The sequence below is a fragment of the Protomyctophum parallelum genome (assembly GCF_964188405.1).
Source record: "Protomyctophum parallelum genome assembly, chromosome: 6".
Classification (NCBI taxonomy): domain Eukaryota; kingdom Metazoa; phylum Chordata; class Actinopteri; order Myctophiformes; family Myctophidae; genus Protomyctophum; species Protomyctophum parallelum.
The window spans coordinates 15,710,358-15,782,446 of record NC_139701.1 but is presented as its reverse complement, the minus strand read 5'-3'; the positions used below and the strand labels follow the sequence as shown (position 1 = coordinate 15,782,446).

General features: G+C 43.0%; 2 protein-coding genes across 3 annotated transcripts; one reads left to right on the top strand and one right to left on the bottom strand.

The window, feature by feature from the left end:
• Positions 1 to 11,499: 11,499 nt before the first annotated feature.
• LOC310859866 (ATP-binding cassette sub-family C member 4-like) lies at positions 11,500 to 15,339 on the top strand (the record flags this gene model as incomplete). The annotated part of the gene is made up of 1 exon (XM_083766633.1): positions 11,500 to 15,339. The coding sequence occupies one exon, from the start codon at positions 11,500 to 11,502 to the stop codon at positions 15,337 to 15,339; it is 3,840 nt and encodes a 1,279-aa protein (XP_083622759.1).
• A 1,313-nt stretch (positions 15,340 to 16,652) lies between these two features.
• On the bottom strand, positions 16,653 to 53,244 carry jak3 (Janus kinase 3 (a protein tyrosine kinase, leukocyte)). 2 transcript variants are annotated; one of them, XM_083766359.1, is made up of 24 exons: positions 53,200 to 53,244; positions 51,661 to 51,870; positions 42,764 to 42,875; positions 42,333 to 42,450; positions 42,046 to 42,191; positions 41,223 to 41,532; positions 40,098 to 40,220; positions 39,491 to 39,648; positions 38,869 to 38,980; positions 38,546 to 38,732; positions 37,706 to 37,833; positions 37,054 to 37,185; positions 29,148 to 29,235; positions 27,942 to 28,066; positions 27,004 to 27,142; positions 25,679 to 25,830; positions 24,780 to 24,930; positions 23,236 to 23,363; positions 22,472 to 22,661; positions 21,569 to 21,693; positions 20,825 to 20,997; positions 19,513 to 19,630; positions 18,503 to 18,616; positions 16,653 to 18,128 (listed from the first exon to the last, which is right to left on the bottom strand). In XM_083766359.1, the coding sequence occupies exons 2-24, from the start codon at positions 51,857 to 51,859 to the stop codon at positions 18,009 to 18,011; spliced, it is 3,348 nt and encodes a 1,115-aa protein (XP_083622485.1). In that variant the 5' UTR covers positions 51,860 to 51,870; positions 53,200 to 53,244; the 3' UTR covers positions 16,653 to 18,008. The 2 variants fall into 2 exon arrangements, with proteins under 2 accessions (XP_083622485.1, XP_083622484.1); XM_083766358.1 differs by lacking the exon at positions 53,200 to 53,244 and having other exon boundaries at positions 51,661 to 51,904.
• Positions 53,245 to 72,089: the final 18,845 nt, after the last annotated feature.

Below are 72,089 nucleotides of genomic sequence, written 5' to 3'. Positions count from 1 at the left end.
GCTCTGTCTCTCTGTTTATACTGTTCAGTCCACTCTGCATTTATTTATATACCCAAACTCTCCCAAGGCTTTGTGTCACAGCTGATTGGACACCGTGTTTTGATGACGTTGCGGTTGTCATAGCAGCAACTACGATTTTAATTATCAGCCCAATAGCCCGATAACAGCTTGGTGTGTAGAGATCCTAAGATGCAACAAACTTGGGAGAGTTTGGGGATACTGTGGGCAGAAGGTGGACACAGAGAGGAAAATGTGCTGGTTATCTGGGAGATTACAGAGTTGCAGGTCCCTTTCTAAAAAGGTTGTTAATGGCTTGGGCCGGCTTAGTGGTCCAGGCTCCTTGGCTGGTAATCCAGCATGACAGTGTGTCGCGGGTTCGAGTCCCGATCCCGACGAACTTTGCTTTGCGTTTTCCCCCACATCTCTCTCCCCGTTTCCTGTCTACCTACTGTGATCTATCAATAAAGGCAAAAAAGCCCAAAAGATATCTTTAAAAAGGGTGTTAATTTAACAGCTGTGGGTGCGGCTTCAGTTCAGGTGGATCATCACCCATCACAACCCACCAGGAAAACCACTGGAAATTCCATGAACCTAGAAATGGTGATTAATGTAAACTTGTATGATAGAAATATTATCTATAGGCCTAATTGAACCATTAACATCCTATATAAAGCAAAAAAATAAAAGTTTCATCATTCTTTAAGTAGCATGTGACATATGAAACTACGGTGTTTTCATGATTCTGAATCCATTCCAAGCATACTAGTGTTGCACAAAAAACACTCCTTGGGCTAAAAACGACCATAGCTACTACTAGCTGACCTCGAGTGTTTTTTGTGCAAAACTGATGCTTGGAATGGATTCAGAATCATGAATCATAGTTTCATATGTCACATTCTACTTAAAGAATGATGAAGTTGTTTTTTTTTGCCTTATGTTAATGGTATGGTCACAAATTATGCTAACTCAAATTGCTCAACGTGCAACTTTTAGCAACCAAGCTTAATCTCATCTGCTAAGCCTATAGATGACATTTGAATCATACAAGTTTACATTAAACAACATTTCTGGGTCTAACATGGGACCTATGGGGACTACAAGTATACCTAATGAATTGGTGAGTGTGGCCACATAAAAACATCTATTTAACACTTTCTGTACATTTTCTTTTTAAATCTGTTTTTGTTTTGGTCTAGTTTTAGTCAACTAATTTATACCATATGATTTTAGTCGACTAAATCTACAGTTGTGTTTTGTCGACTAAAATGTACATTTTAGAGAGTTGCATGCTGGAAATAGCGGATCTACAAGCGACTGCAACGAGCTGTGAACTTGTTGATCGGCTATTTTGAAATAGCCAAAGTATATAGGGCGGAAGAGGTTAATGCATATTTGGAATAATAATGGCCTAATAATAATAATCTACAAAGTAACTATAGTAACTACTACCAACTACAGTACTTAAATAATTGTAGGGGAGTAAAAAGTGCAACATTTAGGTGCGCCCACTGGCCAAGTGGTCCCAGCGCATGCCACTTATAGGCTTTGGTCTGACAGCGTGTTCGAGTCCTGTTCATGACGACCTTTGGTGCATGTCTCTCCCCTTCTCTCTCTCTCCCCATTTCCTGTCCATCTTCACTTGATACTATCAACAATGTACTTAAGTAGGCTACAGCACTTGAGTAAATATTCTTAGTTATACTTTCCACCACTGGCCTGAAAAGTGTGTGTGTGTGTGTGTGTGTGTGTGTGTGTGTGTGTGTGTGTGTGTGTGTGTGTGTGTGTGTGTGTGTGTGCGTGTGAGCGTGCCTGTGCATGTAATACAAGGATTAACAAAACATAGACCTGTACAACTGTCAGGTTAGTAACAATATGGGACAAATGTTGACAAAACAAATCGTTGCTGTCGGGAGAAAACCACTTAACTCCATTTTTAAGGTTTTTGATTATTATTATTTTAAACATTGAACACCCTTTACGTCTGTGTGTTGGTTAAAAAACTATTGAACCAATGAAATGTGAGACTGGGTTGCTGCTCTTCTATTCCTCACCTGGATAGCTTTGAATATAACACACACCTAACGGTAACAGGTCATCTCGCCCCTTTGCCAACTCGCCCCCGCAAAAAGTGAAGACGGCTCGCCACAAGCCGTGGTTAGCTCGCCCCCAAATTGTGGATATCTCGCCCCACAGCGTGGATATCTCGCCCCAAAGCACAGACATCTCGCCCCATGTTTATTTCATGTTTATTTTACCTTATTTCTCATATTAGAACATTTAGAATCAATGTTGTTTGTCAAAGGAGAACATTTAGAACCAGTTGGTTGTTGTTGTTGGTCAAATGAAAATTATGCATGGATAATGAATGTCCCAGTGACCACTACCTGACACAGAAGACCATTTCCATTACCTTTTTGCTGGACTTTGAAACTAACCCTATGGGACACTATTCTTCTTGCTGCTAGTATTGAAGTAGCGTTGTATATATATTTTTGTTCAACTTTTTTCTTCTAGTATTGAAGAAGCGTTGTATATATATTTTTTGTTCGACTATTTTTTAAAGTGGCATCTGTATATATGAACTTGACCATTAGTGCAGCCTGAGCAATACAGCGAGACCCAGTCTTTTTATGCCGGCATGGGTGGTTATGAACGAGGTACCACCACCCTGACTTAGAATCAACCTTGGGACCACTGTTGTGTTGGGTGGGATATGGGCTAAGATTATAGACAGTGCTTTGTATGGGAACACTTGCTATATGCATCCGTGTGTATCATCCCGATTTCCACTGGGTTTTTTTTTATACCTGCAGCCAGGCAGAGTTTGAGCCTCAGGGGCCACCATACAAAGCCTGCACTGTCACTTCCTCATTCAATCATTCAATCAGAGTGAGTATTTAAAGGCCCTACAGTCAGTCTGCCAAACATAGGCGCTGGGTGTTGCTGTGGGTCTTCTGGTCTGAGCCTCATTGTTCTGTGTTTCATCTTTTCCATGACTGGGTGAGTAACATGATGCATGATGTTGGTTTTGATCAGCAGCATTTTAATCTTTTTGTTACTACCCAGGTTTAGGTCATGCATGTGTCTCGAGTCCTGAAAGTGACGAGTCCATGTGCCGAGAGGGATAATATGAAGGAACACAGACACTTTAAGCTATATATTGTAAACAATTTGGTGTTTTGATTTAGTTGTATTTTGCTATATTGTACTAAATGGTTGTCTCTTCCTTAGTAATCACCACTGCTGTTTTGTTTAGTTTGAGTTCATCATTTTTGTTTGAGCTGTTCTGTTCATTGAGCTATTTCCTTTGCATTTATCTTTGTTTGTTTCTCTTCTATACTGTGGTGAGCGCTGCTACCATCCGGATGCCAATAGGAGCCTGGGTTATCAGCCGATCGGCTGCAGGGGGTGACAGGCACATAGGAGTTCACTGTAGCCCACAACAGGTTTGCTGTGTTGTGTGAATGCGAGCACCTTTTTCACGGTGTCGCTCTCTTTTCTCGCATGCTGTGTGTTTTAGTGAGTGTGTGTGTGCCTAGTCTACCTTCTATACAGTAGTTAAGTTTGGGTGAACGTTTAGCTTCCTATGGCTTAGCTCCCCTTAACATGGTTGCCTATTGGCCCCGAATGTAGCTTAACTTGTCTTATTGTTGTAGAACTGTTACACTTTGGTTGCATAACATTACATTTATTTTAAGAGACACTGATTTTATTGTTACATTTATCTTAAGACATTGATTTGATAAATTGCATATTGCTCTGCTTTTAAATGTCAAGTGAATATTTGTATTCCGTTTATTTAATGTGCCTATTTCCATCGAAATAAGTAGTAAAGTGTGCCGCTTGGGATATTATTTACATTATGAAGAGAGGATATATACAAAAATAATAATTGAGCGATGGAAATAAGCGAATTAGCACAACACCACATAGCCCCATTCAATTCAATGCAATTAATGTAGGGCTTATGGTAGGGGAAATAGCCAATAAGGAGCTTTTGCACAAAATAACACTTGGACCTCTTTGGTGGGGATGTAACAACTACAAAGAAAGGTAAGAAATCCTTTTAGTATGGAATTCTCCTTTAACGTAATAAATATCCCTGTTGGGAACTCTTGTCTCAAGTCCTTGTCGAACTTGCATATGTTGGGGGAACCCAATTTACTGGTTTAATTCATGTCCTTGATATTTCAAGGTGGCGTAGTCCTAACTATATTAAAAGTAAATCCTTTGCTGCACTTGGTTACATACCAATGGTCCTAATAACAATGACTCGACCAGTGCAAAATCAACAAATCCTACATTACCATCATGCATGCAATACCTCCATGCACCACGTCTACGGGCCAAGAAGGAAAACAATCGCACTCGTGTGAAGTGAGGGGCGCTCTTACATCATACATCTTCATACATAGGCCTACATCACATTCAATCAAATTAATCATCACAAATGTCATGCCGGCCAATCACTTCACTTTTCTGCCCTCACTTTTATACTCTATATGTTCAGCCAATCACATCTACGCTATGGGGTGGTCAGCAAATTAAATCATCGTGTTTGTGTTCACACAAACAGACAACGCTGTAGACTTATGCTTTTGTGCATTGTGGTACGTGGGTCAGATGTTTAACATATGTGACAGTGATGATTTTATTTCATGATCAATAAAGACATCAATCAAAAAATAAACCCTGGTGTGTATGCGTTTGAATATCACTATTTGTCTAGTTATAAGAATGTAAATAATATGTGCTTACCATGCAATAAAAGCCACTATATTATTATAAACACTAGCTCAAATTAAGTAAAAAAATACTAGTTTGCAGCAGCAATAGTAGCTACTTGCTGCTGCAAACTTGTTTTAGCTGCCACGAAAACATCTGCACTCGTTTAGGATGTACTTAATGTGTGGCCTATACCAGAAATGTAAAACAGAATGCCTTCCTGCACTCATTCAGCATATATACAGTATACACAAAGGGTGCATGTGCGCTGATGTAATATTGACTGTGGCCAGAGGGTGGCATCAAATGATAAGATACAGTGTAACACATGGGCTGTAATGAGTGTAATGAGAAGACAGACTATGCACCCACTGCACACTAAATGAAGTGGAAACCGAGCTACACTTCCTAACCATCTGTCCATTGTACCAAGACATCAGAGACGCATACTTCCCACAGATTACAACCACACACAGAGATTTTGAAAACATGACCAATGACAAAAAACTCCCATATCTGCTGGGCGAAGTACAACAATGTGCAAACACAGCAGCAAGATTTGTGAGTTGCTGTGATAGGAGAAGGATATCAAATGGAACACAACCACCGTAAAGACTAATCAATAATCATTGTGTATATTCCTGCACTATACCTGCATCGATTGATCTTGGTACATAGAAGTTGATCTATTGAAGATTCTGACAAAGTACATACGTTTTGTTTTGATTGTATTGCTGTATTGTTGTATTGTTCTTTCTGCTTTGGCAATGTAAACGTATGTTTTCTCATGCCAATAAAGCCCTTTGAATTGAATTGAATTGAATTGAGTGTCTGTCTCTGTCAGAGAATGAGTCAAGGAAAAAGGACGGTATGCTACAGTTAGGCTACAGTAGGTTTTCCTTCAAGGAGCAGATAAGTCAAGGTCAATAATATGGTTGTCATAATCAAATTAAAATATATTAAGTTAAGTTAAGTTCATTGCTGTATAGTGTTTGCTGCAGTAACAGGACTGTAACAGGATCTCATGTAGTGCATCCAAAATGCATTTTCAGAAATTGAAACTGGGATACCAATTTTATCCAATCAGGAGAGAACGCAGTCAGGATACAGATGAAACACGTGGAATTGTAAGTGATGACACAAAGAAATGAGCAGACAATATTGGAACTGAAACATTATAGCCTACTACACTATATACTATAGGTCATGTTTTAAATCCCTTCTAAAAACCCACCTTTACGTTAAGGCTTTCTCTTAATTTTCTTTTGCATACTCTATTTTTGTGTGTATGCTTTTATGTTGTCCATAATAAACAATAGTTATCAGGCCTATAGACATCTCGGCTCTTACGTCATAATGGTCCGAAAGTAAATTACGATAGGTAAGAGATGTACACTAGTTGGCCCTTGGATGTTTTCTAATCTGGCCCCCATTGAAAAAAGTTTGGACACCCCAGCCTTAGTGCCTCTGAGAACAAGATATAGCCCTCTTAGGCCTGATAGCGATTGTATATGGTACAGCTTGTCCGTAACATTCCTTGTGCTTATGGCAGAACGACTGTACCACACATGGGCTTGTCAAAGCATGTGGTTCTCAACCTGCAAGTTGAACCAAATTGACCCTTGTGGGTCCATTTGTACATTTGGGGGTCCTTGCAAATTAAACATTTGAGAACCACTAGTACTACTTGGCCTCCTAATGTGCAATAGTGTCATGGTAAAGAGTACGTGTCATATGTGCCAGCCTGACGGCGTGTCGTGGGTTCGACCCCGCGTGCAGCGTATCACCCCCCAACTCTCTCCCCCATTTCCTGTCACCATACTGTACACTATCCAATAAAGGCAGAAAAAGCCCAAAAATATACCTTGAAATTTTTTAAAAAGTGTATAAAAATAAAATAAACGCCACAGACAAGACCAAGTCTTTGCCACAGACACGTTTGAGTACGGCAGTGATGGAAAAAGTACGGTACTCACATTGTTTACTCAAGTAAAAGTGGCAATACTGCAATGTAGATACTCTGTTACAAGTATAAGTACCGCATTCAAAATGTATTTGAGTAAAAGTACAAGAGTATATGCATCAAAATGTACTGTACGGTATTTGGAACCATATAATTCAACATTGTTTATTGTTTATTCAGCATGATCACAGGTTTTAAAAGACAGAGGTGCCATTACTAACACTGAATTATTTAGCCGATCACAAATACAAATTCTAAAATGCAATAGCCTATCTAAAAATCCAAATGGTTTAAGACTCAAATCTAAAATCCACTATCATTTAAAAGTCTGCACATATATGGGATTGGCGATTTTCTGTATCTCTCAGTTCTGCATGATGGGGTGTCCAAGTCGTCTCCATTTCTAGTTTGACGTCCAGAGATCTCTTTCCTGAGGGGAGGTAGCCAGTTCCTGAAGTTAGATTTGAACAGCTTCCTGGCGAAGTCAAGGCATAGGTGGGCGCGCCTCTCTGCTAGGGTGCACAATGTGAGGGTGCGGAGAGCTCCTGTGTATCCCGAGTACGTCCGGTCAAGAATGATTCTGCAAGCCCGTATTTGGACTCTTTCCAGACTATTAGTCTGGCTGGCATTCAAGGAACATATCTCTTTTAAAGATTTGTTTTTGGCTTTTCTGACTATATTGATAGTATCAAGTGAAGATAGACAGGAAAGAGAGAGAGAAAGGGAGAGACACACAGCAAAGGTTGTCATGAATGGGTCTCGAACACGCGACGCACTGTCAGGCCAAAGCCTATATGTGACATGCGCCTGGAACACTTGGCCAGCGGGCACCCCGATTCAACTGATCTCTTATTCTTGGACAAATGTGCCCCGTGTGCAGTCTACATAGGTCTGGCCTGTCTGGCCTACTTATACAAGCCAGTTGTGTATCCCAAGGCCTGTTCTTAACTGTATTCAAAAGCTAGGTGAAGTGCCACAAAGATTACAATTATTTTGTTACATGGTTCCTGGAGGATGGTCCTGACTTGTTCCTGGGGTAATCTGTATGACAAAGGGGTTTTGTTGATGGGCCAGGAGCAAATTGTTGATCAAATTGCCTTCAGAGATGCATTTAACACGCCTCTCTTCTTCACCTCTATGCCTGTAAACTACCACTACTTTATGAGAATTCAGTCAGTCGGTCCGGTCATTATACGTGTGGATGGTCATTTTGGGGCCCACTGCCACTTGCTGGCAGCGGAAGCCTTGCACTCTGTCTGCTAATAAATGACCATCTGAGCCTGAGGAAACATCAAGCTGCTGTCTGCTGTCTCAACTTTCTCTCAGTTTTTAGTCAAGTCTCAGTACGGACTCGGGGGTGTCCAATATTTACCACAGTACCAAAAGTAAAAGTACTCATTATTCAGAATGTCCTGTTTTACAAGTTTTCAAATGTCTAAAAATGGTTTGAAAATAGCAGATCTACAAGCTCACAATGCGTCGCATCACAATGCATTGTGAATTTATATATCTGCTATTTCCAAATGGGCGAAATGTATATATGACTGAAGTGGTTAATGTATATGCTTTGTAATAATAATCAAAATCTAGTAACTAAAGTTGTCAAATAATTATAGTGCTGTGAAAGTATACACAATACGCTGTACAATATTTAATTGCCTCTGAAATGTAGTGGAGTAGAAGTTAAAGTACAGAAAATTTGACTTGCAAGTAAAGTACTTAAGTAGTGATGACCAGACAGTGGCCTTACAATTTACAATTTAGACATTTAGCAGACACTCTTGATCCAGAGCGACTTATATTTAAGCAAAAACAAAAGCATGGCATACATCACATATATAAAAAGTAGTTATCATGAATCATGTATAAACTAAGAACGTAACAGTGGATTATCTATGTCAACTATACATACTATATTATATATTTATACAATATACATGTGTACTATAAAGTGCTATGACTACATCAAATGCAATTCTAGTGCCGTCTACGTAACGAGCTTTAAGTCTGTCTAAAACATAAAGTGCTATCTAAGGGGCTAGGCAGCCTTGTGGTTAGAGTGTCCGCCCTGAAACTGGGAGGTCGGGGGTTCGATCCCCCGCTGGGTCATACCACCCAAAACATATGTTTTAAATGCACTGGTTTGCAATTCAATTTCGTTGTCTCGTACAATGACAATAAAGATATTCTGATTCTGATTCAAAGACTGTACAAATGGGACCCAATGCCTCCAGCTTGGCACTCAGCAGGGAGGCATTGATGCTTGGCACTCAGCATCAAAGGGTTGGATTGGGGGGGTCAAATCTACTAATCAAATGACCGAGCGCGGCACGGCTGCAGCTCACCGCTCCTTGGCTGCAGCTCACCGCTCCAAGAGATGGGTCAAATGCGGAGAACAAATTTCACTGCGGTAACGTATGTGACAAATCATATGACTTTGACTTTGTAGTACTTAGGTAAATGTACTTAGTTAGTAGTTACTTTCCACCACTGGTGTACGGACATATTGATGACCCCACCTGCCCGAGGTCTAGGTTTATACTTGCTATTCTATTGATTGATCAAGCACATCTCATCGACATTGGAGAACATCACGTTTTCTATACCATACCATCTTTATTTCTATAGCACATTTAAATAACAACAAGTTGTACCAAAGTGCTTTACAATAAAATAATACAAATTACAACTTAATTTAAAAAACAAACAACATACAGTACACAGTGTCACTTTCAACATCAAAAAGCTCATGCTATGCTTGGAAAAGCCAAAGAATAAATATTTTATTCTATATCAAATATTTTATTTACTTTTGTATCTGTTATGACTCACATACCCGTGACCATAGCGCCATGGCAAGGTCACATTTTTGTTTTGTTGAGCGTTTATAAGTCGAACTCCTTATTCTCTTGCCAGGATCTGATTTTGATTCATCTCAGAAGCAACAAGCCAACAGGACAACATTTTTGAAACGGTGAGTGCATTTTCCCTAAGTCATTTAGTACATTTATCCAAGTACTGTAGTACGGCCTACTGTGCTAGAGTTAAATGTTGAGATATTTTTAGTAGATTTTCAAACATAAACATAATTGTTTTTTGTAGTATTGTTGTTATGAAATACAATGTTCTTATTATTTTATTGTACTATTATTACAGATGAAGCTGTGTTTCCTGATCTCCATCTCCATACTGGCGGTCCTGTCTTTGAGCCACTGTGCCGGTATGTACAGAGGCTTTCACAGTGGTGGAAAGTTACTTAAAGTACTTTTACTTAAAGGACAACTTTAGTTTTTTTCAACCAAGGTTCAGGTTTTAGGTTATTAGAGAAAGTAAAAGATGAGTGTTAATTTTTCTTCATTTGCTGCTTTCTTTCGTTTTAGGGATTTTAGCTGTTTTTGACAGGGGGCGGGGGCATTCGAGCATGGGGCTAAATATGTATTTCTTTACAAAATGTTATAGCAATTTATTTTTTTATTATTTACTATAGTCCTACTAGACCCCAAGAAATTACATCTGGCCACAAAAGATCACATTCAGCTTTTGAATGCCATGGTCTCAGGGCAGCCAAATGCTATACATACCCTGATGTTAAATTGCTGCCCTGAGGGCAGCATTTGAATGCTGGTCTCAGGTCAGCTTAAATGCTATACATACAACCATGTTAAATTGCTGCTCTCAGGGCAGCATTTGAATGCTGGTTTCAGGGCAGCTCAAATGCTATACAAACACCAATGTTTAATTGCTGCCCTGAGGGCAGCTTTTGAATGCTCGTCTCAGGGCAGCCAAATGCTATTAGACCAATGTTGAATTGCTGCCCTGAGGGCAGATTTTGAATGCTGGTCTCAGGGCAGCCAAATGCTATACATACAACCATGTTACATTGCTGCTCTCAGGGCAACATTTGAATGCTGGTCTCAGGGCAGCCAAATGCTATACATAAACCAATGTTGAATGCTGGTCTCAGGGCAGCCAAATGATATACATACCCTAATGTTACATTGCTGCCCTGAGGGTAGCCTCGGTACCAGGCTTTCATTTTTGTTGGTGCAAAAATTGAAAGCCTGGAGGAACGCATTGGCCGCTCTGGTCTAAAAGTGGAGTCAACCCTTCCGGGTGGGCGTCGCTCCAAATTATGTGACGTAGCGCTGCACTAGGGGGGAGAGGAGGGGCCGGGGGTGACGGACAGATCGATGAGATCCAATCAGGGCGCGCGCAAATCTGAGCCGCGACCCGCCCCTCTAGACCAGAAACCTAACACGTTAGCTCAGGCTACCCTGAGGGCAGCATGTGAATGCTGGTGTCAGGGCAGCCTAAATGACCATGTTAAATTGCTGCTCTCAGGGCAGCATTTGAATGCTGGTCTCAGGGCAGCTTGAGTTGTGCTTGTTCTGACGCGGTAAGCTTCATCAAATGTTCCTTCCATTCAGGACACTGCTTCTCCAGAGGGGACCCTGAGGCATCCCTGAATAGGTTCCTCTGGGTAAACTATTGCTGAACCAAATTTAATTAAACACTGGAGTGTGTGCAGTGTCTGGGATAAAAGTTATGGGGTGTGTGAATCACTGTTATGGGCATGGTTTGTGTTGTGTGTGACGTCAGACCATAGCTATTTAAGATGTAAAGTGTTTTGCTTCGACCAAGTAAGAAGGATATAGTCTGGCCCCTATACCTACTCCCAACCGGAAAGGGAAAAGAGAAGGGAGAAGAGGAAAGCAGGGAAGAAAAGCTCGTAGAAGGGGAGCAGATCAAAGAAGAGCACATTTATGAACCCAGGGATACGTGGAATTTATTGATAATCAGAAGATAACAGAATGGTGGAGGAGCAGCTGAAGGACGATGCTAGGAAAAAGAGCCCTATTACTACAGCAAATGTTTTCTCTCTGGTGTTCTTCTCCTGGCTGAACCCATTGTTTCGTATCGGCTACAAACGGAGGCTGGAGCAGGATGACATGTATGAGGTGCCTCCTGAAGATCGGTCTGAGATAGCGGGACGAGAGCTACAGAGGTGCTGGGATGATGAGCTGAAGAAATCTGCTGAAGAGCAGAGGCCACCTAAACTCACCAAGGCCATCATCAAGTGCTATTGGAAGCCCTATGCATTGCCAGGCATCTGTACCTTGATTGAGGAGTCTATTAAGGTAATCCAGCCAGTGCTTTTGGGGAGGATTATCCTGAATTTTACGAATTACGACCCCGAGGTCACGAGGAGCCTGTATGGATATGCTGTTGTGTTGTGGGTCTCCACCATGTTCCAATCCATGGTCAATCACCAGAAAGTCTTCCTTGTCCAGAGGGCAGGCATGAAGTTCAGAGTTGCCATGTGTCACATGATCTACAGAAAGGCCCTGTGCCTCAGCAGCGCTGCAATGGGAAAAACCACCACGGGTCAGATTGTGAACCTCCTCTCCAACGATGTTAACCGCTTTGATGAGGCAACTGTCTTTACACACTACCTGTGGGTGGGGCCTCTCCAGGCAATGGTTGTCCTAGGGCTGCTATGGTTGGAACTTGGCCCATCATGCCTGGCGGGAATGGCAGTCCTAATCACCCTAATGAACATTCAAACCATGTTTGGTAGAATCTTCTCTGTGATCAGGAGTAAAACTGCTGCCTTTACTGACAGTAGACTCCTTACAATGAACGAAGTGGTGTCTGGAATCCGGATCATCAAGATGTATGCCTGGGAGAAACAATTCTCAAGGCTGGTTTCTGAAGTCAGGAGGAAGGAGATCTCTTCGACCCTGAAGAGCTCTTTTTTGCGAGCCCTCAACATGGCCTTCTTTTTCTCGTCCGGCAAGGTCATCCTCTTCGTCACCTTCACGGTCTACGTGCTGCTGGGGAACCCCATCTCGGTCAGCCGCATCTTTGTGGCCGTGTCACTGTTCAACGTTGTGCGCCTCACTGTCTCCCTGTTCTTCCCCGCTGCCATTGAGAAGCTGTCTGAAGCCCGCGTCAGCATCCGCAGGATCAAGGAGTTCTTGATGCTGGATGAGATTAAGAATAGCAATGCTTCACCGTCACCAGAAGATAAGAAGGAGGTGTCTGTTGAAATCCAAGACCTGATCTGCTACTGGGACAAGAGTCTAGACTCTCCATCTCTTCACAACATCTCTCTCTCTGTGAAGTCAAAGGAGCTTCTTGCTGTAATTGGGCAAGTAGGGTCTGGAAAGTCCTCCCTGCTGAGCTCCATCCTAGGAGAGCTAGAGTGCGACAAAGGGACATTGAAGGTCAATGGTCAGCTGATCTATGCCTCCCAGCAGCCCTCTATTTTTCCTGGAACCATCCGCAGCAACATCCTGTTTGGCAAAGAGCTGGACCCCCAGAAATATGAGGATGTCCTCAGTGCTTGTGCACTCAAGAGGGACCTGGACCTGCTTCCAAATGGAGACCTGACACTGATTGGAGACAGAGGAGCCAATCTCAGCGGGGGACAGAAAGCTCGAGTCAACTTGGCCAGAGCTGTGTACCAGGATGCTGACATTTATCTTCTGGATGATCCTCTGAGTGCTGTGGACGCAGATGTTGGGAGACACTTGTTTGACAAATGTATCTGTGGCATTCTGAAGAACAAGGCCCGCATCTTGGTCACCCATCAGTTGCAGTATCTGAATGTGGCCAACCAGATTGTGGTTCTCAATGAGGGTCGTATGTTGGCCCAGGGCACCTATGCCGAACTACAGGATTCTGGCCAGCTCACCTACCTGCTGGAGAAGCACAGGGAAGAGGATCAACAGGCTACCCAAAAGGGCTCCCCGCGCAAGCGCACCCAGTCACAGGAATCCATACACTCCATCAGGGAGTTAGCCGAGCTACCAGCAGAGACGGTCCAAACGTTGGTGGAGGAGAATCGCTCAGAGGGTACCGTGGGGGTAGGCCTGTACATCCAGTACCTGCACGCTGGAGCCAGTATTGTGATCCTGCTACTTGTGGTACTGTTCAACATTCTGGCCCAGGCAGCATATATTGGTCAGGACTGGTGGATTGCTTACTGGGCTGAACAGTATCTCACCGGAGAGCCAGTGGACTTGGCTTATAATGTGGGGATCTATGGAGGTCTGACTGTAGCCACCGTGGTCTTTGGCCTTGTGAGAAATGTGATGTTGTATTACAGCCTGGTGAAAAGTTCCCAGGCACTCCACAACAGAATGTTCAATGCCATACTCGGTACAACCGTGCACTTCTTTGACATAAATCCAGTAGGAAGAGTTCTTAACAGGTTCTCCAAGGACATAAATCTGCTGGACACTAACTTGCCTTGGAGCATTGTGGACTTTTTTCAGCTGTTACTGCATATCTTAGGGGTGCTTTTTGTAGCAGCATTGTCCAGCCCCTGGATCCTGATTCCTGTGTTCGTCCTCTTCCTCCTCTTCTACTCCAGCCGCCGTTACTTTCTGGAGACATCCAGAGACATCAAGCGGCTTGAGTCGACCACTCGGAGTCCTATCTTCTCCCACCTGTCATCGTCTCTACAGTGTCTGATGACCATTAGAGCCTTCAGAGATGAGGAGAGGTTCCAAAAAGTGTTTGACGACCATCAGAACCTACACTCATCTGCATGGTTCCTGTTCCTGGCTATATCTCAATGGTTTGGCCTCCGGCTCGACATCTTGTGCTCCATGTTTGTTTCAATCACCGTTTTCGGTTCCCTGCTGCTCAGGCACCAGTTGGATCATAGTGCAGCGGCCCTGGCACTGACCTATTCCATCACACTTATAGGCATGTTCCAGTGGGCAGTCCGGCAGAGTGCTGAGGTGGAGAACATGATGACGTCAGTGGAGCGAGTGATGGAGTACACAAAGCTGGAGAGTGAAGGATCTTGGGAAAGCAAGGAGCCTCTTTCTCCTGAGTGGCCCAGCCAAGGTCAGGTGACCTTTGAAGGGGTCAGTTTATCCTACAGCGCTGACGGACCCCTGGTCCTGAAAAATGTGACTGCCACGTTCAACCCCAAAGAAAAGGTTGGCATCGTTGGAAGGACGGGTGCTGGGAAAAGCTCCCTGGTGTCAGTCCTCTTCCGCCTGGCAGAGCCACAGGGCGAGATCAGGATCGATGGCGTTCTCACCTCTAAGATCGGCCTCCATGATCTACGCCAGAAGATGTCCATTATTCCTCAGGATCCAGTACTGTTTAATGGGACCATGAGGAAGAACCTGGACCCTTTCGACCAGCACTCCGATGAGGATCTGTGGAACTCTCTCGAAGGGGTCCAGATGAAGGATGTGGTGAGCAAACTGCCTGGTAAGTTGGAGACTGTTCTGGCCGAGTCGGGCGCCAACTTCAGCGTCGGTCAAAGGCAGCTGGTGTGTTTGGCCAGAGCCATACTGAGGAGGAACCGGATCCTCATCATCGATGAGGCCACTGCCAATGTCGACCGCAGCACAGATGAGCTGATCCAGGAAACCATACGAGTCAACTTCAAAGAATGCACCGTGCTCACGATCGCTCACCGCCTCGACACAATCATAGGCAGCGATCGAATCCTGGTGCTTGACGCAGGACAGATAGATAAATATGATGCACCCTACCTCCTGCTCCAAGACCACGATGGCATCTTCCACAAGATGGTGCAGCAGACGGGAAAGCAGGAAGCAGCAGCCCTGCTGGAAGCAGCCAAACGGGCTTACGACAGCAGAAGCCGAGCCACACAAAGCTAATGGACATACAACAACGTCTGCAGATCTTTGAGACAGCTCTGGGAGTGGCAGGGTTTGGCCTTTTGATGACCTGATTGACAAATAAATACGAATATGAAATATAAAATTATATTTGTACATGTGAAATTATATTTGTACATATCTGTTGTCAAAGGATAAAGACCCAAACCACTACACCGATCAGAGCCTGCACGCAGTAGGCCAAGCAAGTACTGTAGATCCCTGAATCCCGGCACGTTTTTGTGTGAATTAGTGTGATGGGAATCAACAATTATTTATTGGGTCAGCATTTTATACTTTGTTTAGACTCCACAAACACAAAGTGGACCGAGAGGCACAGAGACATTCCTAGAATGTACAAATCATTAGATGTCTAGATAGGAGAATACAGAGAGAAAGAAGCCATGGGCAGAATGATAGAGAATACTGTACATATGACAGTTAAGACATGACAGTAGTCGAATCGAACTCGGGTCCTCGCGACTTTTTTTTTCTCCTTACCGTGTTAAATAGAAAATGTGCGTGGTTATAATAGGCTACAATTTTGACTGTATAATGATTGTCTAAGACTAAAGGTTCTTAGCCTGTGGATCGGAACCCCCAGGAGGGTCCCCACATGACTTTGAGGGGTCCCAAGGTGACCGGTGACTTATTATAATATTAAAGTACATTTTTTAACCAAAGAAAAAGACCATAAGGCAACTGCATCAGAAGTAATCAACAAACTGAAAAACTGGTCAGACATTGGGCAAATTGTTAAATAATATAAGACAGACGCTATTTTGAAAATAGCTGATTTGTAGATCTGTTATTTTTCACAATAACTATCCGTAGAACTGAGTCAAACAAAAACAAAATCCTACAATTCCAAGTGCTTGTCAGGGTGGGTACGTGTGTGTGTGTGTGTGTGGGGGGGGGGGGGGGGGGAGGTCACGGCCTGAAATGGTTGAGAACCACTGGTCTAAGACAGTGGTTCTCAAATGGTTAGGGCTCAGGTCACCGCTATACATCATTTCATCTACAGCACCCCTTTTCACTCCAGCACCTCATATTCATGACATTTACTTGCGCAAGCAGAGCACGCAAGTACTGCAATCGGCTGGGTATGTCGGTGTTCTCCACCGGCCAATGGGTACGTCTGTGTTTTTAATATTTAATATCATATTGTTCCCTCAAACTTATTTCTAATGGTTTGAGCCTCAATCACCACTCTGATATAACCAGTCCTTGTCATTTATTTCTGGTGCTGATATGCAGATTGTTTGTTTGTTTATTTGTTTATTTTCACATACAAAAATATTTCGGAAATAATACACAAGGTCAATAAAGATGTGAAGGAGAAAGCCTAAAAACCCTCCAGGGGCTTGCAAGTGGCTTCTCCAGGCATGTTTATACCTTCATAGTTGTTTTTGTTTGTTTAAAGAAAAAACAATCATATTGAACATGCAGATCTTAAACATTAGAATACAGATAAAATACAGGGACAGTGAGAGGACGGAAATGTACTGTATAACAAGAAAGAAAGCACAATAGTCAGACAATAAAACCGCTATAGGAGAACATTGAGTACACCAGGTTAATTTAGCAGACCGTATGGGAAGTACTTGGTGGTTAGGAGAAGTGATTTTAGAACCTTCTTGAATTGATGAAAAGACAATTGCCATAGATGTAAACTGTAAAGCAAGGTAGGGAGTTCCATATTTTAGACCCTCTGAAGCCTATATTAAATTGAGATTGAGACGTACGGGCATTTGGAGGTCTGAGGTGATTTGAGTACGTGTTGGATAATCATGAACCTGAGAATTATAACAAAATAGATTATGGAAAAAGGTGGGAAGGGTTTTCCCCAGTGAGCCATGAACAATTTGAAGATGGTTCACTTGGTAAACACTGAGGACACCTAATCGACTAAATAAAGCCAGAGAAGAATGTCTTGGATGTACACAACTTACAGCTCGTTTCTGAAGACGGTATATGGCTCAAGTTTGGTCTGATGAGTACTAGCCAAGACTATATTACAATAATTAATATACGGATAAATCATAGAATAGTATAACATAGTGGCTACCTCAGAGCTGATCAAATGACGGGTTTTAAATAAGATACCAATACTCTTAACAATTTGTAAGATCATTTTTAAGATCATTTTTAGATTATTTAATATTTGAGTCATTATAATACTGATGCTATAGATAAAACCAGGCTTGTTTCCATTCCATGCCAGCTTGTAAAATCAACAATGGCGTACATTGTAAACAAAGTGGAAATGCAAATTTGGAACTGAAGACTGAAGAAGAGGAGGAATTATACAAAGTAGGGTGACATTGATGACATCACGATGAGGACAAAATCAGTTGAGCTGTTCCTGAGAGCAATTTTCATTAAAGCACCTATATGATATGAAAGCCTGATTGTTCAAAATTGATTATTTGTGGGGATAGAAAATGCATATGGGAGCCGCAAAAACACAAAATACATTGAATTTTATGTTATAGGTCCTTTAAGTGCACTTTGACCTTTTCTACAGCATGCATGAGTGCATCGATTGTCTTTTTTTGACCCATTTGTTCTTGCAATTGACACTTCCAACCCTAAAGCATCCAGAAAAGATAGTTTCACATTTTTAACATGTTTGTAAAATATGAAAAAGAAAGAAGGTTTCATCTCTCTCAGCCCTTGAGTTTCTCTCTCTCTTCCTGGGCGACACAGCTGATTTGATCTCCCAGGGAGGAGAAAGATGGCCGCTCATCAACGCTGTACGCCCAGCATCTCTTCATCAGACTGTACACCTGAAAAGTGTTTTATAATTAAAAAAGGCATCAATAGATGCATCGCTAAAAAGCTAATTGACACATTTCACGTCTGTGTGTTGGTTAAAAAATATTGAACATATATTGAAATATTGAAAACATAAACATATATTGAAACATATTATTCAACATAAACATGTATTGAAATATTGAGTATTCAAAAGCGCTTCAACAAAAACCTATCTCCACTACAACATTTTGGTGTGTGTGTGTGTGTGTGTGTGTGTCACAATCTTAAATCTCAAATCTAAAATGAGTGACACAGATGCTTTCCCGGTTTTAATGGGTGAAATACTGCATATTTAAAATGTGATGAGTTTACAGGTATGGGACACATGGGAGTGAACCTATACCTTGGGTGGGCAGATGGGCGGCGCCGGTAGCCTCCAGCTGTCCTTCAGGAGAGTCACAAGATGCTCTGTGATGGACGGACCCTGCATGTCGTTCCCAATGCGCTGCATGTACAGCTGAAACAGCACGATGGACCACACAGCACGTCACACAGGTACGCAGGAGCACTGATATATTTACACACATCACTGTTCATTTCGTCAACTAAAGCTATGAAGAAAAATGATCATCGACTACCCTTTTTCACTGATGAACACTGAATAAAAACCGAGCTATGATGAATAAAACTATGACTATAAATATACTGACAATTTCGCCAACAAATAGGCCTACACATTAAAATATTAGGGACGATCAGGAACTAGTGGAGAAGGGATCCAGTAGAACTAAGAGTCTAAGGGCTGTATTTTGCGTGTCTTAATTACCAGGTCTTATTACTTAACTTAAGACCTGGAGGCGTGGTCAATGCTCTTTGGCCACTCAGAATAGCCAAATGGCATTGATCACGCCTCCAGGTCTTAAGTTAAGTAATAAGACCTGGTACTTAAGACACGCAAAATACAGCCCTAAGAGTGTGCATGTCATGTCACGCTCCAAAAATGTCACGCTCACAACGCGTGAGCATGTAGATCTGCTATCTTCTGCACACAGCTAATTATAAATCAGGCATTATGAGTAAATCAACTGTAGATGTATAGTCGATTTAGTCAACTAAAATGTTGTGATATTTAGTCAACTAAAACTAGAGTAAAACTACAACATTTTAGCTAAAATATTCAAAAAACTATGACTAAAACAAAATCTAGATTTGGCATCAAATTCAGCGCTAATATACTGTAGGCCTACATACTGTATATATGTGATATGGAGATGTAGCGATTTCAATGTAATTTCACCAATGTATTCAGAGTTAACATAATACTCTACTCAGGCTTCTGCTACATATAAGCCTATTCAGTGTTTCCCCCAAAAAGTGGGTAGGCATATCTGATGCTGTGTTTTGGTCCCATACTCGTTTTGGGTTGCAGTTGTTGTCGCAGTAGGAGAAGAGCTCGTGCAGAACCACTCCGAAGCTCCAGACATCTGACTTGTGTGAGAACCTGGACTCAGCGATGGACTCTGGCGCGTACCTTCATCACATTAACACAATTCACACCACAGTAACCGATTAGCAGGAGCATACAGGTCTACAGTATGTTCCCGAATAGCCTCGCGTGGCGGTACTAATATCACTGCGTGGATATTAGTCTCGTCCCTCTCAGTGTTCGATTTCTTTAATTTGAATACTGGGCCATGGATGGTTATAGCCTGGCTCCAGATGAATCAGGTTGGCCGTCACCATTTCCGGCCGTGAAGTCCTCCCACAATTGAGAGGGGGGCGGGAACCCCTTTTGGTGTTTTAAACATTATGTTATAATTTAGCTATTGAAAAATAGCAGATCTACAAGCTCATAGCGCTAAGCGCGCCACTCGGTGGCACGCTATGAGCTTGTAGATCTGCTATTTTTCAATAGCTAAATTATAACATAATGTTTAAAACTAGGTCTGCCAGAAAACTGCCAGAAAACTGTCAGGATTTAGAAGACATTTTATAAATTTCGACGTCAGGCCTAAATGGGTTCATCTCCCTGCATGGGGCAATATGCATTGCAAAGGCAGATGAAGGCTGGCTACGCGAGGCTAGTTAGTCGTTGGTTCTCAAACTTTTTCATGTCAAGGACCACCAAATTGACACTTATCATCCCACGGACCCCCATTTGAAGATGTTTACAGCTAGCATGTGACTCTCCACCACAGTGATGTAAATAGGTTTTCAATGTAATGAGTCTTTTAGATGAGTCCCACTGACATTTTTACAAATTGCAGCATTTAACTCCCATTTAATTGTATATGGTTATAATGTGGTTAATAAAAAACAGTACAGTAGTACAATAGCGCATACTGTGGATGCAGAGGTCATTGTTTTATTGCGTCCCTTAACTATAAACTGCGTTTTGGGATGCAAAATGTACTATTTTAATCTCTGCAAACATTTTACTTTCGAGGACCCCCAGTTTGTCTTGCATTAGGCTACGGACCCCATTTAATGGCATTTCTATCTCTGGGACTCCAAATCATATTGTAAAATCTATGTTAATTTAACTCTGAGAGTGGTCCCTTTAGGTCCATTTGTACACTCTCTGAGTTACAGTCCTATAAGGGTCCATTTGGTCCCTATATCATTTTGCTGGAACTCCCCAGACCCCACTTTGAGAACAACTGCCCTAAGCCCTATATGTTCTCTCAAAACCAAATCTGTTCTAAATCATTTAAGCATAAAGTACCAGAAAATTGGGCTCTCTCCGGGGTGCGTGACTTTGTAGTACTCTTTGTCGATGGGAAGGATCTTGGTCAGGCCAAAGTCAGCTATCTTCACCAGATTCTCGCTGGACACCAGGATGTTCCTGGCTGCTAGGTCACGGTGCACGTAACGCATACTCTGCAGGTACTCCAGACCCTAGGTATAGAGACAGAGCATATATACAATACGTATTTATGTATACCGGTATCTACAAAAATACAGAGGATCCAATCTGTGCTGTACACGTGTTCATCTTTTTAAACAAAGATGAGTTTAAAGTTATACATCATAACATACATTTTAGTATAGTCCTTTTGATACCATGTCCGTCTATGATTTGTCACAACTGTGATTGGCAGAATTCAGTTCAACAAACAAAACCACCAAACCACCAAACAAAACCACCAAGTACTCACCGCTCCAAAAACGAATGCAACGATGTTATCAGAAACGTTATATGTATTAAATTAAAAACACACAAATACATTCCCGATACATTTCCGTTTCCTGCATCGTTTTGGCACCAGTATCGGAGACACTTGTGACTGAAAATAGGGTTCAGACTAAGAGTTGTCAAAAAACTATACGTGGAATGGTTATTTTGAAAAATATACCAGTAATTAAAGTTGCAGTCTCTTAACTTTGGGAAGTCTTCTTTAGACTTTTTGAAGAACAAACCTGTGAATTATGACCACATTTAATTTGTGAATTTAGGTTGTGTCTGTACTTTACAGATCTGCGAGGCGAAGAGCATCATTCGCCTGGTGTTCACGTGATCTCGGTTCTTCTCCATGTAACCCATCAGGCTGCCGTGTGGTACGTACTCCATCACCAGGCTCATGCTGAGGCGGCCTGCACGACACACCAACACACACACCAGCAAATAGTCATTGGTGGGGATGAGGTATAGAAACCGTGTGGGCATTATAGTGAGGACCAATTATAATTTATAATGAAGACGGGTTGAAATTGCGTGACGGTGTCGCTCACCGAAATATATAGCTTTATAGAGCTGCTATTTTCCTGCGAGCTACGCCGAAACGTGAGAGTAAAGCACGCTAGGCTGTCCATGACGTACCCATGCTGTAGCTCACTCCTCTGTATTGGACGATGTAGTCACAGTGCAGCACACTGAGCTATAAGCTATAGGCTGTGACCCGGCCCTTCCTACAGGCCGACCATGCAGCCGCCTGGGGCGCCATGGGGGGAGGGGCGCAAAAACCTCTCAACTCTGTCTGCCCAGTGTCATCCCAGTGCCTCCCCAGTACCACCCCAAAGTCTGCCCAGGGCCTCCCTAGTGACTCCCCAGTGTCTCCCCAGTTCCCAGTGTCCCCCAGTGCCTCCCCAGTGTCCCCCCAGTGCCTCCCCAGTGTCCCCACCAGTGCCTCCCCAGTGTCCCCACCAGTGCCTCCCCAGTGTCCCCCCCAGTGCCTCCACAGTGTCCCCCCAGTGCCTCCCCAGTGTCCCCCCCAGTGCCTCCCCAGTGTCCCCCCCCCAGTGCCTCCCCAATGCCTCCCCAGTGCCTCCCTAGTGCCTCCCCAGTGTCCTCCCCAGTGTCCCCCCCAGTGCCTCTCCAGTGCCTCCCAAAAAAAAGTGCTCAGGACCGGCCCTGAGGCTGTCCATGACGCACCCATGCTGTAGCTCACTCCTCTGTACTGGACGATGTAGTCACAGTGTAGCACACTGAGCGTGTGGATCTCCTTCTGGAAGGCCTCCAACGTGGACGCTTTGTTCTGCTGCAGCTTCTTCACTGCCACCAGCTCACCTGTGTTGTCTCCCAGTGGGTCGTAGCGACACAGCTCCACACTGCCAAAGTTCCCCTACGGAAGAAATAAACACAATAATAATAATAATAATATTATACATAAGAATAATTCAAGCTGCAACTGTCCTTTTTTTCTCATCAGAAAATAGTAATACATTTTCAGGTGAGTCATCAATTTCATCCAATCAGGCGAGAAAGTAACCCCATTTATCAGCTTACATTCCAGTTCCAATTTTGTCTGCTAATTTGTGCACTTGTTATCCCAACTTGAAATTGCATTTTCTGTTCAATGAAGAGCTGGAGTCTGGAGACAGGGAGACCCCTGAACAAACACTCTATAGCAATAATAGATGATATTTGTCAGAATAGAGCTCTATTTAACAGTTATATTAACCAAAAAAGAAAACGTGATCTCTCACTCACACACACACACACACACACACACACACACACACACACACACACACGCGCGCGCGTCAGTATTTCACAGAAGTGAAATAAGTTTGGAATGGATAACTTGTGCTCAGAAAATATCAGTTGATGTTGAAACCTATGGCTGAAACGCTGTGTGTTGACCAATGCTGCCCTCCAGTGGTGTGAAAGGTGTGAAACAATAGTGGGCCGCATACCTTCCCCAGCTGGGAGATATGACGCAGGTGTCTCTCCTCAAACACCAGCTGATGGGCGGAGCTAGGTTCTCTAGTCCAGAAGGTGTCTCTCTGTGGAAGGGGCTCTGCCGCGTGCAGGATCACATAATCTGCCACGACAAGACCACATAAATAAAGCCGTTCAAACTTCAAACCATGCGACCAAAAAGGTAAAAGTTACAGTCATCTAGTCCAGAAGTCCAGGTGTGTTACTTTGAGACCAATTATTTGTTTACAAACATTGGGACTGGGCGCGCGGGTGACTGTTTCATGTAATCAATTCCTAACAGATCTCCAAACCTGTTGTTTTGGGGAGCGCTCGTTTCAGTCCATTCAGTCTCTCTTGTGTGTTGGCAAGTGAGATGCACCCTAGCCCTGGTCCAGTGCTTACAGCGAGTCTCTGAGAAACTCGCTGTAAGCACTGGACCAGGGCTAGATGCACCCTACCCTAGGATACATTTATACTTCAAAGCGCAACAGTATTGCGCACAGAGCACAGCTGATATACAAGCTCACATCGCATCGCGGATGCGACTGTTGTGACTCGTGAGCAAACAAACTAAAATAACTAATTTATGCCGATTTAAATTACAGGTTTAAATCTGACATTTAGGCTATTTAGCCTGTGATTGAAATTATCTGATCAATGACCTGTCTTGCAGTGCTAGCTGCTAGGAGGACATGAAGGGGTCTTTCCATGTGCTTAAAGGGGTTCCAGGACAAGGAAAAAACTAGGAACAGTTTAATAAATGTCACTATGTCACAGTCAGACTAAAACTTTAGCACAGTCAGAATGTATTAAGATTTAAGAATGAGTTATAGATTTAACTCTCTCCCTTATCTCTCCACCTATAGACAGTTGTAGAAGTCTGTACAAAATCGAATCTAGTCACACAACTCTTTTGGAGGTCCCTGCATGGCACAACATATTTTCAGATGAAGGTCCCCGGCTTTGGGGGCCCTTGAAATGAACCACTTTGATTGACTGATTGATTCATTGACAATACAATGCAGAATGGATTGAACCCAAGAAAGCAGTGAAACACTATGGCTTGTTTCCATTGGGGTCCTGAGTATGCAATTCCAGTCTGCTAAATTCAAACTAATTTCAACACAAATCTTGGAAGGGGGTTCCGTGTGGCACAAGATACTTTCAGGGGTCCGTGGGCGAAATATATATAAAATGTGACAGTGGCGTGCACAGATAGACACTAGGGGGTGCTAGAGCACCCCCTGCCCTTTTCCATCTGGACAAATGTGCCATTAAAAAAACAATTCTTGATAAAAAGCTTCTAATATATTATTTAGGCCCCAAAATTTATAAATCTCACACTATTAAGGCAACCGGCCAGTTCCACGTGCTGCACAAGGTGCCCTTTTTTCACTTGATCACCTGCCCCTCTAAATGTCTGTGCACGCCACTGGTCCTTTGAGAAGGTTTGAGAAACACTGGTGTCTAATCTGTGTCTAATGTGTCAGCATGATCTATCTGTCAGTTGATGTGTCTATCGGTATAACGGCAGTACCTGATGTGATGAGACTGTTCAGCTGGCGGATGAGGCTGCGACAGGACGGTCTGAAGGCGGGGCCGTAGTTCATACACTGGCCAATCAGATCAGCCAGCTCCGTCCACTGGGAGGGCGGCAGCTGCGTGCGTCTCTCGTAGAATTCACGCTTCTGCATCAAAGAAGATCCAGGTTGACGAACACTGCTATTGTACGTATACTGTATAAATGCAGTATGAATGCTGTTATTGTACGTATACTGTATAAATGCAGTATGAACGCTGTTGTTGTATGTATAACTGTATAAATGCAGTATGAATGTTGTTATTGTACGGTATGTTATTGTATGGTTTTATAAGACAAACACACTTGGATAGAGGGTGAAGAATTGGAATTGGTAGTTATTTTTTATTTTTTTGTATATAACTTTGTAATGATACTGACGTTTGTGCACAACACTCTTAAAAACAAAGTATTGCATTGTAGGTCCGAGCTGACCGGCCCATTTTCCTTGAGATCAGGATTGGTTTTCAAAGCCAAGTGTATGTTTGCTAGCGCTGCTTTTCTCTTCCGTTCTAGTCCATACATTAATTTAGATTTCTCTAGACACACCAGTAGACAGGAATCGGTGATCGTCTGACTGCACTGGACTAGATTTAAAGTGGTTGAAGTAGGGGATGGAACGATAATCATTATCGTTGAATTATCGTGATAAAATAATAATAATCGTATCGCAGAGATTTGAATTCATCATGAATCTACTCGCTATTTTTGGCGAACGTTCCCAGTGGCATTTTAAGAGTTTTAATCATTTTTATTATGTTAATCACGATAATTTTGGCCACAATAATCGTGACACGTACATTTTTGTATGGTCCCAGACACCCAGCCCTATAGTTTTAAGTAAAGAAAGGCTTTACTCTCTGGAGGTCCCAGCCCAGCAGAGGTGCGTTGCCGTTGTTGAAGATCTCCCACACCGTGGTTCCAAAGCTCCATTTGTCACACTCTAGACTCAGGTTCCCAGGGGCCTCCAAGAGCTCAGGGGCCACCCAGGGAATTCTGTCTGGAAGAACTGAACACACACACACACACACACACACACACACACACACACACACACACACTTTGTTTCCCTTCTTTGGCCTGGTGGAGACAACATTTTAGCACAATTGAGCAACAAATCACCTTACTTTAGCAACTTCAACAGTGCTGAACAATGTCTGCTGTTGATCTTCAAAGCCTGATCCAACCATATAACCCCTCCCACTCAATCAGCTAACACAGGGAAGCTGTCAGAACCTCTCTGCACCTATTTAATCATGTCACACTGCCACCATCATCGGGACAAAAATGTTTGTAGTTTGGGGCTGAATGGGTCATACTACTACAACAGCATCAGAGTGTTTGACATGAGCAACTCACTTTTCCAGGAGGATGCATGTTTCAGTGATTTTTGGAAATTCAGTCCAGAGACCTTCTCTTGAAGGTTGAGCCAAAAGGGAAAGGCCCGCCTCTGAAGGCTTGGATGTGCTGTTGCAAACTTGCATGGTGTGTGTATCATCTTCTCTGGAATAGATTACCTGTATACCTTAGACTTGAGTCCTAGTCTGAAGATATTATGCTCGCTAGATCACGGATTTGTGCGTTATCACTGTATTAAATATATTAAATCAACCGTTATCAGGACGTTGGAATATGGCTAATATGGCCATACTGGCATACTAAACATTGTGGTGTTTTCCCCAGACTGCGCGCATGCAGGGTGCCGTGCAGACTATAGCCTGGTCAAAGACTCCCTCTGCTGTACGTGTAATTTCCAACTCTATTGTCGCCGCATGGAAACTAGGGGCTACTAATATATACTATTCTCTGCCTATCGGGACGTAACTCGGACGGCACTGAGTCGGGTCTGGTGGCCTTCGCACGGCGACTCGCTCATTTTTTCAATGTGAAATCTGTTACTTGGTATTCAGTGAGATGTTTAATCATAAATGACCGATCAGAGAAGAAACATAAGCTACATTTTAATTGGGGGTGATAATTGGACCTGAATGTTGGAAAATACAGGTTCCTCAAAGAGAAGGTGTTTTTTTCTCTCTTTTTATCATTGGCAGATTGTAGATCTACAATCTGCTACGTTGGAACCTTTCTGAAAAACCTTGTGTGAGAATGACTGATTTAGAAGGCATTTGTAGAATTGGCCTCAGGTCGATTAATGGGATAATACTATAAATATGAACGCTACCCTCTCTGTCCAGCCTTGACACGTTGATGCCCGGGTCGCTGAGCTTGATGAAGGGGCATCTCCCCTGAGACGGGTCTCCTTCTCTGGCCAGCAGCACGTTTTTAGCACAAATGTTTCCGTGGACAATGTTCTCCTCCTCCTGTGAAACAATGGGACACACACACACACACACACACACACACACACACACACACACACACACACACACACACACAACGCCATCACAGGCAGTGGTTCTCAACCTTTTTTACGGATCAGGGATCAGGGCCCCCACTTGAATATCTCAAAAGCGCGCTCGTGGCTGGCCCACCTTTGTGACCAATAATGGCTGTTTTTTTTCCCAGAATGATGTAACAATCAATCAATCGATTGTGTTCGTTCTTGAATCAATTGAACTCTGAAAAAACTCACTTTTCAATCTTTAAATGGAAAAGATACGTTTTATTTATTTATTTATTAATTCATTAATTATTTGGGAGGGTCCACTTGCAATATCCTCACGGCCTACCAGTGGGCCCCGGTCCGCATGTCGAGAAACGGTGCTTTAGAAGACGTTTGCAGGCATTGCAGAGAAAGGCTGATGACCTGGAGTGACTGCACACATACACATATATTACACATATATACCCTTAGCACGTATATATCAGAATGGAATAATGCTGTGACTTGTGGATTAATAACCAGTGCTCATGTGACATACCAGATGATATTGTGTGTGTGTGTGTGTGCGTGGGACTGCGTTGAAATCTTGAATCTAGCCTCTAAATTCTAGAAGTTCATACTTAACTATGATATTGGATTATACATCTCTCAACACTCAACACGAGTCTTGAGTCTCTTCACTGTTCCCAGTTTTGGACCCAGTTATAGACTGCTCTGATCTGTCTGTAACTGCAGGGTGAGAACTGAGAAGAGCACCAAACAGTCGATCATCTCACCAGGAAGGTGAGAGCGGAGACGAGCTGCTTAACTACGTCAAGTTTCCAGCTCACTGACACTGATCTGCCCCTCTTCAGGTAGAGGTCCAGGGCCCCACACTTCACAAACTCCTGCACCATGATGTCTGCAACACACACACACACACACACACACACACACACACACACACACACACACACACACACACACACACACACACACAAAGGTCAAGAGTGCGCAGTGTCAGTGAGGTGTGTAACTACATTGTGTACACGTGCGTGTGCTGTGACTGTCGTCACTGCGTCATCCGACTGTAGGTCGCAGATTACTATGAAAACCTGGCTGTCTATATATGTATGAAGATCACAACATTGATCTCATCAAACCCTGGATATCCATAAATGGAGCTGACCTGTTCTGACATTCCATATGTTGATCCACAAAACTCGTCGCAAAGCAACGCTTGCAGAACATAATGGCTATTTGCACAAAATGTTCACCTGAGAATAGGGACGCTGGCACTGAAATGGTTTCTGAACCAGCCGATTGGGACCATACGCCGGTGTGTCGCGCAGTGAAATGAACTAATCTGCAATCTCAGCACAATCTCAGCACTCTCAGCAAACGATCAATGCTGGCCGGGAGTTGAACAGGGGACACGCTTAAGTAGGAATTTTGCGCCCATTCTTAAGCCCTAACCACACCAAAGGGTCAAGACGGTTTTAGCGTTGTCCCTGAGGTGTGATATGTCTTGTTGCACGTTGACCCACGTTGACCCTAGTGATTCAACGCATGGAATTAAATGGCCCAAACCACACCAAAAGGTCAAGACGTTTTTAGCGTTAACAATTATTCCCTTTAATGATTCCAAATAATGAATAGCAAACATTATCACTATCACTAAACGATCACACCCTGCAAGGGAACTTCAGTTTTCAGCTTCACCCAGCTGAGTGCTGCTCACAGGGGAGCACAGAGGGGCGAGCAGTCCTAGACAGGCTCACAAAACATTTAGCTTTTGCCGCTCCAATTCATGCATCATGGTGCAACGTTAACACAGTACATCTAGGAACAAACATATGCCAAAAATAGCAGATCTAAAACATAACGCATTGCGCAGATGTAGTATAGATCCCTGGGGAGACTCTGGTCAATGTAGTATAAAGGTTTTAAGTGGTTAAAACAATAGGATGTGCAGGTACATTCTGGTACAGTCGGTTCCTTACTTTTGGGTCCGTGGACACTGATACCGTAGACGAGAAGAATGTGTTTGTGAGAAATCTGGCTCATCATGCTGGCTGCTTCAAAGAAGGACTGAAGAGAAAGATGTCTCATTGTCATGGCCATTGAAAATGATAATGAACTACAGTCAAATGAATGCTTGATTTAGTCATACATCAGTGTCATCTATTCTACGTCATCATGTATACGGCGATGAAGTATAAACCAGGCTTTACACGTTGTGCTGTATGTATACTGTGGTTAACTCATCAAGTTAAAGCAACATTACACTTACACTTTGGTAGAGGTTTGTGTTGTGTAGTTCTATTAATAACAGCTTCGCAAGGCTGCTCACTTATGGGAGTTGACGCCCCCTGGCGTAAACACAGAAGCACTACAAATAAACTCACAGACTTTAGGCTGGGACTTTAGACGTGATGACGTTGAAGACCCCGCCCGCCGGGTGCACTTATAAGCGTCCCTCAGCGTCACGTCTCCATTCGTTTTTCTCTTCTCACGTGTATAACACGGCGCTACGAAGTCTCCCTCACGGATGAGTATCTGATTTATTTCCACAAGGACGAGAAGCCTTCTCGGTACCGCGGAAACTGCTTATCCCAGAGGCTTCAAGAGGAAGAAAGTCGGTGAGTCCACTTTCTTTAACTAAGTTAACATTAACTTGGAGGTAATTCAGTCCGTTAGTGGCTCGCGGCCCTAGCTGGTTTCCTTATTACCTGTGTGACGGTCTGTACCGTGGCTAGCAACAGCCAGGTTTCTGCTTCCACACAAACCTTCGCGGACCTAAAGGTCTCGAACGTGTGATGAGCCAGGAGCGTTACACAACCCTTCCTTGGTTTCCACACGTGTGGCGGCTTAGCGGTGGCTACTAACAGCCCGCTCCAGCCACACACTAATAAATTATTCTGTCTCGAACGTGTGAGAAGCCGGGAGCGTTACGCAACCCTTCCTTGGCTTCCACACGTGTGGCGGCTTTAGCGGTAGCTACTAACAGCCCGCTCCAGCCACACACTACGTCCGCGGCTCCTCCAAGCCCCCGACGGTGATTTGAGCAGCATCATTTATTCTGTTTGAGCTTTCACGTTGGGTGACGGTCTGATAAAGCTATCTTAGCTTTCTTTCAGCTTCCACACATACGTCCTGTGGCTTTCATAAGCCCGCGACCGCGTGGCCCTCGAACGTGTGTGCGACTGTGCGTGTGCGTGTGAAGAGCTAGAAGCGGTGCAACCCTTTGTTAGCCTCCACACGTGCGGCGGCGTTAGCGGCGGCTACTACATAGCGGTGTTTACTAACAGCCCGCTCCAGCCACACACTACGTCTCGCGGCTCTTCCAAGCCCGCGACGGTGATTTGAGCAGCATAATTTTATTCTGTTTAAGCTTCCACGCTGTGTGACGGTCTGATAAAGCGATCTTAGCTTTCTTTCAGCTTCCACACATACGTCCCGTGGTTTTCATAAGCCCGCGACCGCGTGGCCCTCGAACGTGTGTGCGTGTGAAGAGCTAGAAGCGGTGCAACCCTTTGTTAGCCTCCACACGTGCGGCGGCGTTAGCGGCGGCTATTAATAGCACGCCCTTTTCAAGCCCGCGACGGAGTGGTAACCTAGGCAGGATATAGTAATATTTCTGTTTGGCCACCACTTTGTGTGACGTCTCTGATGTGTGACGTCTCTGATAGAAGCTAACAATAGCTCTATTCTCAGCTTCCACACGCACTGGCGTCCTATGCGGTGGGTGGCAACACCCACTGCATCACTGTAACGTGACGACCTACCAACTCGGCGCCTACAGGCACACAGCCTTGTAGAACTGGTTATTGGAATTTGAGGTTACGTACGTAACCCGGGTTCTTAAACCAGCGAGCCTTGTTCGTGGCTTGTTTGTCCACGTATTTCTTGGCTTTACAAGAAAAAAGTGACGATCCATTTGCAGCAGCTAGAGATAGTCCTGTCCTAGCTTCCACTTACGTGGCTGCCTACTAACCTGAACAGCACTTAGTGATAATACTGTTTGGTTTCCACGCTGTGTGACGTCTCTGATAGAAGCTAACAATAGCTCTATTCTCAGCTTCCACACGCACGTGGCGTCTTATGCAGTGAGTGGCAACACCCACTGCATCACTGTAACGTGACAACCTACCAACTCGGCGCCTACAGGCACGCAGCCTTGTAGGACTGGTTATTAGAATTGGAGGTTACGTACGTAACCCGGGTTCTTAAACCGGCGAGCTTGTTTTGTTCACGAATTTCGTGGCTGCCTGCTAACTCGGCCCCTCTTGCCTCGTTTTTGCTTCCACGTGCATCTTAGCTTCTAAGATGTCTGAGTCTCCGACCAAGGCCCGTCGTCGACGCCGTCGCGCCCTAGCAGACGCGGCCCACGCCGCTGCAACATCTATTGCACGGAGGGCCTACAACAACGCTCTGAGACAAGGAGCCAGGCAGTGGTCCGCCGACATGGACGCTCCACTCCCCGACGCCCCTGACGTTGTCATTCTCGCGGATGACAACGCAGACGTGGTGCAGGCTCCAAGAGTGGACAACGCTGAGATGGACTCTGGGGAGTCCTCACCTCAGGACTCAGCATCCTCCTACACCTCCGATGAGGGGGAGGATGATGAAGAGAGCAGCGACGAGGGCGACGCCGAGGTGGCAGAGCCACCTCCGGTCGTCATGGCCGCTCAAGCGGCCGTTGTCGCCGCCCCCATTGCAGCGCTAGTTGCTGCTGGAGTTGCATCGGCCGACACCGTTGCAGCTCCGACGGCTCCAGCTGCTCCGGCTGAACCGCAGCTCCACTATGACAACACTGACATAGTCGATCTGTTCAAGAAGGCCACGATCCGCTGTGGTCTGGTCTGGCCGGCCAGTCTTGAACCTCCGGTGGCTAAGGACACCCTATGCGAACAGTTTCGCAAGAAGATTCGAGGCAACCCAGCGAAGTCCCAGGCCAAGGCTGAGATCCCCGTCGATGACGGGTTCCTGAAATCCCTCATGCTATCCTGGGGACAGCCTTACTCGGCTTCCGCCTCCCTGGGCGGAGGCATGAAGCTGCTGGACTGCGCGGGACAACGGCAGCTTGGCCTCGAGGCCATGCCGCCGATGGACAAGTCCTTTGCCGGATGGCTCATGGGTGTCAACCCCAATGTCTTCCACGAGGACCCGGACTTCTCCTTGCCTTCGGACAAGGACGACTCCAAAATTAATAAGGCTGCCTATAAGTGCGCCTCAACTGCGGCCAGAGCACTGAACGCCGCGACCCTTCTGCAAGGGTCCGCGTCTCATGTCCTGTTGGAAGCGGGAGACGAGCCTACCCCCGACCACATGGCTGAATTGAGGCGCCTGCACCTTGAGCTCCTCCGTCTCACTCAGGCCCAGACGGAGATGGTGGGCGGAACCATGGCGAGACTCCTGGTCCTCGAGAGGGCCAGGTGGCTGGAGCTGTCCCCCAAAGTGGGACGTACCCCTCTGAAACAGAAAGTTTCCACATCGACACTCTTCGCGTCCATGCTCGAGGAGATGCGCTCCCGCGACGGACAGACGAAGAATGACACGGAGGTCATCGGCGCCTGTCTCCCGGCGTCTGGAGCACGACCCAAGCAGGCTCAGCCCTACAGGCCGACCTACGGGCGCACCATGGACAGGGACGCTCGTTCCAGGTCCAGGAGGAGCGCCTTCAAGGTCCCCGCTGCTCAGAGGGCTCCGTCAGCGGCGTCCTCAGCTTCCCGCCCACCTCGCAGCCGCAAGAAGACCGACAGGCCCAGGCGCCCCTCGGCTTCTCCGGCCGGCGGCCCCCGCAAAGGGGCCAGGGCAAGAGGGCCACCTGGCGGGAAGGCGAAATGACCAGACCTGCCCCACGGGGAGACATCGGACACTGTCTCCCCCACCCTTCCCCGAGTTTCTCTGAAGCGCAGCATAGTGGCCACGGGCCTCATGCCGGAAGCGCTTGGTGTAGGCGGAAAGAGGACTTGTTTCTTGGAAATAAATGTCTCTCCAGTTTTTTCCGTGCCACCACTTTTCTTAATAAAGCAGTGTTCTCTACTGGAAACCGGTCTTTTGAATCGTCACTCGAAACTCAAGGGGATGGGCCAGCAGCCCGGGCCCTCGAGAGGGCCCAGGGCTGTCGGCCGAAACACAAGTGTAACTGCCGTGGTCACAGCCCCAGAGCCCCAGGTCCATATTGCAGGACAGAGGCCCCAGGCCCGGGTTCTGACCGAAGGGGGCGCCGCTCCACCACAAAAAGGTCCAGAGCTGGCTTCAACCCCTCTGGCACTGTGTCTACAGGAGTGGAATCGTTGTGGTGTTCATCCGTGGGTGTTGAACACCATCTCGAAGGGTTACAAACTACAGTTTGCCAGAAGACCTCCCACTTGTGGGAACGTTCTCGCAAGCGAGTGGTCAGGCAGCCGAGGTTCTCCAGGGCGAGATAACGTCTCTCTTGGAGAAGAAGGCTATACGTGTGGTGCCCTTGGAGCAGAGCAACACCGGGTTTTACTCCCGCTACTTTCTCGTGAAAAAGAAAGGGGGGGGCATGCGGCCCATTCTAGACCTACGGGCTCTGAACGGCTATTTGAAAGCGTTTCGCTTCAAAATGCTCACGAGCAAGGCTCTGCTGCGCATGATGCGTCGAGGGGACTGGTATACAACTCTCGATCTCAGAGACGCGTATTTCCACATTCCCATCTACCCACCACACAGAAAGTTCCTGCGGTTCGGCTTCAAGGGACAGATATACGAATATCTGGTCCTTCCGTTCGGACTGTCACTGAGTCCAAGGACTTTTGTGAAGTGTTCAGCATAAATTACGCCAAGAGTGTGTTGGTGCCGACGCAATCGATAGATTACATAGGCATGACGTTGAACGCTGTGTCTTTCACGGCGCGTCTATCCGACGAGAGGATCCGCTCTTTTCAGTCGTGTCTGGCGCTGTTTCGGACGGGCAACAGGGTCCCGTTCCGAACCTGTCAGAGATTGGCGGGTCTCATGGCCTCTGCAATATCCGTTGTTCGGCTAGGCAGACTGTACATGAGACCATTTCAGAGGTGGATGCAGTCACTGGGTGTAAGACAACACCGTTGTCATCATCTTGTGACCGTGTCGGTGGGTTGCTTCGAGGCATTACGCCAGTAGAGAGGCGCTCAATTCCTCTCGGAAGGCGTGAGTATGGGGATGGTCGTATCCCGGAAGGTACTCACGACGGACGCCAGCCTGTCTGGGTGGGGTGCCACCCACGAAGGCAGGACGGCCAGGGGGGTATGGAGTGGCAGCATCAGGTCTGCCCACATAAATTACCTGGAGCTGATGGCGGTAATGTTGGCATTACAACATTTCGAACGTTTCATCAGCGGTTCCCATGTCCTGGTCAGGACGGACAACACAACTACGATGTGCTATATCAACAAGCAGGGGGGCCTACGGTCCACCAAACTGCATGCGCTAGCACACAGACTGACGTTATGGTGCGACGAGCACCTTCTTTCAGTCAGAGCCTCCCACATTCCGGGACTCCAGAACACGGGAGTGGATCTGTTGTCCAGGGGCCGATACCTCTATGCGGCTTGGTCACTGCACAAAACAGTGGCCAGACAGTTGTGGGAGAGGTTCGGCGAGCCACGGGTGGATCTGTTTGCGTCGGAAGAGAACAGCAAGTGTCCTCTGTTCTTCTCCATAGCAGGGACGGCTCCGCTAGGTTTGGATGCCTTGGCGCATCGTTGGCCCCAGGGCCTACTTTATGCGTTTCCCCCGTTGTCTCTCATCCTTCCCACGCTGGAGAGGGTGAGGACACAGCGCCTGTCAGTAATCCTGGTGGCCCCAGGATGGGGCTCTTGGAGGTCAGACATAGTCCCTCTCCTGTACGGTCGGCCCTGGCAGCTTCCGTTGCGCAGGGACCTATTGACCCAGGCGGGAGGCGAGATATTCCACCCACGGCCGGAAGATCTAGACCTCTGGGCTTGGCCCGTGAGAGGTTGAATCTTGGCGCGGAGGGTCTTCCCCGGAGCGTCATCGACACTATTCAGTGTGCGAGGGCGCAGTCGACCAGGGATGCTTATGATATGAGGTGGCGGTTGTTTGAGGACTGGTGTTCACCGGCTCAAGTTGTGCCATTTCAAGCACCAGTAAGGGTCGTTCTGTCGTTCCTCCAGGATCTCTTGGACAAAGGCAGGGCCTTTAGTACTGTCAAGGTGTATCTGGCTGCTATCTCAGCCTGCCACATCGGGTTTGAGGACAAGACGGTGGGCCAGCTCCCGCTGGTGCGCCAGTTCATGAAGGGGGCTAGCCACCTTCATCCGGTGACCAAGTCTCTGGTCCCCTCGTGGGACCTTGCTCTGGTTTTGGACTCTCTGTCCCGGCCACCGTTTGAGCCCTTGGAGGGTTTGGGTATGAAGCTATTGTCGCTGAAGACAGCGTTGTTATTAGCTTTGGTGACCGCTAAAAGGGTCAGTGATATCCATGCTTTGTCCACAAGTGCGGAATGCATGAGGTTCAATGGGGATGCAAGGGTGGTCATTAAGACCAATCCGGCATTTTTACCTAAGAGCCGCCTAGCTGCCCCGGTTCCGGTGGACTTGGCGGCGTTCTGTCCGCCCCCCTTTGCCTCTGAGGAGGATAGGAGGAGGCATAACCTCTGTCCGATAAGGGCATTGAGGTTGTATTTGGACAGGACTGAGGTGACGAGGAAGACTACACAACTGTTTGTCTCCTGGGATCCCAAGACTGTGGGACTGCCTATCTCAAAGGTTAGGCTTTCCCAGTGGATCGTGGAGGCTATAGAGCGGGCCTACTCTGGTAGGGATATGGTGCCTCCCGTAGGGTTGAGAGCGCATTCCACGAGAGGTATGGCATCATCCTGGGCCCTCTGTAGGGGGGTCTCTGTTCAGGATGTTTGTTCCGCTGCAAGTTGGGCGTCGTCTTCCACCTTGCCACCTTCTATAGACTGGATGTGACGGCAGCGCCAGTGGCGCATGCGGTCCTGGGCGTGGCCTCCAGTTAAGGTGGAGAGACTTGGTTCCCCGCGGGGGACGTTGGTCTTCTCCAGGGCGTTATGACGGTTGTTCTGTCGGCCCCTCTTAGGCACATTTGCAGACTTAGGTCTGATTGGCCTTCCCGTTGGGGTGCAGTAGTCCTGTTGAGGGACGTACTGTGGTCCTTTGCTCACAGATAAAGGTACGGGCCCTAGGGGTCCAGACTTCGTGATGACAATAAGGGAGTTAATGAAGTCTCCCATAAGTGAGCAGCCTTGCGAAGCTGTTATTAATAGAACTAGGGGTTACGTATGTAACCTAGGTTCTATAAACAGCGAGCAAGGCTGCTCACCAAGATTCCCTTCTTGATTGCTTGAGAAGAGAACAATTGTTCGAATGGAGACGTGACGCTGAGGGACGCTTATAAGTGCACCCGGCGGGCGGGGTCTTCAACGTCATCACGTCTAAAGTCCCAGCCTAAAGTCTGTGAGTTTATTTGTAGTGCTTCTGTGTTTACGCCAGGGGGCGTCAACTCCCATAAGTGAGCAGCCTTGCTCGCTGTTTATAGAACCTAGGTTACATACGTAACCCCTAGTTACCTTGCCATGACTTTGTTAAAAAGAAATTGCAGTAGTTTCTCCGTTGATTATTGATATTGGTATTGCAAAATATTTTGTTAATTTACTTATATTGCCCGGGGCTCAAAATCACTCTTTAAGCACAAAGCAGACAAACTACACAACCCAAACGTGCACGTCATTTTACTTTGAGCTGGGAAATGGAAAAGGCTAAACCTTTGTTTGTACATGCATGGATGGAATCCAAACTGACCAAGCGTTATATATACTGTATATTAAACAACTTTTATGTGTTTACATTTATGATGAAAAAGAGGTGTCAAATCCTAATTCAAAGCCATTCTCTGTGCACAGACTCTCACCTCCCAGTAGTTCTTGTGGTCGACATGGAGCACCTTCAGGAGGACTTCAGTGACGTGTCTCTCCCCGTCCCGGACATCTGTCTTACTGCCTCTGAAGATGCGACAGAAGGAGCCGTGTCCTACACACTCGTCCTGATGGGACACAACATAATAACACACTATGTAAGCTTCATGGACAACCTCAACATCCCAGCCATTACTCTGACTAACATTCCATTACTGCCCCCCAAATTGATTTTGGGGGGTTCCCCAGATGACACTAGTAAAGTGAAAGTTTAAAGACGTTCATAAGACCTTTTTAATACCTAAAGACATCTGGACAAATTGTCAAATAATATAAGAAAGTTGCAAAAATGTAACAATATTTATCTGTGGAACCAGATAAATACCCATGTACCAGTGGTTGGGACTCACTCTTTCCCAGGTGTTTTGTCCAGGTAGGAAGGTTAGGTTTAGGCATTAGTTCTGTGAGGTTAGGGTTAAAGATAGGTTGGGCATAGTTTTTGTGAGGTTAAGGTTAGGAATGGATTCGGGTTAGGTTTACGCATGTAACCACCACACCCACCCAGGTGAAACACCTGGAGAAAGAGGGAGCCCCCTGGGAGATCTGGACTAAAACAGTGTAGAATGTTTGTTCCATAATAATAGTGACCCATTTCAGGTCCTCGTGTTTGATCTTCTGGAACTGGATGTGGGTGAGCTTGTTCTTCTGAGGTGTTCCTGGGGACCCTCTGGCTTCTACTGAGCTGCTGCTACGGATGATGATCAGGTTGGTGAGCTCTGCAGACACAGCAGGAAAGGTAGCTGGTGTGAGGAATTATAGATGCATGCATCTGAACTTGCTCAAATGATTCCCTTGTTGGTGAGATGTGGTAGTGAGCTGATGGATGGTTATTAAGACTAATATTTGTGCCACGAGTTGGTGAATACGCATCTTACCCTCTTACTAGCTGTTCTCACCGTCCCGCTGGACAGGGCGGTGAGAACAGCTAGTAAGATCATCTGTACCTCGCTGCCCTCCCTGGCAGACATACAGTATACCAGCAGAGGTGCATGAGGAGAGCAACTGGCATCATTGATGATGCCACCCACCGCTCTCACAGCCTGATCTCCCTTATGCCATCTGGGAAAAGGTATAGGAGCATCAGTGCCAGGATGGAAAGGATGCAGATCAGTTTCTTTCCCCAGGCGATCAGACTTTTGAACTCTAGTATCCCTGGCAGATAGGACATGAACTTGAACTTGAACATGAACTTATATTCAGTATTGTCTTGCACTTAACTAGGAGAAACGTAATTTCGTTATTTTTCTGCTGCTGCAGTTGGAAAGAATGACAAATAAAACAATCTTGAATTTTGAATCTTGAATCTTAAAACGTATTACATTTACCGGAGTACCCCAGGGTTCTATACTAGCCCCTCCCTCCCCTGTTTCCGCACTACACTAAACATCTACAAGCTCACAAGGCATTCCATTCATGTGGTTAATGTACCTTTAGGTCTTGGTGGACAGCAGCGGCCCAGCTTGACGGGGATGTCAGCGAGGAGCAGCATGTTGTGTTGGTAGAAGGAGGTTAGCTCTCTTAAGCTCACAAAGGATTTATGCACTTTATGTAGAGCATAGTGACCATTCTTGTCCTTGATAACGAGACAGTCTTTATAGTCAAGCCCAAGTGAGGTCTGTAAACGACGACAAAAGTAAACAACAGATTAGCAAAACGGAACTATGATATGTCTACGAGGTTCTACACATTCTGAGAGCATATATTCTGTTATTTTGTATAATAAACCCTCATAATGGGCGCTGATGGTTTACCTGCACACAGACCGTGAGGAAGAAGTTGTCATAGATCTTTGGACTCTGACGTAGAAGGAATGTGCCGCCTTTCCCCCCTGATCTCCTCAGCTTGTTGACTGCAAACTCTGACCTGATCTTACCACATGAAGCAAGGCGAACAGCTTTAGTTTATTTTATTTTATCCAAGTCGTTTTCATTCTCTGTTCACAGATTGTTTTCCATATACAAAACATGCTGAATTCATCAAAATATATGGACCTTTTTAAACTTTTTTCCCCCTAGCCTAAGCTCATTATGCATAATTGACGAATCCATGGAGCGGTGCCCTGTAGGCCAGGTGTAGGCAATCAATACTGAGGTGTAAAGCTGTGCTTAATGGTACACCTCAGCTATGGCTGTGCCAAGGGCACCACTCTGTGGATTCGTGTATAGCCTTTTCTGATTTAACTTTAAAAAATGCACCTTGTCCAAGTATTCAAGCACAGCAGCTGCATTTGAAAACACCAACCGCCGATACAAGCTCACAATGTGTCACATATAAGGGTCATTGTAACGTAGATCCGCCATTTACTCTGCACAACACCGGCACAACATGCCCAAAATTGGGATGGCAGTTTTTAGGTCGTCAAAGGCCACTCACGTGATTGGTCCGTGACAGTGGTTTGGGATCCCCTCCAGTAGACTTGGTGGAGCGAGGTCCTCACAGAAGTAGTGGCTGGAGTCCGTGGTCAGTCGGAAGTAGCCATCGATGAGCGACACAAACGACTGAGCTTCTGTCTTACTCTGGAACTTGACTTCCTGTTGCACAAGACGGGGATGAATAATTATGTTTTAAAAAAATGCACTTTATTATGATATAGTACTGTATACACTGTGCTTTTTCAGAGCATCTGGGGTTGAAAATATCCAGGATAAAATGTTTCCCTAAATTATATTAAAGTTTATGCTATTAATAATTGTATTAATGAAGTAATATAATTAATCATTTTGGCTATAATTATGCAGCCATAACCTAAACAAAAGCAAAATAACAAATTTTCCAAAACTGCATACCAGGCATATACCAGAGCTACCAACCTGCACACATTTTGTGTACCAACCACGCAATTCTAGGTGTCTATACGCCTAGAATTGCGTGGTTGGTACACAAAATGTGTGCAGGTTGGTAGCTCTGATATACGGACAGTTGTTTTTTAATTGACAGAATAATGATTACAAATATTTTAAATGTAAAATTTGTCCTTCACCAAACATCTGTCATCTTTCCGGGTCACGGTCACCATCTGGAAGTCCTGTTGTGTCTGCTCGTGACACACCTGCTTCACACCGATGCCAATGATTCCTTGGAAATCACAGAACGTCTGCCACACCTTAGAGAGAGAGAAAGAGAGAGAGAGAGAGAGAGAGAGAGAGGGGCATATTTGATTATGCTGATTCTAGACAGAAGAGTGTGGAGGAACGAGGAAGGCAGTGATTCAGAAGTCCCGAGTTGGTGTTGGCTAGCTAGCCCATTTAGTTAGTTTTCTAAATCATGACAATTTTCTGAAAGATTTGAGGCACATTTGAATGATTTTTGATAATTAGAAAGAAGGAAAGAAAATGCAGGTTGCAACACTTTTTGTTGTTTTTCTTCTTTGTAATTATTTGTTGTCATGATTAGTCACTGTGTGTGTGTGTGTGTGTGTGTGTGTGTGTGTGTGTGTGTGTGTGTGTGTGTGTGTGTGTGTGTGTGTGTGTGTGTGTGTGTGTGTGTGTGTGTGTGTGTGTGCGTGCGTGTGCGTGCGCGCTTTGACAACATGACAGTGTTTTATCACACTAATTATTTTATCCAGCATTTGACCTACAGTACTGAGCTTTTGGATGTGCATGTGACCATTCCTTGTGCTCTATTTCACTGGTTCTCAACATGGGGTCAGGGAGCACCAGGGGTCCAAATTGACCCTTACGGTTCTGTAACTGTTCCATTCGTACACTCCCATGAGTTAAATCGACACTGAGGATTTTACAGAACGGGGTTCTAGAGCAGGGGTTCTCAACCCGTGGGCCGCGACCCCTCGGGGTCTCTGGTCGCCAAATTATTTCGGGGGGTTCCCAAATTATTAAGAAATAAATAAACCCCTCCCCCCCTTGCATAAACTTTCCTTAATGATTATATCTGGTTTCAGTATTTTCTCAATTATTAAGGATATTCTAGCGGCCTATTTGTATTGGTGGTGGGGAGGGGGGCGGGGCGGTGGTCGCGAGACATGGCCAAAGTCATTTCCGGGGGTCCCCAGGCAAAAACGTTGAGAACCCCTGTTCTAGAGTTGGAATAAAAAGTATCAAATAGGGGGGGTCCATGACCTGACTGATCTATTTCCATGTGTTCTCACCTGGTTCCCAGCATGCTGTTCATTTCCCGTGGTTTGGATGCCGGTTTCCCCAGACAGCCTGATGACAGTGAAGGGTGTCTCCATGGAGGAGGAGGTGGTGTGGTGGACGTGGAAGGTCTCAGCCCCCAGCGAGGGCTCCACGGCGGACAGCTCCATCAGGTACTTGAGCTTCAGGCTGACCGCGTCCACCGAGCAGCCGCCCTGCAGCTTCTGCAGGAAGCGCTTCAGCGAGTTGCGGATGCGGTAGCGCTCCAGGCGGTTCCGCTTCTGAATGTCGTGACGGTGGGCTTTGGGGAGGCACGATTTGTAGCTGAGGCGGAAAGTGTGTGAGATTGATATGATGACTACAGAACCCTGTGAATGTCAACCCATGCCACCTGTTACAATAGAAATACTGGCCAGCGTTTCTATTGTATAAAACACAGGGGGTTTTACTGCTTAAACGTAACCTGACGTTCCTGGCACAGATTGGGTTAATATGCAGTATACTGTATGAATGAATAAATGTTAGTGTAACAGTAATTGTTATACACACACAGCATGCTGTATAGTGTATATCGTCTCTGTCGGGTGGAAACCTCATACCGGTATGTTCAAAACTGTTAGGATTCCAATTCAAATACAGCAAAAGTAGTAGATCTACAAGCTCAAAATGTGTTGCTTCGAGCCACATTTCATGCTTGTAGATCTGCAACTTTTGATGCTTTTGTGTGATGCTGTACGTGTACTATACAGTATGATCAATTTACGGAAAGAAAACACAAAAAGTTAGAATATAATAATAATATACATAAGACGTTAATTTCTGCCCGACAGCAAATACCTGACAGTCTTGCAGAGTTCTCGTATACTGTGGTGGTGCTCCTTGGCCATTCTCCACAGATCCAACACTGCAAGGCCAAGACATTCCTCCTGGGCGCTCAGTGGCGGTGACACGCCGGCCTCGCTAGCAACAAAGTCACTGCGGCACTAAAACACATCCAAAAAGGCTTTCACATGCAGTAGAATACTGCGCAAAAAAGTAACTATATATATCAACTAATAATATAAAATCAAATGGCATTGCTACAAAATTAAGGACAATATTTCCTATAATATTCTGCATTATACCTGGGCAAAGAGATAATCAATGACACAGTAGTCGAGCACTGGACTGATTCTGTCTCTCGTCAAGCTGTAACGGTAGGATGTTCTTGGTTCTTGACCAAACCAGTTTCCAAAGAAAAACCTGTAAATGCATGAAGAAAATGTCAACATCATCTCCTCTCTCTATCCTATTTTTACTCTTCTCAGTCACTACTGTATTGTTAGACAACTGCAGACATAAACACTTAAACCCTATATATGTCCTTGACCAGAGTCTCCCAGGGGCTTCCCCCCCCCCCCCCCGACACCAAATGTCTTTGCCGAAAATAGCTGTTTCTGTGACATGTTTTCCCCTGAATAGGGATGTGCTAATAGGGTTCAAGGTGTGTTAAACTAAAATATATTGATACAGTACAAAATGCGGCTGAAGGCTTTCTCAGAGATTTCTCACCCACCTGACTCTGAAATGGAGCTTTTCATCTGTGTTGAAGATGTGTGTGGGTGGATACCAGTAGGAGAGATCAGAAGATGCCAGGGCAAATAGGCTTCGGTACACTGGCAGGATCCCTGAGGAAAGTGTAGAGTAGAAAGTGTAAATGGAAAAAGGCCACAGTTGTAGCAGTGATAATGGAAATGGCTTTTTGCGTCAGTCAGACTTTAGAACAATGGGGAAGATTGTTGCATATTGACCTTTGATTTACAAAGTTGTTTGATCCTAGACATTGTTATAGAGGGTATACGCATACTTAAAGTGAATGGCACATCGAGTGGAAAATCGAGGCAAAGTGATTTTAACATTGTTTAATGTTGTTTAATGCAATCAGATTAGGACTTTTCTGTTTGGATGTATGGTCTGTCAAGGCCAGAAAGTAGTTTCAGTAGGCGTTCCTGCATAACTTCCGGATTTGATGATGATGTCATGCGCAATCCAATCCAATCCAATCCACTTTATTTATATAGCACGTTTTAAAACTCAGAGTTTACAAAGTGCTGTACAGGAGAAAAAATAAAATAAAAACAAGTGCACTAAAGCTACCACACAGAAAAACAACAGCGAGAAAACAAGGTACAAACAGTGACAACAACTGAGACACATTACAGAAAACGACAGAAAAACAACAGCATCACAGTGAGACAAAACATATACAAGGACCAAAGGAACTCAAGCGGGGTTAAAAAGCCAAGGTAAAGAGGTGGGTCTTTAGGCGGGATTTAAAGGTCTCGATGGAGGGGGCCAATTTGACGTGGGAGGGGAGTGCGTTCCATAGTTTAGGGGCTACAACAGAAAAGGCTCGGTCACCTCTGGACTTTAGGCGGGTCTTCTTTGTGACCCTGAGGTTTAGCTGGCCCTCAGACCGCAGTGATCTAGCAGGAGTATAAACCTCAATAAGGTCAGACAAATAAAGAGGAGCCAGACCATTTATAGATTTAAAGACAAATAAAATAATTTTAAAATCCACTCTGAAGCGGACAGGGAGCCAATGAAGGGAGGCCAAGACAGGTGCGATATGCTCACGTCTGCGAGTACCTGTGAGTAGACGAGCGGCTGAGCTTTGGACTAGCTGGAGTCGAGCAAGGGAGGCTTGGTTTAAACCAGCGTACAAGGCATTACAGTAGTCCAACCGCGTAGATATGAAGGCATGTATAACCCGCTCAAAATCACTAAAAGATAGCACCGACTTGATTTTGGCCAGCAGCCTCAGATGATAGAAACTAGAGCTAACTACCGCATTGACCTGTTTGTCAAGTTTAAGGGCATTGTCTAGTTTGACGCCAAGGTTCGAGACCACAGGTTTCACATATGGCTGCAGGGAACCTAGGTCAGTGGGAACGATACCAGGACCGCTAGGTCCAAACACTATAACCTCCGTTTTACTTTCGTTGACACTTAGAAAATTAAGAGCCATCCATGCCTTGATGTCACTTAGACAGTCAAGCAGAGGTTTCAGGGAGCCGTTATTGTCCTTTTTAAGGGGCATGTATATTTGCGAATCATCCGCATAAAGGTGATACGAAATGCCATGTTTCTTAAAGATAAGGCCAATAGGAAGTAGATATAAAGAAAATAGAATAGGCCCAAGGATCGAGCCCTGGGGGACTCCAGAGGACAGGGGGGTGGAGGACGATACGAAGTCGCCAAATTTAACAGAGAAGCATCTCTCCGATAAATAGGAAGAGAACCAGGCTAAAGCGGTATCTCTGACACCAACACAAAGCTCCAAAGGACATATGAGAGTATTGTGATCGAGAGTGTCGAAAGCAGAGCTTAGATCTAGGAGTAGTAGGATCACAGAGTCCCCAGAGTCGGTGGTCAATAGGATGTCATTGAAAACCTTCAACAACGCTGACTCTGTGCTGTGAAACGCTTTGAACCCAGATTGAAAAACATCAAAAATGCTATTAAGCTGCAAAAAAGACTGGAGTTGAGACAGCACCGTTTTCTCAAGGATCTTAGAAATGAACGGAAGCTTTGAGATGGGTCTGTAGTTAGATAAAATAGAGGTATCCAGACTAGGTTTCTTTATCAGGGGTGTCACCACTGCTGTTTTAAAGTACGCTGGTACAATACCTGAGACAAGGCTGCTATTTATGATAGCATGGACTCTAGGCCCAATGGTCTCCCAGACCTCCTTAAAGAGGTGTGTGGGGATAGCGTCTGTAGGGCAGGATGATGTTTTGAGTTGCGAGACAGCTTCACTAAGTTTAGAGAAAGATACAGGCTGGAAATGATTAAGTGTAGTTGTGCAGGTGACAGCCATGGAGGGGTCAAAAGCAGGGGGGGGAATTTGTGCTCTGATCATATTGACCTTGTCTATAAAAAAGCTGAGAGATTTCTCACAGACATCAAGACAGCAGACCCTCTATTGTATCATCCTTGCATTGGCATACCAGTGGCGATATATTTGTGAATTCTGTGGAAAAAGCATGTCATGGAAACTTCCACCATGCATTTGTCACCACATTCCCACGATAAGAGTGTCCCCAACGGTCCAGAGACCAGGTCTTGCACTAGAACTATAACTATGTCCCTCATTAGAGCTGGTGGGATGTTTATTCAGGTGTGTCTGTTGTGGTCATTTCGGGTGGAACCACATCCTGGAAACAACTTGAAGAGGGAACAGGAGGCTTTGCTTGACCTCTACTGGGGACAGTCGTTGACCTGAGGCCCATTGTACAAATGCCTTCTAAATATATACAGTATACTGTAGTTCTCACACTGTCACACAGACTTTTTTAAAGATATAGTTTTTGGCGTTTTTTGCCTTTATTGATAGGGTACAGTAACTAGACAGGAAAGGGGGGAGAGAGATGGGGGGGGTGACGCGAGGCAAAGGCCGTCGGGCTCATGAGTCGAACCCGCAGCACGCCATCCGTCTGGCTTGACGGCCTAGGTGCCCAGACGCTTGAGCTAACCGTCCGGGTTACACGCTCGTAGTACGGTACGAAGTGAGGGGGTCCACCCATAATGCCGAAGGGCCGCTGTTCCGACATACCGGTGTTCTGACGGCCGGAGTTCCGACGCCCGGGGTCCGTTGTTACAGAGTGTTCTATGTTAAGTCTACACCTCTACCCTCTGTGTGGACATGGCATTACTGAACCTGCTGTGATACATTAGATACCTGCCTCTCAGGTGATCTCACCTCGGTAATCATACCAGCTTCAGTGGCTTTACTCGTTATTATGCACCACATTGTGTTCCAATACAAGGGACGGAGTCCGCAATGCCTGGGCCGCCATTCCACGCACGCACGCACACTCACCCAAGTTGGTTTGCTTGTGTGTTCATGAGGTTATAGCTAGCGAGTACCAAAATATCGTAGGCCATATATATTATTTTTATATATATATATATATTTAGAAAGTGTAAATATGGCCAATATGTTTTTTTTTCAAGGGTTGAATTCCAACCACTTGCCATTTTGGCAATTATTTTGGAGCCGCTACCCACAAATATTTATTTAAATGATTGCAAACTTTAATAATTAATGGGTTTGCTGATGGCTCGATCTCCCCAGCTCTCGGGAGAGATGTCTTCATGTGCACTTTCCCTGGGGGCGAGTTGGTAAGAGGGTGAGTGAGTTCGAAGGGCCGTTGGTATTCCTTTTTGGAACACATTGTTTGTTATCTGACGTGTTATTTGACAGAGAGAGAGAGAGAGAGAGAACGCTGACGCGAGTCACAGGCGGAATCAACAGAAATGTGCAGCATATACATTTGCTGGAGATCAGAATTATTTTAATGAGTGATGGGCCTAATCGAAATGGAATGTTGCCCAAGAGTTTCAGTGCCGCACGGACAGTGAACCCACGGCATCAGGAGTTGTCGGAACCAATGGGCCGTTGGAACAGCGGCCCTTCAGAACAGCGGCCTGTCGGAATATTGACACGGACCCCGAAGGGAGACAGAGACATGCTGTGAGGTTGTATATCTGCTATTTCTTTATCAGATTAATCTAAATATGAAAGAATATCACTTAACCCCCCAACAATGGGTTTTCAATGGATTCTGGTAGTATTGGGCATGCTAAATAAGTTAACATACTAAAAGTCTACCAAAATATACTCCCTCGAAAGCCATCATTTCAAAATGGCAGCCGGCCAAGCTTAAAAACAGCTATACTGTATAGCTCAATAGAAAGAAATCACACCCGTGTGAACTGAGTGGTGTAATTCCGTGTGGGGGTCAACTTCCAGAACCACTGGAACTCGCCCAGGGTGCCGGCCCGGTTCTGGCGAGCCGCCCCACGTCCGAAACGCTCGAGAAATGACAGAGTTACCGTCTGGAGGTCCCCGGGGGGTCCCCGGAACTTCCAGACCCACAGGAACACGCCCAGGGTGCCGGGTCCGAAACAAGTGAGAAATTATACCGTGTGGGGGAATTCGCAGACTGTAATGGACACTAATAGACTGAACAAGCTGTGGAAGAAACGTAGCTCCATCGTGGGGACTAAAGGTGGTGTAGAGGTGGTGCATGGGCAGAGGTGCAAACGAGGAGGAATTTGGGAGCTATCATAGCTAACCCCTCCCGGCCCCTCCAGAAGGAGACAGTGGGACGAGCAGCAAATTTAGATTCAACCTCCTCCAGTGGAAGAACAGTTGCATGGTCAGTCCTGTGTGCAGGTAGCCATGAGGTGCTGCACATGGCCACTCCGGGCGCTCAGTCCAATAACGCTGGTGTTTTTGTTCTTGGTCAAATTGTGGGTTGACTGCATTCCTCCTTGCCGTCCTATTATTCTCATCATTTCTTTTATGAAAATACTGTACTGTAGTATCTTGTTGCTACCCATAGCTGTATCTGGGGGAGGTTGTTCTACCTTTCCCATGGTCTGTTCCTTTATGAGCCTGATTGTCCAGGCCAGGGGAATGCACTGTTTAGCACCCTAGAATAGCCTCCCCATTGACTTACGGTACACTGCAAGGTGAAACCGCGGTATCAAAGTCACTCTTTTAACACACAAACAAATGCAAACAAAGCAGATACTGACAATGCAACAACATTACAAACCCCATAATTTAAGTCAATGGGAAGGCTATGTTGCTAGCTATGTTTAATCAACATAGCAACTACTCTACTTAAGATATACTATACCAACACAGTATAGTGTCAATTTGCCCGTGTCATTTCAAGGTCACTGTAGACGTCAGACCAAAACGTAAATGTATACAGTATATTGCAGACTTACTGACAGTAAATTTATAGCTTTGGTCGCTAACTCAGGAGCGAATGAGTTTGAGAGCCACATACCATCCACCTGGCCAAGAGACACACATGACACGGATCGTCATCAAGTGTGATGACTCTGACGTCCTTGTGTTTCTCTTGTATTATGCTAGTTGCCCTAATGCACAAAGGCCTATACTGTGCAGGCAAAGAGAGGCATTTGTGCCAATCAAAACAGTCTGCGATAAGCCATGGGGGAAAAACCTCCAGCTTGCCATGCCCTCCCCTGACCAGGTATGATGAGAAGTTTTTAGTATCTATTTTTACTAGTCCTTACCCGTTCTGATATATTTCAACTTGTATAATATATTTGTGTGTGTGTGTGTGTGTGTGTGTGTGTGTGTGTGTGTTTTTATGAATAAAAACAGCAGTATAACATGAAAGTATTCTTACAAATGCATGGTAGGGAAACGTTTTCATGGCAAGAGCAAGGACCGCAACATTTACACTTATTAGCCCACAGAGCCCCATTTGAAAAGTATCAAGGACATCCAGTTTGACATGCACCTATATGGACAGTCGCACGGATCCAATTTGCAGGTGGATTTGCGTCCAAAACAGTCTCAATTGTGAGCTTTGGCTTGCGAGAACTCATGGCTTTTGCAACCTGTGATGTTGTGAGCTTGTAGATTAGCTGTTTTCACCGGAGCGTGCGCTGTAGCCACTTCACGCTGTGTGTGTGTGTGGCTTATGTTCAAGACAGTTGTATCTCGTGTTGTGTTTATAGCGAACTGAAAACGGCCACGCGATGACGCACGTGCACACATACGCACGTGCGCACACACAGCATAAGTAGTTTACACACACGCTCACAGCGAAAGTAGTCTGCACACACACGCACACACACACACACACACACACACACACACACACACAAATCCAGCCAGGCAAGGGCAGAAGGTTCCTATTATAACGACAGTGGGTGCCCACCTCAGAGTAGCCTGCGCACACGCTTTTAGCGAGGTGCTATAGCAAGGGTTGTTTTGGTATATCAATCAATCCGTCCACTCCATGTGCGTGCGCACGTGCACTCTTTACGTGCGCGGCTGCACGCTGTTTCACCCACGTTTGGTTAAAAGTTATATCAAGTGATCCAACAGAGCCAGCCCGATAGATAATCATTCCGTTGTGATCGTGGCCGTGCTGTTCAATGTTTCACATTAGGTGCAGGAAAGATGAGATCTGTAACTGCGCAACGCGCGTCGTCAGTGACCAGGCGTGTCACCTGCGTTTGGTTTGAAGTTATAATATGAAGTGACGTTCAAACATTGCATTGCAAAAAGTGTTTAAATAACCTTAGTAGGCTATGCGCCATGTGTAACAGCTGCTTGTCTGCCACAATGGTGCCTGCGCTGTTTTTACCCGTGTGTGGTTTGAATCGTCAATCGCCTGTCTGTGTAAAGGGGGAGGGGCCTGAGGTGGTGTACTGTGGAGCAGATCAGCGCAACTTTGCCCGTGGGATCGTGTGGTGATGTAAAAACAATATCTGTACAGTAAATATGACAGTTGCGTCGGTAAAATGTAGCCTAGCTGGATTCTGGGAGCGTGCAGATTTGTTTTGGCATGGAGAGATGTGTGCTAATAGTGTGGCTCGGTCGGAGATAGACCACGGACAAATAAACGGGATTTTATTCACTAATAAATTCATTATTAATCTTATTGGACAAATGGCTTCGTTAAGACCTCCATATTATTATGGTCAATGCCTGTGTGAAAAGTGGGAGCGATTGGTGCAGGCAATGAGGAGATACGCCGGTGTTTCTGACATTCAGACAGACAGACAGACATTCAGACATTGAGTGAATTATAGTATTATGATATATAAGCACTTGGTGGAACTGAAAGTCCTATGGGCTACGGCCACGCACCACGCACTTTATGTAGACTTATATAGCATTTTATACAGACTTAGCATGTTACGTAGACAGCACTATAATTGCATTTTAGTCATAGCACTTTATAGTACATATGTATAGTATAATATAGTATAGTATGCATAGTTTATATAGTTTCATTATATATATACTCACTGTTACACTCTTAGTTTCATGATAACTACTTTTTATGTATGTGATGTATGCCATGCTTTTTTTGTTATTGCTTAATGTAAATCGCTCTGGATTAAGAGCGTCTGCTAAATGCCTATATGCCTGTATGCCTGTAAATTGTAACTAAAAGGGAGATCAGTGGAGCCCCGCTGGTGTTGTGCCCGTGAGTGTCTCACATTATTGAAGTAGTTTGTCAGGTACATGCGGGTATCCCTGTTTCCTTGCGTATCTTGAAGACCAGGCCCATTGCAAGTTGCTTTACTCTGTCTTCTACCCTGAGCCATCCATCCACCCTAGCATAATGAGCAGGGCAGGGTTAGGTGAGTTGTGGGTGTGAGGCCAAGTAGTAATCTGACCAGTTTGTTTTGAGAGAGGTCTGAAGCTTTGTGGTGGTAAAGTATGCTTTATTGTACGCAATGAGTGTCTGTAAATAACCAGTCCAAATCTAGTGACATTCTGATCATAATTCCAAGAGATTATTTTAGTTACAGTGACGTCACACCCTGCTATGTACGAATACAGGAAGGGAATTGACGTGTGGGTGTGTGTGTGTGTGTGTGTTGGGGGTGCAAACAATGGTACTTATTGCATGGATTCAAGTTGCATACCAAAGGCTTGGCATTCTAAATAGTCCACCTGCCCTCTGCCCTGTCACATCACGGTCCGGCGTAGGGGAGTCCCATCTAGAGATGGGGATCGGATCGTACATTGATTGATTTCGATCCCCCTTATCAATCCTCTTTATCGATCTGATTCTTCATCGATCACTATCGCATATACAAGCCATTAAAATCATGTTCCTTGTTTTTACGGTATAGCAGTTGGCAGAAAATTCAACAAAAGCATTATCAGCACGACATATGTTTATGCCAGAGACTCTAGTCTCTCGAGACATGGCGTCACGTCAGGTCCCACATAGAATCCGAAGGCCAAAACCTTATTGATTTCCTATTTTCAGTAACTTCGGAAACGATTCCGTAATATAATCTGTTCTAAATTCCCATCCCGGTCGCATCAAATGGGTGACATATGGTCAAATCCTGTCCTGTGTCACCCGTTTTACGCAAATGGTATAAGGCGTTGTGTCAATCCTCAGTGATAATTTAACTCTGTGTGTACAAAATGTATAAATTGACACTGAGGGTTTTAACTATGTCAAGATAGGGATGGGATGAGCATTATTGTGGCAAAAATGATTGCGATTAATTCTCACTATAATCAAAATATGCTTAAAACTTAAAATGCCACTTTTGTTAACCTCTATTATGGGGGGACGTGGAACATTCGGCAAAAATAGCGGATCAACAAGCTTGCAACATGTTACGAACTTGTAGATCTGATTTGTGGCGAATCGATTTGTGTATTGAAATATTTTTACAAGTCAGTATATATTTGATATTTAAGTGGTTTTAATTTGCAACTCAACAAAAGCTAATTCGACCTAGTGTATGACAGGACAATTTGACGATAAATGTAAATCTCCACGATATTGTGAGTGTTTTGTTTTACCTTGCGATAGACGATAATAGCGATCATCTTCCCGTCCCATAATGTGAAAGCCGACCTGCCACACAGAATCTTACCACATTCCTGTGCAGCTCGGATGCAGACGGCCTCGGCGGACATAGGGACAGAGGACATGCTCATGGTGGTGGCCTCCTTGGTGGTGGGGTGGAAGTATACGTGGACCTGCAGACCAGGTCCAGAGCTGGAGCTGGAGCGCTGGCTTCCTCCCCTCTCCCTGTTCACCAGAGGAGCAGACTCCTCCTCACTGAGGTCCATGATGGCTCCTTCTGAAAACAAAGACGGCACGGCCATGGTCACTGTCGCAGCCATGGCCGAGAGTATGGTACGTGTGCGATACACAACCATCACATCTCATAATACAGCGTCGCACAAAAGCATCAAATGTGGCTCAGATCTACAAGCTCGAAAAGCGGTGTGAAGCGACGCGTTTTGTGCTTGTTGATCTGCTACTTTTTCTGGTTTTGAATTTGAATACTGTTTAGTAACAGTTTTGACCCATTTGGGGTTTTCACCCGACAGAGACAGTTTATGGCATATGGGCATTGATGGACACATTGATCCATCCATCCAAAACAGAATGTTTGTAAACAATGGGTAGGGGTTATTCTAGGTGGATATGCCACGTCCACCCAGCCTACCTGCAGGCCTTCAACTTTAACAACATTGGCAATTTTGCCAAAATTGTGTTAAAAACAAACATGGGGTGCAGTTGGGGGTCAATGTCTTGCTCAAGGACACTTTTGACACAGCGCTTGTTTACACTTGAGTGAATTTGTATAATTTCAATAGATGAGTTTCATTCTATCTTGGAACATATTTATTCACTTATGGAACATACACTAAAAACAACAGCTATTAGACACTCGAATAGACATCTTTGATTTTGATCTTTATCTTCAACCTTCAACGGTTAAGCAGGCTTAATGTACTTCAACCAGATTTATTAATCGTTGTTGTCGGGCAGTGTTCCGAGTTACGACCCACCGGGTCTATTGAGTGTATAGAGACACAACAAAGGCAAGATATTTAGTGCCAAAAAAAACGATTAGTGAAAAACAAGTGCTACAGTGCGAATAGTGAGCAGGGCTAAGCAGGAACGTAAATCAAAGAAACGATCAAAATCACATAACACTTCCTGAAACACTAGTAAGAACCCCTCCCAAATCTGTCTACATAACTAATACCTGAAAATAGTAATAAAAGGAAACCTAACTTTATCTGACTATGCTATTCTTACCTAACCCAAACAAAACTACAGAGCAGAGGAAACTGCCCGCTACCTGGTGAATAGGAAATACCTATACTACCTTGCCTCTTTTTCACAAATTAATACCCGACTTGATTAATTCTACATCACATAATTTCATTTGATCATTTCGTCATTTGATCATTTCATCACAGTATGAAAAGTAGCAGATCCACAATTTTTGGTACAAGAGTACAGAGTACTCAGAGTCAAATAAACACTGTTAGGTCAAATTTACACAAGTGATTATTTTTCAAATGATTTTGCATACAATGTAAGCGTACCAGAACACAAACCAGACAGAGTACTGAACCGTATACAACCATATTTATAATCGGTGTAGCATTACCTTTAAACGTGTGCGTCCTTCTGTTCCTGTAACTGTGTTCCTGTATCTTTGTTTCTGTGTGCAAGAAGAGAAAATGACTTCCTGTCATAACAGTCTCTGGGGTGACAACAACATCATCACACTTCCTGTACTCACTCATCTCAGTCTGACGCTTGATAATGATATGAAACCAAAATGAATGGCAGTGGTTCTCAAACGTTTTCATGTCAAGGACACCCAAAATGATATACGTATTTGGCCGCTGACCCACGTCTCAAAATATTTTGCCCCAGGGACCTCCAGAAGAAAAGTTTTGAGTTAAAATATTCAAAGATTTGAACCAATTTTCATCGTTTTTCTAAAATAACAGATGTACAACTTTGTATATCTGCTATTTTTGAATAGCCAAAGTAAAATAAAATAATGGTTAAAGTGCATGTTAAAATCTAAAATGACACAGATGCTTCCCCGGTTTCAATTGGTTAACTGCATGATGTTAGCATGACATTTCATTGTATCTCCTGTGAAAAGGCATGCCTTTCCAAACACACATGTAAAGCAATACCCAGAAGGAGTGCTTCTCAAACGTTTTCATGTCAGGGATCCCCACATTTATATTGTATTTGGCCACGGGCCCCCTCTGAAAGTGCCATGGAGGAGGTCCAATGCCACATTTGTGTTACCTGACCTACAAGCTCACAATGTGTATATTTTCAAATATCAAATGTCTCTGGCGGTCCCCGGACGCCACTTTGAGAACCATGAGAACCACTGAGCAAATAGTCTAAGGGAGACTATAGAGCTTGGCTATTTGGCTACAGTACAGTATGTTCTATGGCAGTAAATTATAACATTCTTTTAATGAAGCTTAAGGCTCTAGACTAGGGTTTGACAATATGTCACCACAGTGGGTGCGCTCTTATTTAGGAAGCAGAGAACAAGTGGTGGACGTTAATGGCACAATATCTTCACCTCTTCCTCTAACAAGCGGAGTCCCCCAGGGGAGCATACTAGGTGCACTCTTCTTCTTAGTATACATTAATGATATGCAGTCAGCCTGTGGCTGCAATCTGTATCTTTTAGCTGATGATGCTGCTCTTCTTGTCTCACACCAAGACAAATTGGAGGTAGAAAGAGTGCTGAGTTCAGAGCTGCTCAAGATCAGTTCCTGGCTAGTATAGATAATAGGCTGTCTCTACATCTCGGGGAAAACAAAATCTATTCTCTTTGCGTCCAGAGCGAAACTAAAGAAATCACCAGGGTTCAAGGTCGTAGCTGGTAACTTTGAGGTTTCGGCCAAGGAAGCAATCAAGTACCTTGGATGTATATTGGACAATAACCTATCCGGAGAGAGTATGGCACTACAGGTCATAAATAAGGTTAACCAAAGAGTGAAATTCCTCGCTAGAACATCCTAATTCTTAAATAGAAATGCTCTGGAATTATTAGCAGGGGCTAATGTCATTTTGATAATGCAAGTTCTTCATGGTACACAGGCACATGTGCAGCTTTGAAAAATAAACTCCAAACCTCACAAAATAAATTAATTAGTGTTATCCTAAAACTCCATCCCAGAACACATCTTCTCCTTACTCATTTTAATAGCCTCAATTGGCTCAGGGTAGACGAAAGAGTTTCATTAGTAAAACTGTGCATGGTCCACAGGATACAAAGCAAGGACACCCCGACATACCTTCATAACTATTTTTCTAAGGTTAGTAACGTTCACAATCATTTCACAAGACGTAGTACCACAGACCTTATACCTGTAGATTCAGACTTGATCAGCTGTATGGGGAAAAAATCTTTTTTACAGTCGGCAGCGGTAAGGTGGAATGAGATGCCCAAAAAGCTTAGAACTACCAGTTCCATTATCACTTTTAAAGTCCTCCCTGAAGATATGGCTGACAGCTGGACCTAACTTAAACTTAAGCTAAATTTCAGTGCATGGCTAAGCAGGATACATCCTAAACTAGACAAAGTGCCAATCGGCACAGGTCTCCACCAGGGCAGGTCAGGTTGTGGCCTCATGGTGGCGCTATAACAGGCTGTTGAGGAAGATTTGGGCCGGAGGTTCGTATTGGAGGGATGCAGGTACAATGTTTTTCCATGTGTGCATACATAAGTTGTATACAGATCGATGCAGTTATAGCTAAAAACAGGAATTGGCCTGTTATAGCGCCACCGTGAGGCTGATTTTGAGGAATAAATTGTGGCATGTCGTCCTCGGCCTAGTGAAAATGTGCGTGTATAATGTAATGGAAATTGCACACTGTGTTTGTGATTTGTGGGCTTTTTTCGAAATGGACGAATCGTGTGAGCTTTGGAAGCCAATCTTAGCCAATCAGGATGGAATATGAGAAATCAAACAAACCTGTCTTGATCACATGACTATGGAGATCATGTGTAACGATTTGCGTGAAATTTGGATAAAATCTGAAGGAGTAATAATAGAAAATGTGTTTTACATATGTCGGCCTCCTGGTGGCGCTATAAAGAGCAGGCAAAGGTTTTTCCTTGGCCTCTAGGGAGTTGGCATACAAAGTTATCCACAGATCCGTGCAGTTAGAGGTAAAAACAGTTTTCGGCCAGTTATAGCGCCACCTTGAGGCTGAGTTGAAATTGTTCATGTGGCATTTCGTCCTCGGCCTAGTGGGAATGTGGGTGCACAATTTCACGGAAATCCCGCGATGTGTTCATGATTTGCAGCATTTTGTTTGAAACTGAGCACTCCTGTGAACTTTGGAAGCCAATCTTAGCCAATCAGGATGGAGTCTGAGAAATGTGAAAGACCTGTTTGGTTGAATGGCTGTAGAGAGACTGTGTACCAATTTGCGTGATGTTTGGACAAAATCTGTAGGTGTACTGTGCAAAAACTTGTTTAGCACAAAGCGGCCTCCTGGTGGCGCTATAACAGGCCGTTGTGGAAAGTTTGGGGCAGAGGTTCATCGTTGGCATCCAGGGAGTGTGTGTGCAAAATTTGGCATCGACCGGGTTAACGGTGGCCGAGATTAGCTCCTCACGGACGGACGGACACACACACACACACACACACACACACACACACACACGGACGGACACACGGACGGACGGAGTGCAAAACATACTCTCCCCACATGCCTTCGGCCTGGTGGAGACAACTATCTGCGGTATCAGGTGCCCCAGTCCATCTAATTTGTAAATGTCTTTTTTTGTTTTATCTCTACTATTACTTGAAATGATTGTGCATTGAATGCTGTATCCTTTTTACTATTGCATATCCCCCTGATGTGTGTTATGTACCCATTGTATCTTGTGTACACATAGGCACACGCACACATACGCACGAGTTATATAATAACAATAGTTATATAACACATTCCTAAAACACTCACATGGACACGCTCACTCATCATTGTTGTGTTTTCTTTTTAACTAAGGGACTGCAATGGAAATAAGCTGTTGGCTTTCTTGCATTTATCCTTTTGATGGTGATGTATAACTATGTGTATTTTTCTGCACATGTAAACATTGTCAATAAACCTATATCAAGCTCAAACAAAAACAGTCATAACACGCTCAAATCTTGACAGATTTATAAACGGGTTGATTTATTACAAAGGTTAAATGTCAACTTGGCTATGATTCAGGATGCATATCTGCTTAGTTTAGTTTTTGAAAATTGAGCAAGTTATGGTCATTTAAAAGTATATGCCCCATAGACACAATGTTATGCTGCCCCGAAGTAAGATGGCCGCCACGTAGTAACGTCGCTCTCCATTGACCAGAGCGCGGGTGAGCCATCTAGCTTTCTTATATATATCTATGGTTAAGTTAGTAATAGCTATGCGGGCGGGGTCAGTGGAATACATGCTGGGCTGCAGATCAAACACGTACTCACATTGAATTCTCTTTAGGTTTAGTGTGAATAGTGTGTTTCAAATATTCCTCCTGTGTGACAGACTCAAAACGTTTAGCTGCTGTGTCAATCCACTCTGGTTTGTACCAGAGACCTGCCCATATGCTAAATGGTGCATTTATATAGCGCTTTTATCCAAGGTGCTTTACAGAGATTGTCCATTACATTCACCCATTCACTCACACATTCACACACCGATGCCGGGGGAAACCATGCAAGGCACAAAATGCACATTGGTTTTGTACAAACCATTGATTGATTGATTTATTAACAGTTTGCAGAATTACAGTACATTCCAAGCACAAACTCAATACAAAGTACAATACAATTACAAGTACTGTCAAGTACTGTACAAAGTACAGTACTGTTAACTGTGAGTGGACGACCCAATTAAGCATTACACTTGTTTACAAGAGGGTCCACCGTGTTCAATTCATCAAAACATTTAGAGACGTACAAACAGTGTTGGCAAGTAACTTAAGTAATATACTACTTTCAGTAATATTATTACTTTTTTCCAGTAATATGTAACTTAACTAGTTACTTTAACATTTTGAGTAATAATATTACATTTACTTTTTTTCAAAAGTAATATTATTACTATTTTCACGAGCCTTGGTGGAACTGTGGGTTTGAGTGTTTATTTATAATGGTAGACTGGGTTGAAGTCAAGTTGCTTTGCAGACTGCTGATCCGCTCTAGATCTAGACTCTAGAGCGGATACGGAAACGATGCACACTCGTCGGTACGTATGTGTGAAGTATCGGATGCAGAAGGGCGGGCCTTAAACCGTCTGGAACACGGAACAACAACCTAAACTAGTGTGTGTAACTCGTTAGACTGCACTGTCAGAGAGAAGAGATGTAAATAAACTAACAATGGAGGAGGTGGAGGAGACAGAAACACCGGCACAACAAAGCGTTATAACATTCAATACTTGGAAGTATTCGCATTATTTTGAGTATGTCCGTGATCAAGACGAGATGAACATTATTGTCCGCTGCAAGTTGTGCATACGGAAGAAGCTATATTCCACGAAATCTACTTCTAATCTATGTGTACAAATGGATCCATCATCATGAGTTAAATAAACACTGCAGAATAGGGGAGGGGGGACTGCTAATGTTGAAAATGCAAAGTAAGGCTCAATCCCAATTCCCCCCTTCGTCCTGGCCCTTAGCCCTTGCCCTTGCTTATGCGCGTTCACGTGAGGGGGAAGGGTTATCTCAATTGTCTTTGGATGGAGGGGTAGGGCTGAGGGCGAGGGTTAGAATCCCCTTCGTTTGAAGGGATATCTCGACGGGACTTCAAACGGAGCAACATCACTGAGGGCTGAAAGGCGGACGAGGTAAGAAGCCTTTTATGTCCTTTATTATGGAAAAATATTATAATAACCAATATTATTTTAATGTATTAACAATCTGCATCGCCAAAAATATCGCAATCTCTAGCAAAGGTTAACGTTACCTCACGTGAACTAACGATATGATACGGCGTTGCATTCATACAACGTTACCCATTCATTTGGCGCCGCATCGGCGCTTTATTCTTTTTTATTTATCGCCGGTGCGCCGGTGATACAACTCGGATGCAAGCTAGCTTATTAGCAGGCATCAGTCCGACCCCCCAGACCACGATATGTCAACATTCTGCAGTTTTGGAGCTCTTAAAAGCCGTGAAATAGCCTACTGTACCTACATAACGCTGTCACTGCATAACGTTGGCTACTCGCTGCAGTGATAGCTATGGTTTTATCTTGACCAATGTTAAGCTAATCCCCACAAGTTGCAAAACTTACATAACTAATTAGCAGTGGTGTTGGTTTTTTTCCCCAGGCAAACCAGCTACGGAACAGACTGCAAGCTGCTGTGCAGACTGTACATTGGATGGAGATGAATCACGATGGCATTTTCATTGATAGAAAATTACTCTGTTCTTAATGATATTAAAAACAATGAACACAGTGACCACAGCCCCTTCTTTCTATACTGTAAATTGTTTTTCCTTTTTCTAACCCTGTATATGATATATATATCTGTACGCATGCTATACAAACTGTTAATACAATAATGAATGAATCAGGTACAACTGTTGAGCAGGTGTCAGAATGAGCTATATCTAGCTGAATTACATTCTGCATGGTGGGCTACCAACATGAGACAAAATTACAATATATTTATTTCATCATAACCACAGCAATGTTATATTTACGTTCCATCTCTACAGCTTAAATCAAATGTAAAGTAGTTTCCAAAGTGGGTTATGGGCTAAATGATAGTTTGTACACTATCAGAGTTAATTAACATTGATTTTACAATATAAATTGGAGGTCCTAGAGACAGAAATGCCATCAAAGTTTGGGGACCACTGGCCTGTAGTGAGCTTGCAGATCAGCTATTTTCTGAGAACAGGTTGTAGGCCTATATCAATATCTACAAGGGACGTTCAATATTTAGGGACGTTCCAATTCCTAGGGGGATGATTTATCTCCCTACCCCTTGACACTCATTATGTAGGGACAAGGGGAAGGGGCAAGGACTGAGGGGTAGGGTTAAAAAAGGAATTGGGAAAGGGCCTAAGACTTTTGGTGACAAAATATGCAATTACTGGCGGGGAGAGAAAAAGTAATAAGTAACTAGTTACTTTTCTCAGGGAGTAATAAGTAGTGTAACTTTATTACTTTTTTTAAAGTAATAAGTAATAAGTAGTATATTAGTGTTAAAGTAATATTTTGCCAACACTGCGTACAAATAGACACTTCTATATAGTTACAGACCAGAACAGTCAGGAATTCATCATAAAGGAAGCAAAAAGGGAAAAGAAACATATACAGTGAGGGGGGGAAAGGGGGGGGGGGGGTATCTAGCGTCAGTATTATAATGACTCAAATATTAAATAATCTGCATATCAGCACCTCAGGACATTGTGGTACTGCAGCTAAAACTGCTTTCAAAGTCCAGAAAGAAATGACAAGACCTGGTTATATCAGAGTGGTGATTGAGGCTCAAACCATTAGAAATAACTTTGAGGAACATAGACAATATGATATTACAAAAGCAGTTTTAAAATGCATGTTATTTGCGCTTTAAGTGAAACAGGGGTTGACAAAGTTGTGTTGTGTTTTAATGCCAGTATGTGTAAAGTGCTTTTTTTTTTCATTGATCATTAAGGTTATGTGTAATCCGTTTTAAAGTAATTTGAAGTTACAGACAGTGAAATTATGAGTGTCTTAATGTGTTAATAAGTGATGCAAAGTGTACATTGATGATATTGATTGGATGTAAAAGAATCATTTGGAGACGACAACATGTAATCTGAACCAGTTGTAAATATTTTGGGTACTTTTTGTAATGTGTCACTTTTTGTTGTCAACATTTTCATGTTTAGTATAGCCATGATGGGGTCAAGGGGGGTATGCGACAGTTATGAATATATGCATTGTATCTTTATTATGATACATTTCATAGATGTATCATAAGGGGGGGATTGTGGTCTCGTGACAATCCATATCTTTGAATATTCAATAATAATTAGGCTATGTAATTTCTGTCAATGATGCTTATTCGACTACTAGGAGATTTTGTGAGGAGACTGTCATCACCTTAGAGGCTACCCTGCAGGGTGTAGTGTTTGGAGCTTGGAGAGGTGTTGAGACATTACTAGGTGTTGAGACACAACATTAGAGTAGTATAGTATGGTGTCTGTTTGCTACACCTTTTGACCACTGGGGGCGCCACTGAGTCAATTAATGCATAAATTATGCAAATGAGTAATTAATTTATGCATTCAATTATTTACATTCCTTGAATTCCATACATTCCATAAATCATAAATCATATTATATATATATATCATAAATATAATTACCATAGTGTTATTAAATAATGAAAGCTAATCGCACATTTTCCATGACAGTGTGTGTGTGTGTGTGTGTGTGTGTGCGTGTGTGTGTTCCCTCCCTTCCTCCATGCATCTCCCTGTGAGAGAGAGAGCCGTGCCGGCAACCGGGGCCAGGTGCAGAGATTTCGCATACAGGTGTGAAAAGGAAACAATAGGGCTCTCCATTCCTTTGAACTGACATCTGGCAGTTTTCAAAGGGTGTTGTGTAAACAAGGGTGGGGGGCTCTCTCCACTCCTTTCAAGTGCCAGGTGGCTATTGAGAATCCGTTTCAAGTGCCAGGTGGACATCAGAATGTGTTAATTAGATTTTAAAAAACAGGGGTGTTGTGTAAACAAGGGTGGGGGCTCTCTCCACTCCTTTCAAGTGCCAGGTGGCTATTGAGAATCCCTTTCAAGTGCCAGGTGGACATCAGAATGTGTTAATTAGATTTTAAAAAAACAGGGGTGGGGGTCCTTATCTTTGATGTGGCTTGTATGCATAATACATGAGGGGGGCACAGGGATGGGGGGGTCCCTTATCATTGAAAGTGGTATGTGACATGTGACAGGTGACAGGTGACAGTTGACAGGTGACAGATGACAGCTGACAGCTGACAACAGCTGATAGTTGACAGGGAAAACACATGGCTTTTGTTATGGTTAACCCCAGCATTACATTTTCCATATGCATATATACGTCAGTGTAATGGGATGTACAGTAGGTGTAGTGTAGGTTAGACAGCTAGGGGTGAGTCCATTTTATGTGTTTTCTGCTTATCTATATGTATATGGCTGTATGTATGACTGTCCGTATGGCTGGTTCGGAGGGTCCACTCTAGCCAGACTTTTGTTTATTTCTTGGGTAAGTCAAGGATACCCCCACCTAGTGGTCAATTTCTATATATATATATAATTACACTGCAATACCAACTATGCCCTGATGTGATTTTAATGGTTCGTGTTTTGTTTTGTGACTGGAGAAGGTAAGTGTGGTCCTAATGTTGGTGGTTAACGTAGGTATTGTATTATTTTTGGGTTTTGTGTTGTGTTTTTAGAATTTTGTAGGTTTCATGTTGTCCTAATGTTTTGGTTAGCGTAGGTCTTGTATTATTTTTGGTATTTTGTGTTGTGTTTCTAGAATTTTGCAGGCTTCATGCTGTCCTAATGTTGGTGGTTAACGTAGGTCTTGTATTATTTTGGTGTGTGGGGATGGTGTTTTGTGAATTCTGCAGGCTTCATGTTTTTCCTAATGTTTGTGGTTAAAGTAGGTCTTGTATTATTTTTGTGTTTTGTGTTGTGTTTTGTGAATTTTGCAGGCTTCATGTTTTTTTCCTAATGTTTGTGGTTAAAGTAGATCTTTTATTATTTTTGTGTTTTGTGTTGTGTTTTGTGAATTTTGCAGGCTTCATGTTTGTCTTAATGTTTTGTTCAACGTAGGTCTTGTATTATTTTTGTTTTTTGTGTTGTGTTTTGTGAATTTTGCAGGATTCATGTGTCCTAATGTTTTTGTTCAACGTAGGTCTTGTATTATTTTTGTGTTTTGTGTTGTGTTTTGTGAATTTTGCAGGCTTCATGCTGTCCTAATGTTGGTGGTTAACGTAGGTCTTGTATTATTTTGGTGGGTGGGGTGGTGTTTGTGAATTTTGCAGGCTTCATGTTTGTCCTAATGTTTGTGGTTAAAGTAGGTCTTGTATTATTTTGGTGTTTTGTGTTGTGTTTTGTGAATTCTGCAGGCTTCATGTTTTTCCTAATGTTTGTGGTTAACGTAGGTCTTGTATTATTTTTGTGTTTTGTGTTGTGTTTTGTGAATAGTGCAGGCTTCATGTGTCCTAATGCTGGTGGTTAACGTAGATCTTGTATTATTTTTGTGTTTTGTGTTGTGTTTTGTGAATTTTGCAGGCTTCATGTTTTGTCTTAATGTTTGTGGTTAAAGTAGGTCTTGTATTATTTTGGTGTTTTGTGTTGTGTTTCTAGAATTTTGCAGGTTTCATGTTTGTCCTAATGTTTTGTTCAACGTAGGTCTTGTATTATTTTTGTGTTTTGTGTTGTGTTTTGTGAATTGTGCAGGCTTCATGTGTCCTAATGTTGGTGGTTAACGTAGGTCTTGTATTATTTTTGTGTTTTGGGTTGTGTTTTGTGAATTTAGCAGGCTTCATGTTTGTCCTAATGTTTTGTTCAACGTAGATCTTGTATTATTTTTGTGTTTTGTGTTGTGTTTTGTGAATTTTGCAGGCTTCATGTTTGTCTTAATGTTTTGTTCAACGTAGGTCTTGTATTATTTTTGTGTTTTGTGTTGTGTTTTAGAATTTTGCAGGTTTCATGTCGTCCTAATGTTTGTAGTTAACGTAGGTCTTGTATTATTGTTGGTGGTTAACGTAGGTCTTGTATTATCTTGGTGTGTGGGGTGGTGTTTTGTGAATTCTGCAGGCTTCATGTTTTTCCTAATGTTTGTGGTTAAAGTAGGACTTGTATTATTTTTGTGTTTTGTGTTGTGTTTTGTGAATTGTGCAGGCTTCATGTGTCCTAATGTTTTGGTCAATGTGGGACTTGTATTATTTTTTGGGTTTTGTGTTGTGTTTTAGAATTTTGCAGGTTTCATGTCGTCCTAATGTTTGTAGTTAACGTAGGTCTTGTATTATTTTCGGTGTTTTGGGTTGTGTTTCTAGAATTTTGTAGGTTTCATGTTTGTCCTAATGTTTTGTTCAACGTAGATCTTGTATTATTTTTGTGTTTTGTGTTGTGTTTTGTGAATTTTGCAGGCTTCATGTTTGTCTTAATGTTTTGTTCAACGTAGATCTTGTATTATTTTGGTGGGTTGGGTGGTGTTTTGTGAATTTTACAGGATTCATGTGTCCTAATGTTTTGTTCAACGTAGGTCTTGTATTATTTTTATGTTTTGTGTTGTGTTTTGTGAATTTTGCAGGCTTCATGCTGTCCTAATGTTGGTGGTTAACGTAGGTCTTGTATTATTTTGGTGTGTGGGGTGGTGTTTTGTGAATTCTGCAGGCTTCATGTTTTTCCTAATGTTTTGTTCAACGTAGATCTTGTATTATTTTTGTGTTTTGTGTTGTGGTTTGTGAATTTTGCAGGCTTCATGTTTGTCTTAATGTTTTGTTCAACGTAGATCTTGTATTATTTTTGGGGTTTTGTGTTGTGTTTTAGAATTTTGCAGGTTTCATGTCGTCCTAATGTTTGTAGTTAACGTAGGTCTTGTATTATTTTCGGTGTTTTGGGTTGTGTTTCTAGAATTTTGTAGGTTTCATGTTGTCCTAATGTTTGTGGTCAATGTAGGACTTGTATTATTTTTAGGGTGTTGGGTGATGTTTTGGGAATTTTGCAGGTTTCATGTTGTCCTAATGTTGGTGGTTAACGTAGGTCTTGTATTATTTTTGGTGTGCTGTGTTGTGTTTTAGAATTTTGTATGTTTCATGTTGTCCTAATGTTTTGGTCAGCATAGGTCTTGTATTATTTTTTTGTGTGTTTTGTGTTGTGTTTTGTGAATTTTGCAGGCTTCATGTTGTCCCAATGTTGGTGGTTAACGTAGGTCTTGTATTATTTTTGGTGTTTTGTGTTGTGTTTTGTGAATTGTGCAGGCTTCATGTGTCCTAATGTTGGTGGTTAACGTAGGTCTTGTATTATTTTTGTGTTTTGTGTTGTGTTTTGTGAATTTTGCAGGCTTCATGTTTGTCCTAATGTTTTGTTCAACGTAGATCTTGTATTATTTTTGTGTTTTGTGTTGTGTTTTGTGAATTTTGCAGGCTTCATGTTTGTCTTAATGTTTTGTTCAACGTAGATCTTGTATTATTTTGGTGTGTTGGGTGGTGTTTTGTGAATTTTACAGGATTCATGTGTCCTAATGTTTTGTTCAACGTAGGTCTTGTATTATTTTTGTGTTTTGTGTTGTGTTTTGTGAATTTTGCAGGCTTCATGCTGTCCTAATGTTGGTGGTTAACGTAGGTCTTGTATTATCTTGGTGTGTGGGGTGGTGTTTTGTGAATTCTGCAGGCTTCATGTTTTTCCTAATGTTTGTGGTTAAAGTAGGCCTTGTATTATTTTTGTGTTTTGTGTTGTGTTTTGTGAATTGTGCAGGCTTCATGTGTCCTAATGTTTTGGTCAATGTGGGACTTGTATTATTTTTTGGGTTTTGTGTTGTGTTTTAGAATTTTGCAGGTTTCATGTCGTCCTAATGTTTGTAGTTAACGTAGGTCTTGTATTATTTTCGGTGTTTTGGGTTGTGTTTCTAGAATTTTGTAGGTTTCATGTTGTCCTAATGTTTGTGGTCAATGTAGGACTTGTATTATTTTTAGGGTGTTGGGTGATGTTTTGGGAATTTTGCAGGTTTCATGTTGTCCTAATGTTGGTGGTTAACGTAGGTCTTGTATTATTTTTGGTGTGCTGTGTTGTGTTTTAGAATTTTGTATGTTTCATGTTGTCCTAATGTTTTGGTCAGCATAGGTCTTGTATTATTTTTTTGTGTGTTTTGTGTTGTGTTTTGTGAATTTTGCAGGCTTCATGTTGTCCCAATGTTGGTGGTTAACGTAGGTCTTGTATTATTTTTGGTGTTTTGTGTTGTGTTTTGTGAATTGTGCAGGCTTCATGTGTCCTAATGTTGGTGGTTAACGTAGGTCTTGTATTATTTTTGTGTTTTGTGTTGTGTTTTGTGAATTTTGCAGGCTTCATGTTTGTCCTAATGTTTTGTTCAACGTAGATCTTGTATTATTTTTGTGTTTTGTGTTGTGTTTTGTGAATTTTGCAGGCTTCATGTTTGTCTTAATGTTTTGTTCAACGTAGATCTTGTATTATTTTGGTGTGTTGGGTGGTGTTTTGTGAATTTTACAGGATTCATGTGTCCTAATGTTTTGTTCAACGTAGGTCTTGTATTATTTTTGTGTTTTGTGTTGTGTTTTGTGAATTTTGCAGGCTTCATGCTGTCCTAATGTTGGTGGTTAACGTAGGTCTTGTATTATCTTGGTGTGTGGGGTGGTGTTTTGTGAATTCTGCAGGCTTCATGTTTTTCCTAATGTTTGTGGTTAAAGTAGGCCTTGTATTATTTTTGTGTTTTGTGTTGTGTTTTGTGAATTGTGCAGGCTTCATGTGTCCTAATGTTTTGGTCAATGTGGGACTTGTATTATTTTTTGGGTTTTGTGTTGTGTTTTAGAATTTTGCAGGTTTCATGTCGTCCTAATGTTTGTAGTTAACGTAGGTCTTGTATTATTTTCGGTGTTTTGGGTTGTGTTTCTAGAATTTTGTAGGTTTCATGTTTGTCCTAATGTTTTGTTCAACGTAGATCTTGTATTATTTTTGTGTTTTGTGTTGTGTTTTGTGAATTTTGCAGGCTTCATGTTTGTCTTAATGTTTTGTTCAACGTAGATCTTGTATTATTTTGGTGGGTTGGGTGGTGTTTTGTGAATTTTACAGGATTCATGTGTCCTAATGTTTTGTTCAACGTAGGTCTTGTATTATTTTTATGTTTTGTGTTGTGTTTGTGAATTTTGCAGGCTTCATGCTGTCCTAATGTTGGTGGTTAAAGTAGGTCTTGTATTATTTTTGTGTTTTGTGTTGTGTTTTGTGAATTGTGCAGGCTTCATGTGTCCTAATGTTGGTGGTTAACGTAGGTCTTGTATTATTTTTGTGTTTTGTGTTGTGTTTTGTGAATTTTGCAGGCTTCATGTTTGTCCTAATGTTTTGTTCAACGTAGATCGTGTATTATTTTTGTGTTTTGTGTTGTGTTTTGTGAATTTTGCAGGCTTCATGTTTGTCTTAATGTTTTGTTCAACGTAGATCTTGTATTATTTTGGTGTGTTGGGTGGTGTTTTGTGAATTTTACAGGATTCATGTGTCCTAATGTTTTGTTCAACGTAGGTCTTGTATTATTTTTGTGTTTTGTGTTGTGTTTTGTGAATTTTGCAGGCTTCATGCTGTCCTAATGTTGGTGGTTAACGTAGGTCTTGTATTATTTTGGTGTGTGGGGTGGTGTTTTGTGAATTCTGCAGGCTTCATGTTTTTCCTAATGTTTGTGGTTAAAGTAGGTCTTGTATTATTTTTGTGTTTTGTGTTGTGTTTTGTGAATTGTGCAGGCTTCATGTGTCCTAATGTTTTGGTCAATGTGGGACTTGTATTATTTTTGGGGTTTTGTGTTGTGTTTTAGAATTTTGCAGGTTTCATGTCGTCCTAATGTTTGTAGTTAACGTAGGTCTTGTATTATTTTCGGTGTTTTGGGTTGTGTTTCTAGAATTTTGTAGGTTTCATGTTGTCCTAATGTTTGTGGTCAATGTAGGACTTGTATTATTTTTAGTGTGTTGGGTGATGTTTTGGGAATTTTGCAGGTTTCATGTTGTCCTAATGTTGGTGGTTAACGTAGGTCTTGTATTATTTTTGGTGTGTTGTGTTGTGTTTTAGAATTTTGTATGTTTCATGTTGTCCTAATGTTTTGGTCAGCATAGGTCTTGTATTATTTTTTTGTGTTTTGTGTTGTGTTTTGTGAATTTTGCAGGCTTCATGTTGTCCCAATGTTGGTGGTTAACGTAGGTCTTGTATTATTTTTGGTGTTTTGTGTGGTGTTTTAGAATTTTGTAGGTTTTCATGTTGTCCTAATGTTTTGGTCAATGTGGGACTTGTATTATTTTTGGGGTTTTGTGTTGTGTTTTAGAATTTTGCAGGTTTCATGTCGTTCTAATGTTTGTAGTTAACGTAGGTCTTGTATTATTTTCGGTGTTATGGGTTGTGTTTCTATAATTTTGTAGGTTTCATGTTGTCCTAATGTTTGTGGTCAACGTAGGACTTGTATTATTTTTGGAGGGTTGTGTGATGTTTTGGGAATTTTGCAGGTTTCATGTTGTCCTAATGGTTGGGGGTTAACGTAGGGTCTTGTATTATTTTTGTGTTTTGTGTTGTGTTTTGTGAATTTTGTAGGATTCATGTTTTTTTCCTAAGGTTTTGGGGGTTAACGTAGGTCTTGTATTATTTTGGTGTTTTGTGTTGTGTTTTTAGAATTTTACAGGATTCATGTAGTCCTATGTTTTGTTCAACGTAGGTCTTGTATTTATTTTGGTGTATTGTGGGGTGTTTTGTGAATTTTGAAGGATTCATGGGGGTCCTAATGTTTTGGTCAACGTAGGACTTGTATTATTTTTGGTGGGTTGTGTGGTGTTTTGTGAATTTACAGGCTTCATGTTGTCCTAATGTTTTTGTATAACGTATGTCTTGTATTATTTTGGGGGGTATGAGAGAGAATATTATATTATTACAACATGGCCCTGTTGTAATAATATAATATTCTCTCTCATACCCCCCAAAATAATACAAGACATACGTTATACAAAAACATTAGGACAACATGAAGCCTGTAAATTCACAAAACACCACACAACCCACCAAAAATAATACAAGTCCTACGTTGACCAAAACATTAGGACCCCCATGAATCCTTCAAAATTCACAAAACACCCCACAATACACCAAAATAAATACAAGACCTACGTTGAACAAAACATAGGACTACATGAATCCTGTAAAATTCTAAAAACACAACACAAAACACCAAAATAATACAAGACCTACGTTAACCCCCAAAACCTTAGGAAAAAAACATGAATCCTACAAAATTCACAAAACACAACACAAAACACAAAAATAATACAAGACCCTACGTTAACCCCCAACCATTAGGACAACATGAAACCTGCAAAATTCCCAAAACATCACACAACCCTCCAAAAATAATACAAGTCCTACGTTGACCACAAACATTAGGACAACATGAAACCTACAAAATTATAGAAACACAACCCATAACACCGAAAATAATACAAGACCTACGTTAACTACAAACATTAGAACGACATGAAACCTGCAAAATTCTAAAACACAACACAAAACCCCAAAAATAATACAAGTCCCACATTGACCAAAACATTAGGACAACATGAAAACCTACAAAATTCTAAAACACCACACAAAACACCAAAAATAATACAAGACCTACGTTAACCACCAACATTGGGACAACATGAAGCCTGCAAAATTCACAAAACACAACACAAAACACAAAAAAATAATACAAGACCTATGCTGACCAAAACATTAGGACAACATGAAACATACAAAATTCTAAAACCCAACACAACACACCAAAAATAATACAAGACCTACGTTAACCACCAACATTAGGACAACATGAAACCTGCAAAATTCCCAAAACATCACCCAACACACTAAAAATAATACAAGTCCTACATTGACCACAAACATTAGGACAACATGAAACCTACAAAATTCTAGAAACACAACCCAAAACACCGAAAATAATACAAGACCTACGTTAACTACAAACATTAGGACGACATGAAACCTGCAAAATTCTAAAACACAACACAAAACCCCAAAAATAATACAAGTCCCACATTGACCAAAACATTAGGACACATGAAGCCTGCACAATTCACAAAACACAACACAAAACACAAAAATAATACAAGACCTACTTTAACCACAAACATTAGGAAAAACATGAAGCCTGCAGAATTCACAAAACACCACCCCACACACCAAAATAATACAAGACCTACGTTAACCACCAACATTAGGACAGCATGAAGCCTGCAAAATTCACAAAACACAACACAAAACACAAAAATAATACAAGACCTACGTTGAACAAAACATTAGGACACATGAATCCTGTAAAATTCACAAAACACCACCCAACACACCAAAATAATACAAGATCTACGTTGAACAAAACATTAAGACAAACATGAAGCCTGCAAAATTCACAAAACACAACACAAAACACAAAAATAATACACGATCTACGTTGAACAAAACATTAGGACAAACATGAAGCCTGCAAAATTCACAAAACACAACACAAAACACAAAAATAATACAAGACCTACGTTAACCACCAACATTAGGACACATGAAGCCTGCACAATTCACAAAACACAACACAAAACACAAAAATAATACAAGACCTACTTTAACCACCAACATTAGGACAGCATGAAGCCTGCAAAATTCACAAACACAACACAAAACATAAAAATAATACAAGACCTACGTTGAACAAAACATTAGGACACATGAATCCTGTAAAATTCACAAAACACCACCCAACCCACCAAAATAATACAAGATCTACGTTGAACAAAACATTAAGACAAACATGAAGCCTGCAAAATTCACAAAACACAACACAAAACACAAAAATAATACAAGATCTACGTTGAACAAAACATTAGGACAAACATGAAACCTACAAAATTCTAGAAACACAACCCAAAACACCGAAAATAATACAAGACCTACGTTAACTACAAACATTAGGACGACATGAAACCTGCAAAATTCTAAAACACAACACAAAACCCAAAAAATAATACAAGTCCCACATTGACCAAAACATTAGGACACATGAAGCCTGCACAATTCACAAAACACAACACAAAACACAAAAATAATACAAGGCCTACTTTAACCACAAACATTAGGAAAAACATGAAGCCTGCAGAATTCACAAAACACCACCCCACACACCAAGATAATACAAGACCTACGTTAACCACCAACATTAGGACAGCATGAAGCCTGCAAAATTCACAAAACACAACACAAAACACAAAAATAATACAAGACCTACGTTGAACAAAACATTAGGACACATGAATCCTGTAAAATTCACAAAACACCACCCAACACACCAAAATAATACAAGATCTACGTTGAACAAAACATTAAGACAAACATGAAGCCTGCAAAATTCACAAAACACAACACAAAACACAAAAATAATACAAGATCTACGTTGAACAAAACATTAGGACAAACATGAAGCCTGCAAAATTCACAAAACACAACACAAAACACAAAAATAATACAAGACCTACGTTAACCACCAACATTAGGACACATGAAGCCTGCACAATTCACAAAACACAACACAAAACACCAAAAATAATACAAGACCTACGTTAACCACCAACATTGGGACAACATGAAGCCTGCAAAATTCACAAAACACAACACAAAACACACAAAAAAATAATACAAGACCTATGCTGACCAAAACATTAGGACAACATGAAACATACAAAATTCTAAAACACAACACAGCACACCAAAAATAATACAAGACCTACGTTAACCACCAACATTAGGACAACATGAAACCTGCAAAATTCCCAAAACATCACCCAACACCCTAAAAATAATACAAGTCCTACATTGACCACAAACATTAGGACAACATGAAACCTACAAAATTCTAGAAACACAACCCAAAACACCGAAAATAATACAAGACCTACGTTAACTACAAACATTAGGACGACATGAAACCTGCAAAATTCTAAAACACAACACAAAACCCAAAAAATAATACAAGTCCCACATTGACCAAAACATTAGGACACATGAAGCCTGCACAATTCACAAAACACAACACAAAACACAAAAATAATACAAGGCCTACTTTAACCACAAACATTAGGAAAAACATGAAGCCTGCAGAATTCACAAAACACCACCCCACACACCAAGATAATACAAGACCTACGTTAACCACCAACATTAGGACAGCATGAAGCCTGCAAAATTCACAAAACACAACACAAAACACAAAAATAATACAAGACCTACGTTGAACAAAACATTAGGACACATGAATCCTGTAAAATTCACAAAACACCACCCAACACACCAAAATAATACAAGATCTACGTTGAACAAAACATTAAGACAAACATGAAGCCTGCAAAATTCACAAAACACAACACAAAACACAAAAATAATACAAGATCTACGTTGAACAAAACATTAGGACAAACATGAAGCCTGCAAAATTCACAAAACACAACACAAAACACAAAAATAATACAAGACCTACGTTAACCACCAACATTAGGACACATGAAGCCTGCACAATTCACAAAACACAACACAAAACACCAAAAATAATACAAGACCTACGTTAACCACCAACATTGGGACAACATGAAGCCTGCAAAATTCACAAAACACAACACAAAACACACAAAAAAATAATACAAGACCTATGCTGACCAAAACATTAGGACAACATGAAACATACAAAATTCTAAAACACAACACAGCACACCAAAAATAATACAAGACC

Coding starts and splice junctions, on each gene's coding strand:
- jak3 (XM_083766358.1), bottom strand. CDS start 51,895: ATGGCCGTGCCGTCTTTGTTTTCAGAAGGAGCCATCATGGACCTCAGT. Junction 41,533..42,045: donor GAACTCTGCAAGACTGTCAG/GTATTTGCTGTC, acceptor TTTCCGCCTCAG/CTACAAATCGTGCCTCCCCA. Junction 25,831..27,003: donor GTCAAGGCTGGACAGAGAGG/GTAGCGTTCATA, acceptor GTGTGTGTTCAG/TTCTTCCAGACAGAATTCCC.